At 47.8% G+C, this 72,089-nt stretch overlaps 1 protein-coding gene across 1 annotated transcript; it reads right to left on the bottom strand.

Annotated features, from left to right (window-relative positions):
- Positions 1–40,870: 40,870 nt before the first annotated feature.
- LOC123395054 (zinc finger MYND domain-containing protein 15) lies at positions 40,871–56,057 on the bottom strand. The gene is made up of 12 exons (XM_045089974.1): positions 55,760–56,057; positions 54,103–54,213; positions 53,312–53,425; positions 52,975–53,093; positions 52,214–52,260; positions 52,030–52,130; positions 50,932–51,019; positions 49,770–49,878; positions 41,824–41,980; positions 41,641–41,712; positions 41,206–41,319; positions 40,871–41,107 (listed from the first exon to the last, which is right to left on the bottom strand). Exons 2-12 carry the CDS (start codon positions 54,205–54,207, stop codon positions 41,015–41,017), a joined length of 1,119 nt encoding a protein of 372 aa, XP_044945909.1. The 5' UTR covers positions 54,208–54,213; positions 55,760–56,057; the 3' UTR covers positions 40,871–41,014.
- Positions 56,058–72,089: the final 16,032 nt, after the last annotated feature.

Below are 72,089 nucleotides of genomic sequence, written 5' to 3'. Positions count from 1 at the left end.
AGTACTGTTCTTACAGTCGAACGAGATGAAGAAGGCAAAGCATACAAAGTTCAGCGGCCAGTGTACTACGTCTCCGAAGTCCTGACTCCTTCCAAGCAGAGGTATCCCCACTATCAAAAACTTATCGACGGGATTTACATGACTACGAAGAAGGTGGCCCATTATTTCCAAGACCACTCGGTGTCTGTCGTTTTTGATGCTCCATTGTCGGAAATTCTCCACAATCGAGACGCGTCAGGCCGAGTGGCGAAGTGGGCGATGGAGATGTTGTACTGTGATATCAAGTTCGAGGCCAAGAAAGCTATTAAGTCTCAAGCTCTGGCTGACTTCATAGCAGAATGTGTAGAACAACAGCAACCGACCCACATCTGCTCGGCCCATTGGACAATGTTCTTCGATGGGTCCAAGATGTTGAATGGCTCCGGCGCTGGCATTGTGATCATATCACCAAAAGGCGACAAGCTTAAGTACGTGCTACATATACACTTCGATTCCTCCAACAACGAGGCAGAGTATGAAGCTCTCCTCTACGGGTTGCGTATGGCCATCTCACTCGGCGTCCGTCGCCTGATGGTCTATGGCGATTCGGATTTGGTGGTCAATCAAGTAATGAAAGAGTGGGACGTCAGAAACCCCACCATGACTACATATTGCAATGCAGTGAGGAAGCTTGAGAAGAAGTTTGAAGGTCTAGAACTTCACCATGTTCCAAGACTGAAGAACCAAGCAGCTGATGAGTTAGCAAAACTCGGAACCACTCGGAGACCAGTCCCGAGTGACGTCTGCCTCGAGCACCTCCACCCCCCCTCAGTCAAAGAAGATCCTTTCACAGAGGAACCAGTACAACCCAAGAGCACAACAGATCCGACTGAAGTCGACGTAACTGCTGTGGTTGATCTGATCATGGAGATTTTGGTTGTCATTCTTGATTGGACTGTGCCGATCATTGCATATATCCTGAGGCAGGAACTATCCAAAGACGAGGTCCAGGCCAGGCAGATAGTCCGCAGGTCGAAGTCATTCACTGTCATTGATGGCCAATTGTACAAGGAAAGTATCTCAGACGTTCTTCAACGATGCATCTCCCCAGAGGAGGGGCAGCTGATTCTGGAGGATATTCACTCGGGGACCTGCGGTCATCACGCTTCTTCGAGAGCAATCGTCGCCAAGGCATTCAGGGCTGGCTTCTTTTGGCTGCAGGCTAACGAGATGGATAAGGATATGGTTGATCGATGTGAGGGCTGCCAGTTCTACTCCAACATGTCCCACAAGCCAACGTCTGCGTTGAAGACGATCCCTCTGGTGTGGCCGTTTGCAGTGTGGGGATTAGATACAGTCGGCCCATTCAAGACAGGCCAAGGTGGATACACACATCTGTTGGTGGCAGTCGACAAGTTCATGAAATGGATCGAAGCGAAGCCCATCAAGAAGCTCGACGCCTCAACAGCCGTCAAGTTTGTCAGGGACATCATCTTGAGATTCGGTGTACCTCACAGTATAATCACGGACAACGGGACAAACTTTGACTCGGACAAATTCAAAGGTTTCTGTACAAGCCAAGGCATCCGAGTGGATTTTGCTTCCGTAGCACATCCTCAGTCCAATGGACAAGCAGAGCGGGCAAACAGACTTATTTTGCAAGGTTTGAAGCCCCGACTCCTGCGAGAGATAGGACATGCTGCTGGCGCTTGGGTTACCGAGCTACCTTCAGTGCTTTGGGGACTTCGCACAACCCCGAACAGGTCTACAGGGCGATCACCGTTCTTCCTCGTTTATGGAGCAGAAGCGGTCCTTCCGAGTGACTTGCTTCCCAATGCGCCACAAGTCGAACTCTTCTCCGAAGCCGAAGCAGAACAAGCAAGGCAAGACGGAGTGGATCTTCTGGAGGAGGAGAGCGAGATGGCAATAACTCGCTCGACCATTTATCAACAAAATTTGCGGCGTTTTCACGCACGCCACGTCAGAAGTCGCACGTTCCAAGCAGGCGACCTGGTGGTCCGAGCGGATCAGCAAAGACCTCACAAGTTGGCTCCGGCCTGGGAAGGACCCTTCATTATCTCCAAGGTGCTGAACAACGGAGCATACAGACTCTACAACATCGAGAGGGAGACAGACGAGCCGCGTGCATGGAACGAAGATCTCCTGAAGCGCTTCTACACGTGACCGTCAACTGAAGCAATGTAAAGAACAAGTATTGGTGAAATAATACAAAGCAGATTGAGTTTTTTGCAGGTTCAAAGTTCTTCCGCGGTCACAGACTCCGGTCTCAAAAAAAAAGAAGCTTAGCTGCAATCCAGAATCGCCTAAGTATTAACCTTCTCCGAGTGTGCACCTCACGTCACACTCGGGGGCTTAGCTGCGATCCAGCATCGCCTAAGTATTAAGCTTCTCCGAGTGTGCACTACACGTCACACTCGGGGGCTTAGCTGCGATCCAGCATCGCCTAAGTATTAACCTTCTCCGAGTGTGCACTACACGTCACACTCGGGGGCTTAGCTGCGATCCAGCATCGCCTAAGTATTAACCTTCTCCGAGTGTGCACTACACGTCACACTCGGGGGCTTAGCTGCAATCCAGCATCGCCTAAGTATTAGCCTTCTCCGAGTGTGCATTACACGTCACACTCGGGGGCTTAGCTGCGATTCAACATCGCCTAAGTATTAACCTTCTCCGAGTGTGCACTACACGTCACACTCGGGGGCTTAGCTGCGATCCAGCATCGCCTAAGTATTAACCTTCTCCGAGTGTGCACTACACGTCACACTCGCGGGCTTAGCTGCGATCCAGCATCGCCTAAGTACTAACTATCTCCGAGTGTGTATTACACGTCACACTCGGGGGCTTAGCTGCGATCCAGCATCGCCTAAGTATTAACTTTCTCCGAGTGTGTGCTACACGTCACACTCGGGGGCTTAGCTGCGATCCAGCAGCGCCTAAGTATTAACTTTCTCCGAGTGTGTGCTACACATCACACTCGGGGCCTTAGCCGCGATCCAGAATCGCCTAAGTATTAACCTTCTCCGAGTGTGCACTAAACGTCACACTCAGGAGCTTAGCTGCGGTCAAGAATCGCCTAAGTACTAACCTTCTCCGAGTGTACTCTTAACGTCACACTCGGAGACTTAAGGAATTCCACGGACCCTCAATGAGGCTCACGCAGATGTCAAAACAACTGACATGTTCCGAATGTTTGCCTTTGGCTTCACCAAGAAACGCCAAACAAAAACCCGAATCAAAATTGCAATAGAAGAGCAAAAATTCGATTCAAAGCTCTAGCAAAGATAGTTTACTCGGTGCGGATCAAGCTTACCCGCACCGATCTAAGAATGTGACGGCCAACAGCAGCGGCCAAAGTTTCTTACAGATTAACACTCGGCATACCGAGGATAAAGTTTTTTCACGCGTCAGCTGGGTCGGCACCAGGACTGGAGGGCTCCACGAAGGTGTCCAAGTCGATTCCGTCGGCGATGCGGGTAGCACTCTCAAGGAACGTCTCCATGAAGTCTTCGAATTGAAGCTTCTTCATGTTGGCGACCTTCAGTGTCTTCAACTTCTCCTCGCGCACCTCCTTGCAATGGACTCGGACCAGGGACAGAGCAACATCTGCACCGCAACGAGCTGCAGATTTCTTCCACAACTGCACTCGGTTGGGAATCTCCTGCAGTCGGGTCATCACGTTCTCCATCTCCTGCCGCGACTCGTCCTCTGGCCAAAGTTCCTTCTCAATTCGGCCGACGACCTCTCTCAGTCGACCGATGAAAGGATCCACTTTGCCTACGCGGATATGCGCCCGGAGCAGATCCCGATTGGCGTCCTCGCCGAGTGGAACGTTCTCAAGAATCGACCGCTCCACGTCAGCTGCTTCAGCTTCGGCGTCAAAGCAAAAAACTGCGACAATAGGACAAACAGACAATAAGTGCCGAGTGTGACGCGCATAACACAACCACTCGGAGAAAGCAGGACTTACCAGCCAGACGCGTCATCATCTGCCGAGCCCAGTCGCTGACATATTTCTCCTGTGCCCTGCATCGTTTGTTCAGCACGTCCATCTGACCCATCAGAGCAGTCCTCTGTTTACCCATCTTCTCCACTTCCTCAGTCAACACCTTGTTCGCTTCCCGAGCCTGCTCAAATGACTTCTCTCGTCCCTCAAGAGCATCCTTCATGCTAGTCATTGTGAGCACGGCCGCATCAAGCTCACCAGCGAGTTGATTCCTCTCCGCCTTGAGAGTCTCATAAGCTGATCCCATTTCACAGGTTTTCTGCCACCAAACACCAAGAGACAATCAGAAAATTCAACAATAAAAGTCTAAGTTCTTCAGACCCCTGCCGACGCAAGCAGTCGACAGCGGTCTCGAGGACTACACCCAGTGGGTTCACTAAGAGTGACCCCACTGGCATGCAGCTCAAGCAGGCCTGCCCTATTGGGATGCATGTTATCACCTACGCCTACGAGGCACATACTACCCGACCTGAGTACAACTTACTCTCGGAGACTCTTACAGTAAGTGCACTCCGAGTGCCACAACTGCTAGCAGTCGGTCATATTATTTACAGACACGACCAAAGCAAAGACAATATGTATAAAGACAACTGTCGGTGCAAGCACTCGACAGAAGTCTCGGGGACTACACCCACTGGGTTCACTCAGAGTGAACCCATTGCAAACAACAACTGCTATTCAAGAACACCCAGTGGGTTACAGGAGAAAAGTAAATACTTACTAGACCACTTACTCGGATATCATCCCGCAGCTCTAAGCTCCGCTGGTACAAGGCCGCAACGGAGTCGTAGGCCCTCTTAGCTTCTCCAGCCATCAGCTCCGCCTGCACCTTAGCCCCCTTGGCCGCTCCTACCTGCTCCTCCGGAAGACGCTGGATGCTGAATTCAGCATTCGACGAGCCTGGAATCGTCGGAGGTTCCTGAGGCATCCCAAGGCCCGCCCCAATCGGCTCCTCATCCACCAGCACTGGTTCAGTCTGTGGCAGCGCCTCAGTCGGCAGCACGTCGGCAGCGAGAGCGGCAGCAGGAGGAGCAGCCTCAAGAACAGGCTCCACAGCAGGGTCGGCTCTCCCTTGGTCGCCCTCGTCCAGGCAAATCGCCCCTGACAGGCCGAATGACACGAGGTCTCAGAAAAAGAAAAAGGCAGAACCTATGGTAGAATAAAACACTCAAAGTCACTACAACACACCTGGCTGGGACGAGATGACGTTGTCCGTGTCCATGGGGTCATCTTCTTGGCGCGCCGGAGAGGTGGCGGAAGTAGCGACTCTGTCGAGTGAAATCCATTCGACCAATGAACAAGAATTCACTCGGATAACAGAAGAAATTGGAAGACCGATACACTTACGTGGAGGTGACGGGGACAGCAACCCTCATCCGCGGCAGAGCCTTCCGAGGTTTGGACCCACTCGGTTTGGCCGCCTTGGATGACTGACCCGCGGGCTCAGCGGCAGCATCCCTGGCCCTTTTGGTGCTCCGAGCACTCGGGACCACCGGGGCAGTGGGCGGAGCACTCGACGATGCTGGAGGGGCCGAGGGAACGGCAGGCTCGTGTCGGCGCTTGGTCCGATGCTCTGTTTGCGGAGGCGGCGAGTCCTGCTCTTCGTCTTCCTCCTCCTCCTCGCTGGACTCTTCCTCCGACTCCCCGCTGTCGGAGACATATTCAGCGCTCTCCACGCTGCCCTCCTAGCTGCCTTCCTCCTCCTCAGCCGGGTTCCCGTTCGAGACGGGAGAAAACCAGTTGGTCCACTCCTGCATAAAATTCAGTCGGCGACATCAGACATCACACAGAGATTCAAGCAAACGATAAGATTAAGACAGTTAGGAGCACTCGACAAGTGTCACTCACCTGATTCGGAGGAGGATTATCCGCGTAGAAGGGCTTCACTCGCCGTGATCCTTTGGGATTCTCGCAGGGGCCTGTGATCTGGAGCACCCACGAGGTCACCCTCTCCTCAGTCACGCCCACAACATTGGTCCGAGTGGAATCCTCAGGCCCCGTATAATGCCACATGGCGTGGTCGCGAGCCTGCAGGGGCTGGATACGCCGACCAAGGAAGACCTCGAGCAAGTCTATGCCAGTGACCCCCCTCCTGACGACGTCTACGAGCGCCCCAACCAGATGCTGGATGTCGTTCTTCTCCGCCCTCGTGAGCGCGAGTTGCTTAGGTGGGGCGGGTCGGTCTAAACTAAAAGGAGGCAGCCCAGTCGACGCATTCGGACAGGCGATATCCTGGCAGTAGAACCACGTCGACTGCCAGTTCCTGACCGACTCACTTAACTGAAGGGCAGGATAACTACTCCGACTCTTTTTCTGGAAACCTAAGCCCCCGCAGAGCTGGAGGAGATGCGTCTTATCATCCGACTGGCTAAGTCGTTTGATGGTTTGGGATCTGGCGGAAAAGATGTGTTTGAACAAACCCCAATGGGGAGGGCAGCCGATGAAACACTCGCACAAAACTATAAAGGCAGAAAGATGGGCGATGGCATTCGGAGGAAAATGGTGAAGTTGGGCCCCGAAGTGATTCATGATGCCCTTGAGGAAAGGATGCGGGGGCAAAGAAAAACCTCGATAGACGTGGCTGAGAAGCAAGACGCGCTCCCCCTCCCGGGGCGCTGGCTCGACATCATTCTCCGCCGGCAGCCTCCAGGACTTATGCACGATCATTCCGTGCTCCACCAGCTGCAGCAGATCCCCCTCCGTCACCGTGGAGGGGAGGAAGTCGCCTTGAATCCACCCCGCCGGCAGCGGCCGCTGCCGCCGCTGAGCAGGCGCCGCCGCCTTGCCCTTCTTCTTCCTCGCCTCCATCTTGTTGGTCTAACCCTTGGTCATGGAGGCGACGGCGAACCCCCGGGAGGAAGGAGAAGGAAGGAGTGTAGGAGCACTGGAGGCAGCGACGAAGACGGAGCAGGTGAGAGCGAAAGATTCGGCGAGCGTAACGAAGAAGCCTCGCCGCCGAGATTTAAATAGGGTTCCGACTGGGTCACTGGCGGGTGGCCCCGAAACCTTATCCGCCCGACCGGTCGCGGCGATATCAGTGGAGGAGTTGAAGGCGCGAGAATCGAGGCGTCAGGCGCTACTCGAGCGCACCGGCGTCATCCCCGCTGGACGCGCGGAAACCAAAATTTGAAGATCCCGGAAAATCCGCCGCTGTCAGTTGACCGGTCGCATCAAAAGATGCCGCTGAAGCACTCGGCTTCCGACAGTCTGTTTCGCGAGTACTTCCACTCGGATCGTTGGGCAGAAAAGATAAAATGGATCGGGGCAGGCAACGCCCAAGCCAAATCTGTTCCAGTCGGATCCAAACTTCAAGCACCGCTTCGTCGTTTCAACCCCAATCCATTCGGGGACTAATGATGGGGTCATAGTCCTAGGATAGGGTCATAGGCCTGCCACGTAGGTCCTACCCAAGGACTACTCCTCACAAAGGACAATGCCCTTAGTCAGTCCCGACTGAATTAAGGAGTCCCCATCATCCAGTCGGTAACAGGTCCTCAATCATCCAGTCGGAGACTAGCATTCGGAGGATACCAAGCTAACCGACCAGCTACACTCGATACATCGTAACCTCTCTAGAGGGAAACGGCCGTACGTTTCCGGGTGCATTTATTAGCATTTAGAGCATACGTTACCTGTAACGTACGCATTCAATCCCCACTACTCCATCCCTGTACCGGAACCGTTGTGGAGGGCAGCGCACTCCATATAAGCCACCCTCCCCCACTGGTAAAGGGGTTAGCAAATCATTGTATTCCATATTCCACTCGACAACAAGCTCCGAGAGCACTGAGACGTAGGGTTGTTACCTCCACCGCAGAGGGGCCTGAACTCATACAACCTCGCCGTAGCTAGGACTCTGCCCATCTCATTCGTACCCTATACATCTACTGTCAGGCTTATACCCACGACAGGCTCCTTACGGGCCGGGACTAAAGCCTCGAGGGAGGCATTGAGAATTGGAACGACGTGGCCGGGCCTTTAGTCCCGGCCAAAGGCCCGTTTTCCACTAGTGTACGTTGATGTGGAGAGCTATTGGGAGATGGCATGTTTGAATGAGAAGGCACAAAGAATAATTAGTGGTGGGACCGACGGATCATACATTATCATTTACTCACTTTTTAGCTTCCAAAAACTTCATATATTGCGAGACGGAGGGAGTACATGGCTATTGAATAGTATTTGTAGTATTTTTTCACCTTTTGTACGAGGCTGTACTCTCACAGATTAAAACACTACCCATCGCACCTTACACCATCACTAGCATTTAGAGCAACCATATTTTTGTCTTGATCGGTCAATATATACTTGGCACATCCACGCTATGAAAGTATCAACTAGCTACTATATATGTACGCGCGTCACTCTGTGATTATTGTATTGTAGAGAAGTCACAAGTCAAGATGTAGATGGACCAATTATTACAGTGTATGCAGAGATTGATGCATGGATGTGGTCTGATTTGTTGGAATAGTAGGCATTGGGAAAGAGCTAGCAACTGGATAAGTTCCCGAGTGTTGTTTCTTGCATGCATGCGTGAGAGCAAGTGTCATCGATGGCCGGCTGTGAAATCATACTCGAGTGATGCCACCGCCGGCAGAAGATGGAGCAATGCAAGATCCTGGTCGCAGCCCTTCCCATTGAGGTCCCACACTTGAAGACAGTACTGTGCTTAAGATACACCGGCGTGCTGTTACATATGCCGGCTGATATAGGATTCCTATGATACGTGTCAATGTTCGATTGAGAGTGTGGTTTGAAAACGGGTTTTGCGAGAAGGATCATATTATGGAAAACACACACACAAATTAAAATTTATAACCCTTAAATAAGAGGGGTTTCACGGTGATTGGCATAGTACTCCGAGTACTACCCCTTCGATTTATTTTAGTCGTCCGATCTGGTTGTGGATTAAATCTGATTAAATTTAATTAAAAAAAGCCTGTGTGTTGCAACTGGGAATAAAATTGATGTGTTTGTGTAAACACCCATCATCGGAACATGATAGCATCGGACAGTGCCAAGGCCGTGACCCCATGAAACACACATCGAGGTGGAGAAGCAAGCCTTGACGCTGATAGTAGGTTATTTTGACTGACTATATTATTTTGTTTAAATATTATTTTTGTCTTATGGTATCCCTAAACATAGCTTGAGTAAGATTGATCGAGTTAATTAATGACGGTTGTGGGAGCTACTGTGAAGGGTCCAGAATGCACCTTTATGAAACAGGAAAACGATCGGCTAGTATGCCGCCACGCTACCTAGCTAACACGACGACAAGCTTCGAGGGTCGGACTCGCTCGTAACGTTCGCCTACCTTTTCTATTTCGCGAGGCTCTCGTCAAGTGAGGCCATTTATCCACATCCCGATCTTCCTCACCCTTGGCACGCGATGCCGCCTGCTCCCATTGTCAGACGTCCTTCTCTTGTTCCCCGCTTGGTTTTGGTAGCGTCAACGTGTTTGCCGCTACGGTTGGGGCGACACCGGCGTCCTCGTGCCGTTATGGTGGAGCCGTCCTCCCGGTGGCTGCAGGGAGGCTCTGTTTCTTAGAATTCAACACCCGCCAGCGTTATCCTTTCTTCTCCTTGATTTTAATTCTCCTTTTCCACCAGCGATACATCACTCTTATCGTCTCATCTCCCAGCGCTGGTGCTCCTCCTGTGTTCTTCATTCTTCTTCTCTGTTATACATCCACCTCACCTCACCACCACATCACCGCTCTCTCTTTTTTCGATCCAGCCCCGCCCCCACAGTACCCCGATGCCTGGTCGTTCTTCACCCAACGCCATGGATGGGCGCCTTGAAGCTCCCGTCGCCCGATCTGTCCGCCAGCCCAGTCACCGCCCCGTGCTCCTGGTCCGGCCAATAGCCGCCTCCGACTCGATTCAGACGCCACAATCCTCCGGTTGGCTCCATCGGCCTCTTTCGTCCCTGCTCTCGGCGAGGGGAGGAGGAGAAGGGGGCGGAGGGGCGGAGGCGTGCTCTCTTCCCTGCTCTGGACGGGGGAGGAGGAGAAGGGGCGGAGGCGCGCCGGAGTGACGCTGCCAGGGTCTTTTTTATAAAAAACAAATCGTTTTTTCCACTTACTGAAGGATGGCGTGTTGATTTCCATTTAAAGTAAGGTTCTTTTTGCAAAAATGCTTTATTATTAGGTAGAGATAATTCTATTCTGACAAGGGTATAATGGTTCAGGATGAAATATATATTTTCAACCGATCACCTCCATGACCAGATCCACGTCTACGCAACATGCCTGGCGAGATAAATCGTCCTCTCGTCCGCCAGCCCCCCACGCCCTCACTATGCTCAACGTGCCCGACAAGAAGAAGAAGGAGAAGAAACCACATTTGTGCCGGCTGAATCGGCGGCGACAACGGCGGGTGATCCCATCTCTTCCCACCTACCATCCTTAGGTATGAATCCGACTTGGATCCGTAGGATCGTTCTGCTTGTTCTCGTGGCCCTTGTGCCCATTGATCATGCATGCAGTAGGACCTTAACCCTACATGATTATGTAATTTACCGTTATTTGTCATACGAGATTTGTACCAACAAGAACAACAAACGAAAAGCTTCATCGTGGCATCGTTTCCCTTGATCTAATCACATCATGTGTATTTAACTAGCTAGGCCATTGCTTACTCCCTTTACTATCAAAGAAAAACAGTGACTTACTTGACGTTTGAGACGAAAGCTTCATCATTGCATTTAGAGCAAACAACATCACTAGTATATGTAGTATTTTTTCACTTTTTGTAACTGTACTGTCACAGATTAAAGCACTACCCATCGCACCTTACACCATCACTAGCATTTAGAGCAACATATCTTTGTCTTGATTGGTCAATATATATTTGGCACATCCACACAATCAAAATATCAATTACTAGCTAGTATATATACGCCACTCTGGGATAAGTGTTGTAGAGAAGTCACAAGTAAAGATGTAGATGGACCAATTGTTACAGTGTACGCAGAGGTTGATGCATGGATATGGTCTGATTTGTTGGAATAGTAGGCATTGGGAAAGAGCTAGCTAGTGGATGGCTTCCCTAATGTAGTTGCTTGCATGCATGCGTGAGATCAAGTGGCACCTGTTGGGGATATTACCTGTTAATAACCTGCCCTAGTTGGGCCGGATCACCAAATCAGGCGATTCACCTAAACAGTGATTTGGGCCTTGGCCTGGCCGGATCAAGGTCATATGGCGGTTTATGATTTCTGGAAGGTCTCCAAGCTTTGAAGGACGGCTATTTAGAGACCACACGGGTCACGGTTTATAGAAAGGAAAGTATCCTTGTAAACCCTAAGGGTTCGACCTGTATATAAAGGCGAGTCCCAGAGAAGGAGACGGCAGGTTAGAAATCATCGAGTGCTAGGTTTGGCGAGTTACACCCTCCTTGTAATCGAAGCCACATCAATACAAACCAACGCAGGACGTAGGCCTTTACCTCATCACGAGGGGCCGAACCTGGGTAAACCGCCGTGTCTCTCCCGCTTAACCCCTTTGAGTCGCCACCAAGGTGCGATGGCTCCAGTACTAAGTCCTTTCACGAGGACATCTGCCGTGACAAAACCACGACAGTTGGCGCCCACCGTGGGGCCTACACACGGTGGGGTTGAGTTCTCAAAGGGAGCCCTACCAGGGTTTGGGAGTTACGCGACGGGGCTCATGACCCAGAGCCGCCGCGGAAAAACCTACATCGACAACCAGCGATGGGGGCTTGAAGCGGATTCGATTGAATCTGGTTACAGGGTCCCCTTCGGCAAGATCAACATCTTCATCGGCATGATCGGATCATCCGTGCCTGAGCCGGACATCTCCACCGACATCGTCGAGCCGGCCAGGTACGTCCGCCCAGTAATAAGGCCAAATCTGACTCGCCCGGTCTTTGTGGGGTTCACGCAGGGATCGGAGGAGCCAGAGCGCTCAGCGACTCAGGAAACTACACCGGTCAACTCTGATGACGAATCATCCATGGGCAATTCAGATTCAATCCGGTCTCTGCATGGGGATTGTCTTGGGGGCTTGTCGCTGGCCATGGACCCCAAAGTCCTTGACCGAACCCGCCGCCAGATCGCCATCTACATGGCAGGGGCGACTCAACCCACACAAAACCCTACCGGAGGCGATGGAGCCGGCGAGACGTCGAGGAGCCCGGCCGCAGTCCTGGTGGATTTAGCGGCGGAGATCACAAGGCTGATGGCGACTCCCCTCACACCAGAAAACCAGGAGGAAATAAACACAGAGCTGGCGAAACTCAGAGAGGCAGTGGCAAAGGCTCATCGGGATGCCGAGGTAGAGTCCGCTAGGATCGAGACTCGGCAAGCTCAAATTACGGCCGAAAGGATGCATTTAAACACTGACAACTGGCGGCTCGAAAGACAGCAGCGCGCATCTGACGCCGTCCATCAACGGAGACACCAAGGTCGCCTGCCCCATGATCTCAACCCGACCCGCCTGTTCGACACTTCACAAACCCCTGGGGCGGGAGCTGCCCCAGGGGGAGGACCGGGTCGCCCGCCTAACCCGCCGGCTCAGCCGGCTGAGGATCGCATTCCCCGATTCCGGACGCCTCAAGGCCACTTTTCCAACCCGGTGGACAACGTCCTTGCCGCAACTCGCCATCTGGAATCTCTTCCGATTCACGGCAACACCCCTGCCGAGATAGAAGTAAGGAACGCCATCGAGATGTTGAAGATGGCGGTGGTTCAAAACACCCAGTTCTCACACAGCCTCGAGAGGCTGCATTCCACTCCCAGGCAAGCTACACCAGGAGTCGGGCAGAGGACCAGCCCGCCGTAAACAGCGGGCCGCGACACGTCCCACAGGACAACCCGCCTGATCAGAACCCGCCGGGCCGGGATCTCCCGAACACCCAAGACGCCCCGGCCCCCCTCGTCGGGGGCGGTGGGCGAGTGGGGGTGCCATGCTTGGCCCCCGCCCTTCGTAACGAGAGGATGCCCAAAGATTTTAAGGGACCAAGAAAGGTGCCTAATTACACCCCGGACCTTGAGCCGGCATCGTGGATCGAGAGTTATGAAATCGCCATGGACATGCTCGACGTAAACGAGGCGGTTTGCGCCAGATACTTCACGATGATGCTCGAGGGGTCAGCACGTACTTGGTTGAAAAACTTACCTCCCTACTCCATCCAGACCTGGGCCGAGTTAAAAGAGCGTTTCATCAAAAACTTCCGAGGAACTTGCAAACGTCCGATGACGATCGTCGTTCTACAACACTGTGTTCAGCGTCCTGATGAGTCGGCTCATCATTGGTCACGGCGGGTTGCGGAAATTATCCATTCGTCAGATGGTATTACGGCGGCTCAAGCTGTGCTGATCCTCGAGCAGAATTGCCATTACGAACCCTTGGTGCAAAAATTGGGGCGACTCAAGCGAAAGGTCCAAGACATGGGAGAGCTGATGGACACCCTCACTAGGTACGCTGAGGCAGATGACACCAAAGATCCCGGTGAGGACGGTAAGGCTAATTCGTCCAAGAAGGGCGAGTCATCCAAAAACCATACCCGGTTCCAGGGACGTAACCGCCACAATCAAGGGGCCAGCGGCAAGCGAAGACCGCAAGAGGAGCCCTCGGATTTAGTCGCCAATACCAACGCCAACAATGGCAACCAACGCCAGAAGAAAAACAGGGGGTTTAGCGGGAAGAGGCCGCGTAACTATGAAGAGCTACTCAAAGGCCCTTGCCCGCACCATGCCACGGCAGACGGTCCGGCGACTCACTCGTGGGAGAACTGCTTCGTAATGCGGGAGTTTCGGAAGGAGGCGATCAAGAAAAGTCAAAACGATGACCTGGACCAGCGCCAGGAGCAGTTCGCCGCACCCAACCAACGACAGAACCCCTTCGACGGCTTTCCTGAACAGGGGGCTCAGGGAGGCCCACAGCCAGGCGGCGGCCAATACCCGGTGCACCACCAGCGGCGGTATAACCCGTCAGGAGCCTTTCAGCAGGCACCCCCACAGGGGGCTCCGCAGGGTAAGGAGGATAACGGGGGTTTCCGCAGCAACCCCAAACAGTTAAGTAATGGACAGTATCATGTTTTCACCACCAATGCTTGCAGGCGCGATAAGAAGGTGAGTCACCGGGCGTACAGTGTATCTGAACCGGCGCTTCCCAGATACCTCCATTGGTCTGAGCAAACCATAACATGGAGCAGGGAGGATCACCCGCCAAGAGTTGACAACCCAGGCGATTTAGCGTTGGTTGTGGCCCCCCAAGTTGGGGGTTACACCCTGTCCAAAGTGCTAATGGATGGTGGCAGCAGCATTAATATCTTATATTTTGACACTTTCCAAAGGATGAACCTATGGGAAAAGGACCTGATGCCTTCAACCACGGTTTTCCACGGAATCGTCCCGGGCAAGTCGGCCTACCCCATAGGTCGAGTCAGGCTCACAGTGGCGTTTGGAACTGCGCAGAATTACAGGTCGGAGTCACTGATTTTCGAGGTGGTCAAATTGAAAAGCCCCTACCATGCGTTATTTGGGCGGCCGGCTTACGCCCGCTTCATGGCTCGCCCGTGCTATGTTTACCTCAAGCTCAAAATGCCTGGTCCCAAAGGACCTATCACGGTTGATGGAGATAGAAGGATTGCAAAGGAATGTGAGGAAGGGGACGCGGCTTATGCGGAAGTCGCCTGCGCTGCAGAGGAGCTCAAACACCATCGAGCCAATGTTGACCCGGCGGACATGTCACCCCCAAAGAAGCCAACTACAGATGCTGAGTCGCCCCTCAAGTTCAAGCCAACGGATGACACTAAGACAATCGATTTCGTTCCTGGCGATTCATCCAAGCAGTTCACCATCGGGACGGGTCTGGACCCCAAATAGGAAAGCGCGCTCATCGAATTCATCCGTGAGAATAGGGACATCTTCGCATGGAAACCTTATGACATGCCTGGTGTGCCGAGAGAATTCGCTGAGCACCATATTAATGTTGACCCAAAGGCAAAACCCATCCAGCAGTACCTTCGCAGATTTAACGAGGAGCGACGTAAGGCGATTGGGGAAGAGGTCGCCCGTCTTTTAGCCGCCGGGTTCATCGTGGAAGTTTTTCACCCCAAATGGCTTGCTAACCCGGTTTTGGTACTCAAGAAGAACGGTACCTTTCGTATGTGCATTGACTACACAGACCTCAATAGAGCTTGTCCAAAAGATCCCTTCGCTCTTCCCCGCATCGACCAGATCATTGACTCGGTGGCGGGACGCGAACGATTGTGCTTTTTGGATGCCTACTCAGGATATCACCAAATCAAGATGGCCGTGGAGGATCAAGAGAAAACAGCTTTTATAACCCCCTTTGGGGCTTTTTGTTATGTGTCCATGCCTTTTGGACTCAATAGTGCGGGGGCGACTTATCAGCGCTGCATCCAGAATTGCCTCCGCAACCAAATCGGCCGCAACGTCCACGCCTATGTCGACAATATTGTGATCAAAACCCGCCAGGGGGAGACACTACTGGAGGATCTCAAGGAAACATTTGATAATCTACGGGTGTATCAGATGAAGCTAAATCCCACCAAATATGTTTTTGGTGTGCCTGCAGGGAAATTGCTGGGCTTTCTGGTATTAGAGCGCGACATTGAAGCTAACCCGGACAAGATCGAAGCAGTTACATCTCTTGGAAAGCCGGCGAAAGTTAATCAAGTTCAACGACTGGCGGGTCGCATTGCAGCCCTAAGTCGTTTCGTAAGTCGCCTCGGTGAGAAGGCGATTCCTCTTTATCAGTTACTAAGGAAATCTGATCGGTTTGTTTGGACGAATGAGGCAGACGAGGCGCTCGAAGCCCTGAAACGCCAATTGGTTAACCCGCCGGTCCTGGCCGCCCCGACTGAAAAAGAGCCCATGCTTCTGTATATCGCGGCAAATTCCAAAGCAGTAAGTGTGGCAGTGGTCGTTGAAAGAAAGGAGGAAGAGAAGGAGTACCCAGTGCAACGCCCGGCATATTTTATCAGCGAGGTGTTAACTCTTTCCAAGCAGCGGTACCCACACTAGCAGAAGTTGGTATATGGGGTGTTTATGGCGAGTCAAAAGCTTAAGCATCATTTCCAAGAACACCCTATCACAGTGGTTAACTCTGCCCCCCTTGGGGACATCATCCAGAATCGGGAGGCAATAGGGCGGATTGCCAAGTGGGCAATTGAACTTGGGCCGCATCATATACAGTATACCCCCCGCACAGCCATCAAGTCTCAGGCTTTAGTTGATTTCGTCAACGACTGGACGGAGTTGCAGGCTCCGGAAGACAGGCCTGATCTCACTTACTGGACTATTTACTTTGATGGATCCAGGCAGCTGGAAGGCTCAGGGGCTGGTGTGGTGTTGGTGTCCCCTCAAGGAGATAAATTCTGTTACGTTCTCCGACTCATGTTTTCGTGCACTAACAATGCGGCGGAATACGAAGCTTTGCTTCACGGCTTGCGACTCGCCAAGGAGATGAATTTAACGCGAGTCAGATACTTTGGTGACTCTGATTTGGTGGCGCAGCAAGTTTCGGGTACCTGGGATTCTCGGGACCCCATGATGGCAGCTTACAGAAGAGTTGTGTCTGATGTGGCGGGTCATTTTCATGGTTATCAGGTGGACCACATTGACCGGTGCCTCAACGAGGCAGCTGACGCCCTCTCACGACTTGGTTCCGGGCGAAAGCCAATTCCTCCCAATGTTTTTCTGGATATTTTGCATAAACCATCCGTGATTCTACCATCGGAGGAGGAATTGGCGATACCAGATCCTGAGTCTCAGCTCGTGGCGGCTCTCCACGTCACGCCGGATTGGGTTCTTCCTTATCTGGCTTATCTCGCCCAGGGCGAGTTACCAACAGACGAAGTTTTGGCTCGTCAGATCGTTCGGTGCAACAAATCCATGGTCATCATCAATGGCGAGTTATATAAGCGGAGCGCCTATGGAGTTTTTCAGCGATGCGTTTCCTCCGAAGAAGGATGCATAATCTTAAATGACATTCATTCCGGAGACTGTGGGCATCATGTCGGGTCACGCTCTTTGGTGTCAAAGGCTTTCCCTCATGGTTTCTTTTGTCTGACGGCTCATGCAGATGCGGAAGACATAGTTCGTCGGTGCGAAGGATGCCATCGTTATGGGCGACAGGCTCATGTGCCGGCTCAAGAATTAAGAATGATCCCCATCACTTGGCCTTTTGCGGTCTGGGGGCTGGACATGGTCGGCCCCTTCAAAATGTCCTCTAACAAGAAGACCCGTCTGCTGGTGGCGGTTGATAAGTTCACCAAGTGGGTTGAGGCGGAACCTATTGGAGCTTGCGATGCGGAGACAGCGGTCAAATTCTTGAAAAAACTGATTTTCCGGTTTGGATATCCGCACAGTATCATTACTGATAATGGTACTAACTTGTCCCAAGGGGCGATGCAGGAGTTTTGCCGTCGAGAACATATCCGGCTTGATGTTTCTGCAGTCGCTCACCCACAATCTAATGGGCAGGCGGAGCGGGCGACTCAGGAGGTTTTGCGAGGAATTAAGCCCCGACTCATGGTTCCCCTGGAGAAAACCCCAGGGTGTTGGGTTGAAGAATTACCTTCAGTATTGTGGAGTATTCGAACCACCCCGAACCGGTCCACAGGTTTCACCCCTTTCTTTCTGGTCTACGGAGCAGAAGTCGTTCTTCCTACTGACATAAGGCATGACTCACCTAGAGTCACCGCATATGTGGAACAAGACAATGAGCTGGCGCGTCAAGACTCTTTGGACGCCTTAGAGGAGGCACGTGACCTGGCTGCGGCCCGTTCAGCTATCTACCAGCAGGATCTACGGCGTTATCACAACCGCCGGGTTAAGAGTCGGACCTTTCAGGAAGGCGACTTGGTTCTTCGGTTGATACAAGATCGTGTCGGCATGCATAAGTTGTCACCGCCTTAGGAAGGACCATTCCTCGTCAGCAAGAATCTCCGCAATGGTTCTTATTATCTGGTGGATCTTTGGCCTAACCGGCCAACCACGGAGGCTGAGTCAACTCGCCCCTGGAATATTGCCCACCTGCGGCCTTATTACACTTGAGCTCTGCATTTTGTAAGTTTCTTAGTTTCATTATGAAGTAATAAAGTTAAAAATACTCCCCGACTTGGGGGCTTCTTCATTAAAGATCAATTTTGTCATCCTGTTGCGACCTTATGAGCCGACAGCATCATCATTTAGGGTGGCGCTTGAGCTTTCTAACTCGCCCCATCCTGCCGCGGCCTTATGAGCCGACGAAATCATCATCATTTAGGGTGTGTGCTCAAGCTTTCTGACTCGCCCCATCCTGTCGCGACCTTATGAGCCGACGAAATCATCATCATTTAGGGTGGCGCTTGAGCTTTCTGACTCGCCCCATCCTGTCGCGACCTTATGAACCGACGAAATCATCATCATTTAGGGTGGCGCTTGAGCTTTCTGACTCGCCCCATCCTGTCGCGACCTTATGAGCCGACGAAATCATCATCATTTAGGGTGGCGCTTGAGCTTTCTGAGTCGCCCCATCCTGTCGCGACCTTATGAGCCGACGAAATCATCATCATTTAGGGTGTGTGCTCGAGCTTTCTGACTCGCCCCATCCTGTCGCGACCTTATGAGCCGACGAAATCATCATCATTTAGGGTGTGTGCTCGAGCTTTCTGACTCGCCCCATCCTGTCGCGACCTTATGAGCCAACGAAATCATCATCATTTAGGGTGGCGCTTGAGCTTTCTGACTCACCCCATCCTGTCGCGACCTTATGAGCCGACGAAATCATCATCATTTAGGGTGTGTGCTCGAGCTTTCTGACTCCCCATCCTGTCGCGACCTTATGAGCCGACGAAATCATCTTCATTTAGGGTGTGTGCTCGAGCTTTCTGACTCGCCCCATCCTGTCGCGACCTTATGAGCCGACGAAATCATCATCATTTAGGGTGTGTGCTCGAGCTTTCTGACTCGCCCCATCCTGTCGCGACCTTATGAGCCGACGAAATCATAATTTAGGGTGTGTGCTCGAGCTTTCTGACTCGGCCCATCCTGTCGCGACCTTATGAGCCGACGAAATCATAATTTAGGGTGTGCGCTCGAGCTTTCTGACTCACCCCATCCTGTCGTGACCTTATGAGCCGATGAAATCATAATTTAGGGTGTGCTCTCGAGCTTTCTGACTCGCCCCATCCTGTCGCGACCGTATGAGCCGACAAAATTGCTGTTTTTATTTTCCTTCGTGGCATGGCCACGAGGGTTGTCAAAACCTTTTTCCCGATTCATCTTGAAAATATTTGTTATCATTTATTTGGTTTCACATATGTTGTCTTCAAAAGCCTAAATCAGGTTGATGATCAAAGTCACTTCATCCATGGCGGATTAAGCATTTTAAAGGATTCTCAAATGGCAGATCAAATATTTCAAATCGCCTTAAGGGCGATATAAAGATTCTTTCGAGAGTATCACAAAAGCAGTACCAACTTATGAAAAAGATCTATTACATGGCTCTCAGGCCAAATCGATGAAGTTTACTCTGTTGGCGCCTTCGGATCATTTTGTTGAGAGCTTTGGCCGACCTCAATTTGCAAGTTGCCCAGTACCCAGTTACACTTGGCCAGAGCTGCGAAGTCATCTTCATCGGTTAGGATTGATGCCAGATCTGCTTCCAAGTCAAAAGGGTTCTTGGGTCGCCGAGGAGTTAGACTGGTCGTCACAAAGGTTGGCGGGCTGACCTTCTTGTTCTTGCTGTCATAAGCAGCCTGATACTTTGATAAATCCATACTTGGTGCGAGTTGGGTTGCCGCGAGTCGGGAGTCCTTGACAACACGTTGATAGTCCTCTTCGACGAATTCTGACCCATCATCTTTGAGTTGAGGAAAGCCTGCCGCTACCTCTTCTAGGTTGATCTTTGGAGCATACGCCAAGCAGCGACTCAAGGCAGTCAGTACCCCCTTCCGAGCGGCTGACCGAGTCAACTCGCCAATCTGAGGGGGAAGTGTAGATAGGCAGCCGAGCATCTTCTTTATGGAAGTTATGGGCTCTTTGGCACCCATCACAGCTTTAACAGTTAAAACACTGCCGGTGTACAACTGCTCTGTCAGCGTGTAAATCGCCTTCAGCATCAGCACGCAATCATCCTAAAGGTTAGCAGCTCTCGGACCTGTGTAAGGGGTCATGATAATCAGCGACTTACAATAAGAGTTATTGATATAAAAAAAGAGGATCAAAAGTTTGAGTAAGTTTACCAAAGACGGCTTGCGTCATGTTTGAGATATGACGCTTCAAGCCGGACAATTCTTGTTGCACAGTAGCCAGCCTGGCTTCAGCCTTCTCTGCTCTTTTTGTTGCAGCATCTTGGTTAGCTTGAGCTCTTTCCAAATCAGCTTTGAGTTTTTCCAGCTCAGCCATGACCAATTGATGTTTCTCCTCCGACTTAGCTCGAGCATCTTGTTGACCAGATAAGTTTTTCTTTAAATCGCCAAGCGCCGATTCAGTCTGAGCAAGAGTTTCCTGTTGAAAGTACATAATAAGGGGCAAGTCTCAGAACTATTGCAAGAAATATCCCTGACACTTGGGGGCTAATGTATAATTTTTCTTTTCAGATGAAATTATACAATATCAAGACCCGGCTCATCTTTTTACTGATGACCCGACCCTTGGGGGTTACTGGTCGAAGGTTTTTTCTACATTTATCAAAGACCCAGCTCATCTCTTTACTTATGACCCGGCCCTTGGGGTTACTGGTCGAAAGTTTTTTCTAAATTTATCAAGACCCGACTCATCTTTTTACTGATGACCCGGCCCTTGGGGGTTACTGGTCGAGAGTTTTTCTAAATTTATCAAGACCCGGCTCATCTTTTTACTAATGACCCGGTCCTCGGGGGTTACTGGTCGAAAGTTTTTTCTACATTTATCAAAGACCCGGCTCATCTCTTTACTGATGACCCGGCCCTTGGGGGTTACTGGTTGAAAGTTTTTTCTAAATTTATCAAAAACCCGGCTCATCTTTTTACTGATGACCCGGCCCTTGGGGGTTAATGGGAATAATACAATATAACAAAGCTTACCTCATGTTTGTTTTTTAGCATCCGGAGCAGGCTTTTCTCCATCTCATAACTCGCCTCCAGGCGACTTGCAAAACCAGAGCAGAGTTCTTTGAACTCCAGATTTTCATATTCAGAAAGCTTAGCCTTGGAGAGTCCAGACTCAGGAATGGCTTGAGAGGAGGATGCCACATGCTTCAAAAAAACCGTTGTCGCCGGTTTGGAGAAGCTGGTACCAGTAATAACTACAACATCCGGGTCTTCTGCTGTCATCAATGGACTTGGCGGCTTAGGGGCATCCATTGTTTCCTTGGGCGAGTTTGGAAGATCCATTTGATTTTCGGGCTCGCCTTGATCCGGGTTATCTTGGATCGGCACTGACTCTTTGATGGGTTCTGAAATTATGACGGGAGTTGGTCCGCTGGTTTTCCTTTTCTTGGCCTGTGCCCTAAAAGAGGGGAGAAGCGCATTAAGGAACTGAAAGCTTATTACCTTCAGATTCAAAGTAAGATTATCAAAAGACTTACCCAGGGACTCGAATCATTGGTGGAAGTGTCGACATCACTGAGTCGCCAGATGTAGGAGGAGAGTTCTGTAAGAATTATACGTCAAAAATATAGGCGGGTTACAGACGTGATCCAAAAAACATGAAGAATTGTTATTCATGAGAACCTCATTTGGTTTCCTCTTGTTCGTTGCTGGTAAGCCGGACACCAGATCACCGGAATGACTTCGGGTCTTTCGATTTGAAGTATGTTGTGCTTTCTTCAGTAGGAAATTTGGGTCCAAACAAGCATTTGGGTGTGAGAAGGGAACTTTCCCACAAATTCGCCTGGCCAGCTTAGGTGGAGAAGGAGATGAATCGGAGGAAACAGAAATTACCTCAACAGAGTCCTCCTGGCTTTCGTTGTCTTCATTCTATTCAATAGAGGCAGAGATATAAATACAAAGTTAACAGCAGTGGATGGCGAGTGAAAAGAGGATAGGTTTTTACCTCCGAAAGTGCATCGCCGACTTGAGACTCATCGACTTCGGATGGCTCAGCCGCAACAGCTTTGCCCTTGCCCTTGGTTTTCTTTGGGGGCGGCTTAGCATGCTTCATGGCTGGCCTTTTGGGTTTCTTGGATCAAAATTTATCACCTTTCTGAAATAACATATGTTACAAAAGCCACAATACAAGTGAAACATAAGAAGTAAAGACAAAAGGCGGGTTAGATTTGCTCACCTTGGGCGCCGGATTAATTTTGCAGAAAGGCTTGAGGCCGATTTGGCCGCATTTTCCCGCAGGCTCACCAGTCAGCTTCTTGATGATGGTGACAATATCCTTTTCTGTTAAAGCCGTATGGAAATAACATTGAGGATGATCTAAGGTGCCATCAAATTCGCACATTAGCCCGTCCCGGCGACTCAGATGGAGGATACGCCATTCGACCCAGCAGTGGATCAAGTCAACCCCAGTAAGGCCGTTGTTTGTCAAAGATCTTAACTCGGACAATACTGGGATGAATTCTGATTCCTCCTCCTCGGTGAGTTTTACTGGAAGCTTGAAGTTCGTTGGAAGGCGATCTTTCCTGTAGCCCAGAAGCTTGTTTTCGCCTGCAGGTGAGGTCTCTTGACAATAGAACCAAGACTCGCCCCAACCTTTGGGATGGCTTGGCATGGCGAGTGAGGGAAACGGGCTATCCCTGCGGCGCTGGACATTGACACCCCGAGTTCCAGGCTGGGGCCATTGTGAAATTCCGTCTGGCGATTCAGATGCAAAAAGTGCCAGAATAAGGGGACTGAGGGTTCAATCCGCAGATAAGCCTCACAGAACACTTGGAATTGGCATAGGTTACTTATCGAGTTAGGTCCCAGATCCTGGAGGCGGACGTTCATGAAAGCCATGGCGTCTCTAAGAAACTTCCATCCGGGAGGCTTAAAACCTCGCTCCAGGTGTTCAACGAAAATGACTATCTCCCGTTCTTTGGGGTTGGGAAGATCCTCTCCAAACCCGGTACGCCAGCCGATAACATTCTGAGGGTCCAAGTTGCCCGTTTTCACATAGTCTGCTAGTATGGTGTCGTTGACTTTGGTAGGAAGCCAGTCACTTTTGAAGACGGTGCCCATGCTACAAAGAGGTAAAGTTCATTTGACATCTACTGTAAGGGGTGAAATAAGTTCATTTGACTCGCCAAATAATTTGTCCACGGACTGAGGGAAAAAACTTGACCTGCCATATTAAGAGCCGAGTTGGGTTGCTATGGCGACTTACGAAGTTTGGCTATTCACGAGATCTTCGTTCTAAAGGTGTCGGAGACGTTCGTTCAAAACAGCAAAGTGTGAAGACTACAAACAGCTTTTTGCAAACAGTAGGTAAATTATGGATCTACTGGACAGATGAAAAAACATGAGAAAAAGTGGCTGGATGCAGCAATTTATTACCAGGACAAGGTGATGTCCTTCGCTTGACGAAACATTACTCTAGATTCGCAAGTAAGAACGGATAAATGAAGATATTCAAAGCATTGGCTATCTGGTCGACATTTGTGTTAATCAGTCAAGGTTTCTCAACAAATGCTCGCGAAGAACATCAAAAACATGGCAGTACTGGAGCTTCGAACGAAGATTAGATCTGTTCTTAAATGGGCGGTGGCCTAACCTGATGCTTTCGGTCAGAGAAGGTCGACGGCGACGGAGGCTGTTGGAGAAGCACGGAGGTCCTGTCGAGCGAAGAAATCTTCGACGGCGACGGAGTTTTTGGCGAACGGCGATATGATCGACGACGACGCGGTGGTCAATGGCGGCGAACGGATCGGCCGCGGTACGAAGCTTGACGACGGCGAAGATCTATGGGCGGCGCCGAAGCCTCTCGGGCGAAGACGGAAAGTGCGGTCAGCGGCGGAGCCCTCGGGAGGCGATGAGACTTCCTCGCTGTGATAATGGGGAAGAGATTGACGAGACTGGTAGGTGGGAAGCGCCAGTCCTGTCCCCCCCATCTATTTAACAGGGCGGGCGCTGGAATCGAGGCACCGTGAGCGGGAACAGCCGGGGAATAAAAAGATTCGCCATAATGGCGTTCCGAAGATTTTGGGATAACGATGCACCAGGATCCGTTGGGATTATGTCAGTCTTCCCGGAATTCGAGGGATAAGAAGATGCCAACAAGAAATGGTTTGGCGACTTAAAGATTTTCGGTGCCAGATGACGGGTTACAATTTCTAACGTATGGAGAAAAATGAGGAATGAATCGCCTTTAACTGAGCAGAAGTATTGGCGTGAAAAGAGTTCAAGTCAATCTGGGGGCCTAATGTTGGGGATATTAACTGGACATTTCTGTCCGTCAAATCTCGTGTGAAGAGCAACCTGGCCGGTACTATGTGAAATTTGACCCAACTGTCCTGTGGGCTGCTGCTCTGGAGGCCGGAACGAAGGCTTCTCGTGCGTTGGACCGTCCGCCAGCCGCCGGCCTGTTCTAGCGCTAAAAGTAGGTCCATTGCTGGGCTCGCGAGGCGTAAGAGTGACTGCGTGAAATCCATCCAAAGAAAAATCCAATCCCGATCGAGTCGCTAGGGCAGGCCTAGGTCCGCCGCCACCTGCCTTCGCCGGAGTAGATCGACATGTGCCCCTCCCAAAGGCCGGAGTAGATCGACATGTGCCCCTCCCAAAGGAAGGCACACGATGGTGAGCAAGGACTGCGACGCCAATTAATCTTATGAGCTGCGCTCTGGATGGAACCAAACTTCCCTGTTCTTCTTCGCTTCAGGATCTTCTGGAGGGAAGCCCCATGTTTTGTCCTTCTTGTTGGTCAATACTGGATCCCAGCGACCGGAGGAGCGCAATCCGCACACCTGAGATGAGGATGTCCGGTTCCGTCCAGCACGAAGGTAACCACCCCTCCTCAGATCTGCCTCGTGCAACCACATCCCCGGCTGCCTCTTTACTCTAACCTTCTCATCCGTTTTTCTCCTTCCAACTCTGCAGCCGCTCCCTCCTCAAGCTACCTGAGACCGCAGCAACAGGGTGAGCGACGAGCATCCCACCCCCTTCCCCATCTGCAGTTTTTTTTGCCAAGATCTTGTTGTTCGGTTCTTGCTACATGCTGCTAATGGAAATTTATGGATGTTTGTGAATTTCGCGGGGTTTGAGATGCTATGCCGTATATGCTTAGGTGATTGGAACATGTTGGATGTCTGCGCGAACATGTACACCTTCTCCTTTGTTTATTCGGACTAGCCCATCCTGACCTCCTCCCCTTGTATATGTTCTACCAGACATACATAGTGGGAGGTTCAGATGTGAGCGATGGTCATATTTTGTCTCCTCTCTGTTAAATTTCGTTGCTCTCCTCCCTGCCTATATGCTGTCCAATTTTCTTGATTGTTGGCCATATATTTGTGTACTCAAAATGGTGCTGCCCAATGTATATTTTGATTATTTTCAGTATATGTTGTTGTCTAATGCTTATACAGCGGATCAGAGCTACCGGAAGATACCAATACCATCCACTTTCCTGCCCAGTGCAGTAATTAATCACCTCACTCTCCACAGGTACTCCATTCTTTTTTAAACGACAGGTACTCCATTCTAACGTCTCCCCTTTTTATCAGCAGCCACGGGTCGTATGCACAATTGTTTCACTTCGCAAACTACAACCATGTCAAGAATCCATGCTCTAGAATGGTGGTCGTTGAACAAAGGTGAGGCATCCTTCCTCATTCACCCCCGTGTTTTGTAAAACCTTGATCGTGCAACCCGCCTCTATGTAGCTGCTAGCTAGACTGTACATTACTATTACATTTCTAATATTTTTAATCTTGAGATGGATGCTGCATTGTTATATTTTTAATCTCGAGGTGGATGCTGCAAAACCCCATACAAGAACGTGCTAGAAGTCAGTTCCACGTTTGGCTAACCTGAATCTTCATTTGGACCTCGTTCCATCCCAAAGTCCTCAAATCGCTACCTAGGTATGGGTGCCAAGTTTTTTTAGTAATGTATGCATCATCTTCAGACCTGCCTCCAAGGCTCCATCTAGGTACATGTTACGTAATATAGCTTCACACCACTAATTTCGTTTAGTTTCTTGATTCAAAGTGGTACAAACTGAACCTACGAACAAATGCAAAAGTATTTCACTATGCAAACTACAACATTTGATCTGCGCTTGTAATAGTTCTACTGCACTTGGAAGACACTATCGTGAAGAAAGTTATTGGGTTTGCCACCACATTAGCCCGATACACACATATACTGAAACGGCCGTTCTTCAAACAAAACGAAGATTAGCATCCTTCCTCATTCACCCCTGTTTTAGAATGGTTTTGCATGGTGCAGAGTCATTGAATGGGAAGTATTAATTTCATGGGATCTGTGGTGCGATGTCTAGCTAGCAATTGGAAACACGAATTAGTTAATTAATTGAAGTGATCTACTTGTTTTGTTCTTAAATAAAACGACTTGGCTTATCCACTTTTGCAAATCTTGTTTACACATCATCACATAGAGATTGGGCTCATCGCTTTATGGACATGCATATCATCACTTGTGAGAAGTCATTTTCAGTACCATTGATATTGCTTACAAACATGTTGACCAGGGCACCAGGCGCAAACCGAAGTAGATCCATCCAAGATGCTCAAAATTGTTCACTTTTTGTGCTCTTTGGTTCTATCTTCTTGAACAACCCCACCCACACATTTATAGTCTAAGCCTAGAATATGCGCTTACTTCACTACTTCATTTATTTTGGTTTTCTCATTGACAGTAAGTTGTAGCACAATACTGCATGTCAAGCCGACATGTATTCTGGAATGAATGTCTTGAAACAAAGGTGAGGCTTCCTTCCTCATTTACTGCTCTCGTTTCAGTTGTGTTTGTTCAATCCTATCCATTATCTGTAGCCTCGGTTCGCTGCTAGACTACATTTTACTATTCTGGCTACAAAATATATGTCTCAACAGAATATACTAATTGATAAGGCTGAACTCCCGTGAAACGGCAACATACTAACGGCCAGCTCTATCTTCTGCCAATGTGTGAATCGTGGCTGCATCTATTGGCAAACTATAATGAGATCAATGATTTTCTTCATTAGGACCTCAGATTGATTCCTTAGTCTTCTCAAAGCTAGCTAGCTAGCAAGTATAATAAATGAGTAATATATTCAAACCTGCAGTCTCCATCTTAATAACTTCCTTTATAAACTAATATAAAGTGTTTAAGATCACTAAAGTAGTGATCTAAAATGTCTTATATTAGTATACAGAGGTAGTAGTTCACTACTTACCAATTCCCTTAAGACATGCACACAAAACAAGGTCGAATCCATGGTACATATGGTGTCTCTTACGGATACTAGCAATAACGTTCTGTAGGTAATGTTGTTAACATACACCATGTTACTTACGAAGCAATTATAACTCTTGTCCACTTCTGCTTGGCACACTACTTATGTAGATATTTCCTCAATTGATTTGTCTCACTAACAAGTATTTTGTTTGTACTCCAGTGTAAGCAATTGCAAGTTGGTTAAGATGTAACACAACTTCAGCCATTTTTTCAAAACAACGCACTCGCATTTGATATTGACCTTAAGAAATTTCTTATTATTGTAGATCAGATGGAATTCTACGACCTCAAATCTGTGCAGGTACACACCCAGTCATCTATCCTGATGTAATGCAAGACTATTTGTCCTTGTACGAGACCAAAATGTTTGCTTGTATTAACGCATTGAGATTTATTAGATAATAAATATTTTCCCGAAGTTCTGAAATATTTTTATTGCTTATTTTTCTCTCAATATTCCTCGTGTCTTTTCTAAAAAAATTGTCGTGTTGTGAGCCTTTGCGGGAGAGACGTTTTAGGAGGCGAAAACATGATCCATATCAATCATCCTAATTCATATCTCATGAGCTTAATACCACAACTCAAACATTAGACTTAACGAAAAACTCAAAATACTACTTTGTAATCGATCAAATTGGATTTGTCTTATTACATACCATTATATTCTTGATTTCTCTCTTTAGTTAAATACCATTATATTTTGCAATATGGAGAGACAAACACTATTTAAAAAGCATTGCAAACAAATGTATACAAGTTACTTTATATCACTAACAACTCTAAGTCTAAATAGACGGGCACAGCAACGCACGCCATCAGCGATCTAGTTACCTGTTAATAACCCGTCCTAGTTGGGCCGGATCACCAAATCAGGCGATTCACCTAAACAATGATTTGGACCTTGGCCTGGCCGGATCAAGGTCATATGGCGGTTTATGATTTCTGGAAGGTCTCCAAGCTTTGAAAGACGGCGACTTAGAGACCACACGGATCACGATTTGTAGAAAGGAAAGTATCCTTGTAAACCCTAAGGTTTCGACCTGTATATAAAGGCGAGTCTCAGGGAAGGAGACGGCAGGTTAGAAATCATGGAGTGCTAGGTTTGGCGAGTTACGCCCTCCTTGTAATCGAAACCACATCAATACAAACCAAAGCAGGACGTAGGTCTTTACCTCATCACGAGGGGCCGAACCTGGGTAAACCTCCGTGTCTCTCCCGCTTAACCCCTTTGAGTCGCCACCAAGGTGCGATGGCTCCAGTACTAAGTCCTTTCACGAGGACATCTGCCGTGACAAAACCACGACAGCATCCCTGACCGGCTGTGGAATCAAATTCGAGTGATGCAACCGGCAGACGATGGAGCAATGCAAAATATTGGTCGCAGCCCTTCCAGGTAAAGTACTGGAGCTGAATATGCCCGCTGATATAGGATTCCTAAGATACGCGTCAACGTGTGGTTGAGTGTGTGTGGTTTGAAATCGGGTTTTGTGAGAGGGCTCACATTGGCGAAAACACACACGAATTAAAATTCCCATCCCTTAAAAGTGCATTTAGGAGCTGTGGCAAGAGGCCTTGCTACTTCGCTACCGGGATGAGTCCTCGTCCCGTGCGCCTCCTCCTCCCCGCACCACCCGCCAGCGTCGCGATTAACTCTGTTTGAACTGTGAACACACATTTCTTATCTAAAATTTCAGGAAGGGTTGGAATATGACGCTTCTCAGTGTGTACTGGCCCGAAATGGCAGACCGGGTGTGATATGGAGCGGTTTGTAGATTTGTTTTGCGGGATTCTTCGGTTGGTTACCGAATATTTTCTCTGCCAGTTTGTTGTCACCCAAGGGATTTTTCTGCCCGTTCAAGATTTGTGTTGTACATTTGTATGGCATTGGAAGTGCATATGGGAAGTGTCGAAAACTCGAAACCTCGCTTGGAACTAGATTAGATGCAACATGCTCTCAATTTTTATATCTGGTGCTCCGTATGGTTTGCTGTGCTACTATATATCTAGAATCTTGACAATGCTCTCGTGTTATTAGCATCGCTGCTCCATCGGAAAACTAGAGTTAAGCGTTGAGCTTTCTTTTCACATCTATTCTCTCCGATGGACATCATGACAACATTTAGCTTTTGAGTGGCGTGCAATTTTGATCCAGAACTAGGGGATACAACTTGACTGAAGGAAGGGTGACATGGCTGCTCGCGGTACAGAAAAAAAAAACAGCTAGTAGATTTCAACTACTCCCTCCGTTTTTAAATACTCCTATAACTCTTTTCTGAGATTTCACTACCGACTACATATAATTTATAACGAATGAATCTATACTCTAAATTATGTATATGTGCATTCGTATGTAGTCCGTAGTGAAATCTCTTAAAAGACTTATATTTAAAAACGGAGGAAGTATATAGGAATACATGATACACACTGTTCACTTGTTTACCCTCCAAGATCCCTATAAAGAAACAGGGAGCAGCAAGTAATTTGGCGTTCTCTCGCGAACTCAACCTCAGTGGTCAGCATGAGGTCGTGTAGTGGAGTAATAGACCCTGATTGTCAGTCGTCTCATGAAGTGATGGTACCGCATTGGGTCCAACTCTGTTGTGTGTCCGTTGTCCCTATTTTCACTGTCTTTTTGTGTCGCTCGGATCTGGTAATGGTTACCGGGGAGCAAGAAGATGAAAGGCCGGCGGTACGAGACCATGGTGTCTCTCCGGGCCTTCTAAGGGCAGGTGCAGCGAGAAATTGCTTAAGAGCATCTACAATATGGATCCTCATAGGACGTGTCCGTAGACACTAACCGATCACGTCTTAAATAATACATTTAATAACTGGACACCTCAAACCTCATATTTCAAATTCATACAAATCATGCAACTATTACGTCGATGTACTACACATGTTGTCCTACTACTCCATCACTGCAAATATGTCATCGGACTATCAAAATTTGGCATCTCTGGCTATGATGGAGATCAGCCACAGTTGCCTTTGCCCTTCCCGGGGCCCTCGTTGCCCTTCTCGCTAAAGTACCGGTTAAAGATGCAGTACGGATTGACCCAGATCTGCTTGTCACCGGAGCTATCCTTGCCGTTGCTCAACTCCTGCTCCTTCGATGGCAGTCCGACCATTTTACGGACCATCTGATTTTGCTCGTGGGGTGAGGGTGCGCGTGTTACTCCACTGCTGTTTCTTCAAAATGCGGGCACGGATGGCTTCCTCCTCTACGGCTGCCCATGCCACCGCATCAACTGCCTCCGCCGCTGCCATCTCCTCCGTGAGACAGGCCTCGATGACCCTTATCCTCTCCTTCCCACGACGGGCAGCTCGTTCCCCGTGGGACTCGAAATCTGTCGGACCGGTGATGGGGAAGGAGAGATTTTCCGCCCGACGGGACCTCGATGATCCTGCCCAAGAGGAACCGAGCGCACGTTGAGCGGATGCTATAGAGTTGTGGTGGATAGATCCTGCCGTCGACCGGGCTTGTCCTCGCAGGAGTGGTGGTGTGCAATGCGGACCGCCATTGCCCCCTCCTATTCGCAGGGACAACCCACATTCGATGGATCTGGACTGGTCGGAGTCAGATCCGTTGTCCTCCATGCCGGAGAAGGTCGGAGATCGCCGGAGGTGAGCTAGCATGGCGGATGGGAGGGAAGGGGAGTGGAGTGAAGTGTTAGGATTTGGCTCGGCAAGCGGATGAGGACGAATATATGTGGGATCGATGCGGACCAGTTGGGGCCAGGCGGACGTGCCCGGACGACCCATATCCGCCCCATATTTGGGCTGGATAGGAGGGATGTCGGTCAACCTTGGCGTTTGAAGCCGGTTTGAGAGGCCCGGCTGAATCAAAATTTCATGACCGGTCAGTGACCGAGCGGCATGTCCGGACGTTTAAGGGGGGAGGGTATGAGGGGTCCGACTATGAATGATCTAAGAGAGAATAAAAAGTGACGTGGCTACGAGTTGCAACATGAATGATGAAGTGGCCGGAGGTGGATCACCGACCGGGATGAGGGAGAACGGTGGCCGTTACCGTGTGAATGTGGGGAGAGAGTAAAGAAGAGACGATGTTGCTATTGCGAGGAAGGAATGTCCCGCAATTCAAGAAGGGATTTTTTTGGACAGGAAGGACCCCAACTTGATTAAACATAGGAAAAACGTTTCAGATAATTTCACCAGTCAAAAGCTGATGTGACTTTGCCCAGTCAGCAGTTAAAACCGGCCAATGCGGTCAAAACCAAGTGGCTACTGTGTAGGATAATGAGCTCACCTCTCTGATTTCTGTTAACAAAAACCACCAAGTCTTCACTTACATGATGAATTGAAAGAAAGCAAAAACACACACACAAACGGTGCATGATCCACAGAGAAGGAGGGGGGGGGGGGGGGGGGGGGGGGGAGGAAACATGTATCCCAGCAAATGTGTCATGGCTCCGAGGCTGAAGACATCAATCATCCTGCTGTGATTCTTCTTCCATTCAAACGCCATCCATGAGCCGCCATGAAAACTTCCCTAGCAACCTTCCCAACTTGACTTCATTCTACTTCGAATTAACATGAGCGCAAAGGATCATCAACCTTGTTGTTATTAAAAATAACACTAGTGAGTAGTTTCCACATAGTCCAGAAAATGGCAGAGATCCCCAACATTACCAGGTTTTTCTCATTTTTATTAAAGGTTTCCACCCGGTTATTAAACATTGAATTTAATTTTTCAGGAAGATAAGAAATATTAAAAGCACATTTCATCACATTCCAAAGCAATATAGCAAATGAGCAAGTGAAGAAGAGATGGTTAACACTTTCATCTTTTCCACAAAAAGGACATTTTCTATCAACCAAGCTTCCCCTTCTTCTGATCAAGTTATCCTTGGCTAGAATATTGTTTGTAAGTATTGACCACATCAAGACTTTTACAACTGGGGGAGGGGCGCATTTTTTGCTTCCCTCATAAAGAAATGAGGGTACCTAACCCCAGTTTCAATCAAATGCCTATACATGGATTTGGCCGAGTATATGCCATTTTTGGTCAAGGATGATCTTATCCTTTCTGTCACTAAGAACCACAGAAGCACAAGCTTCTCTAATGTGATTCCAAAGATCAAGCGAATCCCCAAACAAGGTTCTTCTAAATGTCACATTATCCAACCCACTTCATCTGGCGACTGGGAGGGCGACTGCAAAGGCGACTGGTGGGTGCGTGCTGCCACTGCCGCCTCGTCCGTCCGATGAGCCGTCGGTTGGGCTGGCTGGGGGCGCACTCTCGCCGCCTCCTCCGGTGGTACTTCTGGGTGCCGATGAGATCTCCGCTGCGGAGCCTTTTGCGCAATCGGCAGTGACAACGGTGACTCCACTGTCCATGACGAAACGGTGGGGTGGGTGGTACGCGACGGCCAACGAGATCCGGGGGGGTGTCTCGGTGTGAGGGTTTGTGCGCTCTCTTTTCCGTCGAGATGGATCACCGTCCGAGATCGCGACGGTGACATTCTAGCTGGGAAGTACTTGCACGTGGAAGATATAATCACTCCTGAGGGTTTGTTAAAGATATAAGTACTCTGTGATGGTTCGATAGCCGATTCCAATGATTGAGGAGTCGACCTCGCTGTCGGCGGAGGTTTTTGATCTGACTGAGGATTCGCCTAGTGTGGGGATCGAGCAAAAGACGTTCGGAGGCCGTTTTGGGGTTCTCGCTGGTGATGAAGACCAGGAAGACGACTGCGGGGACACGTCGTCGGTAGAGCCAACGATGCTTGCCAAGACGGTGACATCCTCGTCAACGAAGCCCGCTGCTGTGATGAACCCCGCCGGGAGACCTGCGAGGAATCAGAAGAGAGCATCAACGGCACCTCGGCCTTGGGTTGGCCTGATACCTATGGTTAGTCTTCCTGAACTCAAATTGTCAGATTTCATAGATTCTTCCAATTGAAAGATTGTTGGTAATAAGAAGCAACGGCGGCGGCTGGTGCCGGCGGTGCCACAATAGGCTAGTTTTCATCAACAATAAATATTTATGGTACAAAGGGAGTACAATGTAAAACCCAAGAAAACTCGAGTAAGAAGTTGAATTATGCTAATCGACGAGACTGCAGGGCAGAAAGCATTGTAGTACGGAAATCAAATCAAAGTTAAAATCGGAAGCTATAGGAATGTGATGGATAGCGTGCGTGTAGATTGGCGGAGCCCCTACCTAGGACTAGGAGTAGCTAGGAATGTGTTGAGCCTCTTCCTCATCCTGTTTCGCTTCTTCACAAGGAGAAAATCAAGCTGCTCCCACGATGATGGCGACGACAAGGACAAGATTACCTCGAATTTTCTTCCCTGCATGCATGCACACACACATATCCAATACATTATAATCACACATGTTGGTTGATCACTAAGTGTTACTCCCTTCATTCCTAAATATAAGTTTTTATAAAGGTTTCACTAATAAACTACATACGAATGTATATAGACATACTTTAGAGTGTAGATTCATTCATTTTGTTCTGTATATAGATCACTAGTAAAATCTTTTAAAAGACTTATATTTAGGAACGGAGGGAGTATTTAGGAACGGAGGGAGTAGCTCGCAAGAATATAATGCATGCAGGGGTGAGCTCACGTGACGTACGGATCATTGCTCCTTTCCCCAAATCTCAGGTTGCAGTTGTAGCGGTGCACCGAGGCCACACCTGGTCCAACGCCTTCCACTTCCACCCCACCCCCATGAGGGGAGGATCTCCGGCCGGGAGGTCTCGATCTCTCGCACCGACTTCTCCATGCACCCGGCACAGTCCGCCCCGTGACGTTCGGCGCACCGGGCCACCGCGCGCGCCGTGCCGTTCGCCCGGAGCCTCGCGCTCCCCGTGACGTTCCATGGAGGGAGTACTCTTTTCCTGCAATAATGCTACAAATACAGGATATTACGGGCGTTTTACAGGCTGACTAGGAACCGATATGACGTGGCTGCGCTGATGGGAAACAACGAGAAAGGAACGTGCCGCTGTTTACGCAAAGTAAAAAAAAACGGCAGGGAATAACAGAAAAGAAGGACGTGCCGCTGTTTCAGCAGATTACCGATCGCGTCCGCCTCGAACGACCACGGCGGCCGCGTCCGCCTCGAACGACCATGGCCGTGTCCTGCCGCCAAGGCCACGTTGCTGCTTGCTCGGCCGATCTATTCGAGCCGTCGGCATCGCTTGCTCCGGCACATCGGCATTAGCAGGTAATCCTATTTATACCGAAGGCCATAAAGTTAAGATTTATTCATCTATAGCATATATACTCGTGGAGCAATATAGTTGATTTATTCATCTGTAGATCAAAGTTGTATACCGGAGTCGTCTGTCTTGATAAAGCCCTGAAGTTAGCTATAGATGAATAGTTACTAATCTTGCATATGTTTAAGGAATGGATGATGGAACTTGTATTGTTCAAGAATCAAGTGACATGTCTATTTCAAGCGATGATGACGGCATTAAGCAGCAGAAGAAAAGCAATGTGAAAGTTGAACATGACCTTGGTGAAGCCCAACCACATGTGTCACTTAGAGATCCTGAACTGGGGATGGCATTTGGTAATGCGAATGAGGTGCGAGAGTATTATACCCAATATGCTAAAGCAACAGGCTTTGGTGTGACGAGGAGAAGTTCAAACAGTTATGATAATGGAGAACTGAGGTACCTTACACTTTCTTGTAGTCGTCATGGTAAGGGTCAGTCCAACTCAAGAAATATATTGAAGCCAAATCCAACAGCTGGGTTAGGATGCAAAGCTAAAATCAATGTTACTCGTGGTCCTGATGGGAAGTTGTATCTTTCAAAGGTCATTTTGGATCATAATCATACATTGAGTCCACTTGAATCTCGGTTATTTAGGTGCAACAAAAGGTTAGACTACCATGTTAAGCGAAAGCTTGAGTTGAATGACAGGGCCGGAATTCGGGTAAACAAGAACTTCAATTCTTTTGTTGTGGCAGCAGATGGTCATGAGAACCTAACTTTTGGTGAGAAAGATTCTCGTAATTTTTTGGAGAAAATAAGGAGGCTGAAACTTGGTAGTGGTGATGCTGAATCGGTTCGTGACTACTTTATTAAAATGCAATCCGACAACCCAAACTTTTTTAGTGTCATGGATCTTGATGATGAATCGCGACTAAGGAATGTATTTTGGGCTGATGCCAGAAGTAGGGCAGTGTATGAATCTTTTCATAATGTCATTACTTTTGATACGACATATTTGACAAACAAATATGATATGTCGTTTGCTTGTTTTGTCGGAGTGAATCATCATGGCCAGCCAGTTTTGCTAGGATGTGCTTTATTATCAAATGAAGATACGACAATATTTATTTGGTTATTTCAAGCATGGCTCACATGTATGTCAAATCATCAGCCAAAAGCTATTGTCACTGATCAAGCAAAAGCAATTCAGAATGGTGTGGAAAAAGTTTTTCCGGAATCTCGATACAGATGGTGCTTGTGGCACATAATGAAAAAGGTACCCGAGAAGTTTGGTGGTTATGATGAGTATGATCACATCAAGGTTGCTATTGGCAAGGTTGTCTATGATTCATTAACAGTTGCAGAATTTGAAGTTGCTTGGATGCATATGCTTGAGAAGTATGATCTTGGTGATAATGAATGGCTTAAAGGGCTTTACATCCATCGACACCGTTGGGTCCCGGCGTTTGTGAAAGATGCCTTTTGGGCAGGTATGTCTACTACACAACGTAGTGAGAGTATGAATGCCTTCTTTGATGGATATGTTAATGCAAAAACTACGCTGAAGCATTTTGTTAGCCAATATGACAATGCTCTTCGTGATAAAGTTGAGAAGAAGAATATAGCTGATTTCAATTCTTTCAATTCAACCATACCTTGTATCACACGCTTTGACATTGAGAAGCAATTTCAGTCAATGTATACAAATTCGAAGTTCAAAGAATTTCAAGAAGAGCTAACAGATATTATGTATTGTGATCGAAAGTTTATACAAAAAGAAGGAGCAATAGAAACATATGAAATAACCGAGGACGTGCTTATTGATGAAGAAAAAGGATGGAGAAAAGATATCGTGTACCATGTATATTTGAATGAGGAAGAGTTCGAAGTTAAGTGTTCATGTCGCCGCTTTGAGTTCAGAGGTATTCTCTGTAGGCATGTGTTATGTGTGTTTACTCAGAAGAAAATCAAGGAGGTTCCTCCACAATACATCCTTGATCCGTGGAAAAAGAACGTGAAAAGAAAACATAACTTTATCAGATGCACATACGGCGGCATGGAAGACACTCCTGTTGCAAAACGTTTTGATAGCTTGTGCAATTCTTTCTACCCAGTTGCAGAGATAGGCGCCATGTCAGATGATTCACACAATTCCTTGATCGAAGATCTTCGCACCTTGAAAATTAAGTACAGTAGCAACTCAAGTTCTGAAAATAACAATGATAAGGTTGGTACACATGAAGATTCACCTTCCATCGGGAAGGCAGCGGGTAAAATCATACTGAGTCCAATAGCTGTTAGATGTGCTGGACGTCCTCCATCTCTTAGAAAAGAATCTAAGGTTGAGAAGCTTATTCGGCAAGCAAATGAAAAGAAGAAGAAAATTGAACAAAGGGAGAAGAAAAATGCTGCAATAAAGGAGAAGAAGGAAGCTGAAAAAGAGGTATCATTTCGATATTACGTTTTTCAGTTGTAACAAATAAGGACCTAATTTATGCATGTGATCTTAAAAAATATTATTTTATTTCAGTCTCGCTCCTTGAATTTGAAAAATAAAAGGTCCACGAAAAAGGGAAAATCCTCACGGGATGATATTCCAGAACAAAATGCTACAAAACATGTGGTATGTTATTCTTGCTCCCAGCTGTTTAACAATATTTTTTCATGTATTTTACTGACTTCTTGCAATCTAAAACAGAGTCGTCAAGATGTTTATTTGGATGGCCAAGCTTGTAGTAGCACGGTTGAGGTATATTTGTTTCTCATCCTTTTATTTCTAGTAAACACTTGAGCATCAAATGTCATTTCATCACGTTCTTTGGAGCAGGAATCATTTGACTTGGGCATTAAAACTGTCAACATAAATCTACCCCAAGAATCGACTACGGTATCATTTGGAGATTTATCGACAATGGTTATGCCTCAATCCTGGGAGAATATACAAGCATGTTGTTTCAAGTTCAGCAAGGATCGACTATAGTGCCCAGTTCTGCTGAGTTGCACTTTGATGGAATTGGAGGGCTCAACAATACACTGGATCGGAGTTGGAAATGATTTATGTAATTTTAAGTGGTTGGATGCAGTACTTTTTATACACTTGACAACTTTAATGTAATAGCTGAAAGACACCGGGGCACTAAATTTATGTTTTATCATCAGGTTTTTCCTTAAAGTACCAGATTTGCTATGAGAGATTGTTATACATTTGCAATTTTCTATGGATATGTGTACGTGCGGATTTCTGTCTCACACATTTGCAATTTACTTCAGGATTATCTACTGTATGATGACTTCCATGTCAATCTTGTCAAAACTCTCAATAATCAAAGACAGAAAGTAATACACAAGAATATTTCCATCAGGACAGATTTTCTAGTTAGAACATTATGATCACAACGAATAAGTCACACAGGCTTTACCATCCTTCAATTTTCCAAGAAACAAACAACCTCGTATATTGATCATATTCATAATGTCAGATTTTACAACCGCACAAATTCATATAACAAACATGTGGAGTGTCTATTCCTCTCCTTGCAAAGCATAACAAAATTCAGTCATTGCACAGAATTCAGAGCTTGCACAAAATTCAGATTAGCAGGAAGCATAACTGATAAGCTACCAGTTCGTCATTGCAGCTCGTCCATCTGGACCAGCTCCGGGGGATGGGATCCCCGAGGTTGCCCCCTCACGCTCATGAGCAGGTGGACCAGCATTGTCAGTCGCCGCACGACTAGCCCGTACGCCGCCCTGGGCCCACGCAGCTCGCCCATGGCGGCCACAGCGTCTATACGATGAGGCCGTCCAGCCTCTCTGAATGAGGCGGCCGTCACTCTGCCGACGAACAGGGGATCGCCTCGCCGGCCTGGAGGAGCCGACCGTGACACTGCCGACAAGCAGTGGATCGCCTCGATGCATCGCAGGAGGCAGCCACGGGGCATTCAACGACGAGAAGGTCGCCTCGCCGCCTGAAAGTAACACATTCTTGCGCCTCGAAAGATATCGCATCCACTGCCATGAAGGGAACTTGAGCAGATAGCTTGGTCGATTTGGGCGAGTCAACCGTCGCTTGGGAGAGAAAGGAAAGGGCCGGCGTATTTGTATTCTATTTTATTTTTTTAGCGCGCGCTCACGGCCACGTCATATCGGTTCCTAGTCAGCCTGTAAAACGCCCGTAATATCCTGTATGTGTAGCATTATTGCTTTTCCTGCATAGAAAACTTCACGGAGCGGCGTTGATGGATGGATGGATGTCATGATGGGTGTGATTGTGTACCATTATATGACAGCTTCATCACATTGCAGACCTCAACAGATAAGAAAAGGTCACAACCACCAACAGTTTTATTCCGGTACATCTTTCATCAAACATATTCTTCTCGTCGTTCATCAGATAACACCAATCCTACTGGTTGTAACTTCAACGCTGACTGCCTTTGGTGATGTCACCAACTGTAGCAAGAGTTTGGTCGCACCCATCCGTTGTGTCAACATTGACCTTGACGACATCCTTCAAGCATTCCCAGCGGTCCGGTCTACTTTTCCGATGCGGTGTCTTGGTCTCCCTCTATCAGTCACAAGGCTCAAGCATATTCACTTCCAGTACCCCGAGGACAAAATTGCGGGCAAACTTCCACTTTGGTCGGCCCTGCATGTGGCTGCACCTAGATGCATTGTTCTAGTCAAATCCGTTCTCACGGCCATTGCGATCTAACACCTCACTCCTCTGGAGCTCCCTGCTGAAGTTTAGAAAAAAGATTGATAGTCTGCGACGTGCGGGGAGCTCCAGGATTCTGAAAAGGTGTCAGGTGGAACGTGTAAGGTCAATTGGGAGCTTGTGTGCAAGCCCAAGACTTTCGATGGCCATGGGTGTGCTTAACCTTGAGAAATTTGCGACCGCCCTACGCCTTCGCTGGCTCTGGTTTGAATGGACGAACCTTCCTAAAACACGGGCGGGGATCGAAACGACGTGCAGCGACAGGGACAAATATCTCTTCTCAGCGTCCACGATTGTGACTATTGGTGATGGCAAAAAGGCTAAGGTCTGGGAATCCTCTTGGCTTAATGGTCTTCGACCTAGAGATGTTGCGCGAGAGATCTTCAAGACATCTAAAAAGAAGGCATGCTTGGTCACCAAGGCTCTGAACAACAACTTCTGGACCCGGTAAATTGACACTAGTCAAGGACTCACTTTGACACATATCCAAGTGTTCGCGGCCAATTTGGGAGATGGTTGACTGTGTGGCTCTCAATCTTGATAGGAAGGACACTATATCATGAAAATTCACTTTCGATGAAGAATATTCCACGGCTACAACATACATGACGCAGTTTGCGGGCCTCGTTCGCGGCCCAACTTCGCCCACGATATGGAAGAACTGGGCCCCTCTGAAGTGCAAGTTCTTCGCCTGACTTATCATACAAGACCACATGTGGACAATGGATCGACTACGACGGCAAGGATGGCCAAATTGTGGTCTTTGCCCCTATGCAAGCAAACACAAGAATCAACCGCCCACCTTCTATTCCAATGTAGATTCACGGCCCATGTCTGGAACAACGTTGTTGCTTGGCTTGGCATGCAAGACAACTCGCCGCTGACTTGACGCAATGAAGGCATTGTGCATGACTGGTGGCTGAAAACGATCAACCCGGGAGGGCATATATATCAAAAGAACAATAGTCTCCGTTTTGATATTGGTCTCCTGGGAAATTCGGAATGAAAGGAATGCTAGAACCTTTGGCAAGACGGCTTCACCGACCACCGTGGTTGTTGCCAAGATCAAAAAGGAGACCCATCTTTGGGCGTTGGCTCGTGCGCTTACGTCGCAATAGTAGTCTTGTAATTCTGCCATTTTGTGGCTTATGTCTAAAACTCCTTAATTAATGAAAATGACAAATCGTTTGCCTTGATTCAAAAAAAAAATTGCCTGAGGTTGTCATATTTCAATGAATGGCAACAACTTTGAACTTCTCAATATCGTCACTGTTTCCACATTAATTCAAGACTTCAAGTCAAGAGGACTTGAACACATCACTTTGAAACAGAAATGCAATGCCAAGGCCTTTTAAATAACTAAATTACCGAAATTTGAGGTAAAACAGAGGAATCACCGTATGCAACAATGACATGACTATCCAGGTCCAGCATGGGACAGATTTTGCAAGAAGCAAATTGTGCAACTACACCAACAGGGCAACAAATAAACTGTACAGTTAGATTTGAAATAATGATTTGATGAGTAATTAATAGATGAGGCAAATTTTTTGCTTCCGTTTCGCAGGGGGGACGAGTGCACCTTAAAAGCACATGTTTTTGAACGCATACACTATCATCCATGTAAAACATATTTCATAATATCTTTCTCAATATTTAGAAAAACTTACATCGTCACACCTCCACAAATTGAACTTCTGGATGATTTCTGGTGATAAACAAGGGGCTAGAATGGCTATTCTACATTCCAAAAACAAAACCATTCGAGTAGCATGGTATGTATAGTGCAGTATTGTTCTCTGCAATCGGCTGCCTGAAAGGATTTACCTGTATCTGCATGAGAAATGACAGATGATGAAGGTGTTAGTTTCACCGACGCTCCACAATGCAACAGCAAAGAGATGATGAAAGACAGCATATATAGGACATACAGGGAGTCCCAAGGGTTGGCCAGTTATGGAGCTTATGCAGCAAGAGGCCAGATGAGCAGCTTCTTCGCAAAAGTCCGTAAAAATCGCAGGAACTCCAATCCCCCTAATCATTTCCTTGAAACGAAATATAATACAAATGATAATTAGCACCAAATTTTTTTAAAACAAAAAGCCTCTTACAAATATAGCTGACTCAATGTAAATGTGAAATGCCAAAACATGCTTCCATGAATCATGTAGCTGATGGAGTATTACAGAAACAAGAGATATCAATTGACTGCATGCATTTTTTACTTTAAAATCATCAATGAAGTTAAATTGGAGTACTGGCTAGACAAGACGGGGGATACACCAAACATAGGATCAAACAGTTGGAAATCATAAATGCATGCTACAGTACGAAACTAACTTGTTTATTATGCACTCAATACTTACAATAGTTGGCATCCAGCTAGGATAAGCAGCCACACCCGCATTTGGGGCAAGTATAAGATGAGGATTTGAATCCTACCAAGAGACAAATTGTCAGTCAGTCAGCCATACATGAAAATACTTGACTGTGAACCTCACAGGGAACTTTGCATTTTTAAACAAGTCAAGAGTTACTGTTGAGAGAACCTTTACTATATCACCATATCTCTCATGATAGAGTCCTTTCCAAATTCTGAGTGTCACCGAACTGCAATTCAAGTTCTCAGAGGCAATAGAAGATCTACAGTGGCAGCTCTCATCAGAACAGTTTGCATAGCTGGAGATAGTTACAACTTCACCATCCCTGCAAGTCATATCAAAACCACAAAAGAGAGCAGGAACTCCAAACAATTATTCTTCTACTCAGTAATAGGAGATAACTGTGTATATAATACCTGTTGAAAATTTGTATACAAGGCCTACCACTAAAATAATAACGAAAAAAGGCAACATGCTGAACATCAATGTTAGGTCTACAAGATTTCTACCAGCTATCAAACATATGAAGGATAGTACTGCATGTATCATCGACTTAACACTTGGCTAGACTAAATTCGACACTAGTCAAAGGGCGATTCAGTGAAAGCTTTGTAGACTGTTCAATGAAATAACAGACAAAATGCCACGGATGGAGTGGGCCATGCTTTTGTACATAGATGAGGAAGAGGGCACAAGGACCAAACATAGAGACAGGAGAGGCAACGGCGATCAGACATAGGCGAAGGAGAGGTGACAACAATTGGAAATCTGAGTAGTTGCGTGGAACACTGCCCAGAATCTTTATCACCCAGCACTCATTTTAGGTCCTAGTTTTCGCCATTTACATGCTGGCACATTTAACTTGGCCAAACAGCCCCATGCCCGTAAAAACCGTAGTGTAGGCTTATGTCATTTACATCGTTCATAAGGAGCAATCTCTCTCCATTGAACAAAGGAACTCTGGTATGATATGCACTGAAAACAACTTCTGTCCACCAGGTCCAATAAACCGGCACTGTCTAACGTGGCCTTCTCCAAATCTTAAGTATTTGGTTTTTCTTTCAACCACCTTTTGTTTTATAAGTTAAAAGATGTAGCACCATCTTCTATGGACGTCATCGTACTATTTCACTGCAGTAGTCAATATTGCATTCATTTCACACATGTCTAAATGATTAATCTAAAGATGAAATATTTTTCTTCCATATAGCCGTGAATAGATTTCGAGGATGGCTCGCACACAAGCAAGACAGAAATCCTTGTACTATGGAAAGAAATCAGAATTGAATCAAGATTGCACAAACGAATAATGCGATCGAAATTAATGTGGCATAAACAAGAATTTTAAGCATGACACCGCTAAATTATTTCCAGAGTCCAAATTAAGTTCCACCTTTGCAATTTAAGATGACTATAACTGGAGGCAGGTTTTTGTTTAGCTCTCATAAATAAAGGAATGATAAAAATATTGATGGAGAAAAGGTAAATATATGAAGTTGTCAGGCAAACATGAGGAAATATCAAACAGTAAATAGAAAACCAGGAGGGTCCAATTACAGAAGGAGAAAAGAAAGGAAACATGGCTCCGCTCCGCTCCTCTCCGCTCCCCTCCCTCCCGCTCCTCTAGCCTGACCCAGCCCTCCACCAGCCTCGCCGCCGTCGAATCGACGCCGGTGGCCCTCCTCCCCAGCCCCTCCCCCACCCTCCGCCGTGCGCCATGTCCGGGGACCGCGTCTCCTTCGGTGACGGCCGCTGGTCCGGCTCCGACAGCGACTCCTCTGCGCGCTCCTACAGCGAGGTAGCCCGCACGCCGCCAGCCGGCCGGTGCGCCGTCCCCGCGTCTACCTCCCGGAGCACCGCCCCCGCGCCCCCTGCCCCTGGCCCTGTGGTGGCGGCGCCGCGGCTTCCGGCTAAGGCCCGCATAGGCCCCCGCTCCGAGGTACACCGCGTTGCTGGTGGCGACGTGGTGGATGAAGACGGCTTCCAGCAGCCCCGCCGCAAGAACCGTCCCCGCCCCCGCCGTGCGCCCGAGCCGGAGCCCGCGCTGCAACGCCCGCGCAGCCCCTCCCCCGAGGCAATCGCTGGGCTCTGCTTCCGCTGCCTAGATCATCGCCACCGGGTCCGGGACTGCAAGAGCGACATCCGCTGCCGGAAGTGCCTCATCTCCGGCCATGACTCCCGCGGCTGCGAGAGCTTCCACCGGCGTATGGGTCGCGCTCCCCCAAGCACTCGCAGTCAGGACGTCCCCGCGGCCGGCCCCGCCCCCGCCACCCCCCCGCCACCACCTCTGCTCCCAGCTCCGGTTGCCCAGGTGCCTGCCGCTGTCCCAGCGCGGGTCATCCTCGCGCGCACCGTTGCGATGGAAGAGGCAGAGGAAGTGCTGGCCCGGGCCATGGTGATCACCATCACGGGCACCAGGCCGAAAGTGTCCGCCGACGAGGTCGCCGACCTGCTCCACCGCACCTTCAGCTTCGAGGTCGGGGACTTCACCATCCACGCGCACCAGCCCGAGGACTTCATCGTCATCTTCGGCTCTAGAGCCTGCAAGGACCGCATGAACGGCGAGCACCTCGTCTATGGCCCAAGGTTCACCCTGTCGTTGCGTCCGTGGTGCAAGCTCGCGCACGCCAGCTCGGGTGGGTTCGAACACCGTGTCGAGCTCGAGCTCCGCGGCATCCCTGCTCATGCCTGGAATGTTGCCACAGCTGAACACATCCTCGGCACGACGGTTTGGATCGAGCGGCTCCATCCTCGCACTCGGTCCCGCGCCGACCTCGACGTGTTTCGACTTGCTGGCCGCACACATCATCCTGATGCTATCCGGCGCGCCGCTACTCTGGAGGTCGTCGAGCTGCTCCCCGGCGCTGGCTCCTCCGCCCCGACCGTCCGCATCCTGTCGTACCCCATCTCCATCTCCCTCGCACGCTCAGAGATTGACCGCGCCCATGCCCGTGCTGCGATCGCCGCCAGGCGCGACAGGGACGGCAAAGCAGGGGATGGCAACGGCACCGCCCCGGACGCCGGCCAAGACCCTGGCCGCTCCCGCCGCCGCGGCCGCAAGCGCTGTCGCGCCGACGCGCCACCCCCGGGCCGTGCCGATGGCACTGCCATCGATTCCCTAGGATGGCAGGCCAAGGATCGACCTCCGCGTGCAGATGGTGTCGCCATGGCTCCCTGGGGCTCCTGCACGGAGGCGGCGCCGCCGGCCGGCCGTCGTCCCCTCGTGTGCATGCTGCCATGGCCTGGCCGGGATGGGGCCCGCCACTTCCGCTGGGATGCCAAAAGAGGAAAGGCAAAAAGGAAAGTAAAGCAAGCTCCTGTAGACGGTCCTCCCCCCCTGACTGCTGCAATCGGGGACGTAGGGCCAGCAGGTACAGATTCGCCAGGATGCGGGCCAGCTGGCGGCACGGCATTGGCGGCGAGCGGCACGGAAGCCATCCCGAATTTGAATTCAGTGTCGCCTTCTGCCCGAGATGACGGCGCTGGCGGGCCCAACTCTGACCCATGCAGCCCCAGGCCTCGTCGGGATCTGGCCCCTGTCGGCTCGGACAGCGAGGTGCCAGACTCACAGCTGGCGGGCCCATCCTCACCGGCCAACAGCACAGCCCAGTCGGGACAAAGTGGTGCTTTGGCCGCGTCACAGCCTGCCGCAGTTTTGGAGCCTTCTGAGGGTCGGTCCCCGGGGACCGCGATGACCAAGGAGGGGGAGGGCGCGCGAAGCGTTTCTCCCGCCGTTATTTTGCCGCCTCCCCCAGCCATGCAAGATGCTCCCCCCCACGTGTCGGCCCTGCAGCCCGCCACTTCACCGCCAAGGCCCATGCTAGCTGTTGAACCGGTGCAAGACCAAATTCCGTCTCCACCATCATCGCCCCCTCCTCAACTCACTGCTAGGGGGCCCACCGAAGACTGCGTTGCCATGCGCTCGGCCCCCAACCGCTTCGCCTCGCCGCCGGTTACCTTCCGTCGCCCTAGAGAACGTATTACTGCCGACATGCACTGGACCCTTGGGAACTTCCTTGCTGCCGCCACGAAACAAATTGCTGCCTCTCTCCCCACGCCGGGGAAGAGGCACACCCGACGTCCACTAAGCTTCTCCGTCCCTCGCCGCGGCCGCTCTGCCTCCACTGCCAAATCCCCTGGAGCGGCGCCGCCCACTGCCGAAAGGAGGGCACGGGTGCAGGTCTTGCGCACACTTGGGATCATTGGCATCGACCAGCGGATCACTTCCGCGGAGATGCGCGCATATGATGGCATCTTCGCCGCGCCCATCCCGCTCGACGTACTCGCGGCTATGGCCGCGCTGATTGATCGAAAGCTACCGGAGGGACTTTGCCGTCTGACGAGCACCCCTGCGACCGTTGCCGGCGCCGGCGAGACTTAGCCCCCGCGTTGCAATCTCCGACCGTCGATCCCGTTGTTTATGGATCACGGCCCTAAGATTGTAGTTTGGAACTTCCGCGGCTTAAACTCTCGCGTTCGACGTTACGCTGTTAGATCGCTGATCGAGACTACGGGCGCGACCATTGCCTGCTTCCAGGAAACAAAAATGGATTTCATTTGCTCGTCGGTGCTTCTCGATACGCTGGGTTCTGAGTTTGACGATTACGTATACCTGCCGGCATTAGGTACGCGCGGAGGCATCCTCCTCGCTTGGAAGAGCCGGTCTGTGAGCATCACAGACCCAACGTTCTCTACGAACGCACTCACCGCTAAGGTTGCTCTCGGCACAGCCACGCCCTGGTGGTTGACGGTCGTATACGGCCCGCAGGATGAGGCGGCAAAGGTCGCCTTTCTCCAGGAACTCCGTGATATCCGCGTCGGCTGCCCTCGGCCATGGATGCTTTGCGGTGACTTTAATCTGATCTACCGCGACGAGGACAAAAATAACGGCAATCTCCATCGGCGCATGATGGGCAGATTCCGACGAGTGATCAATGAGCTCGCGCTGAAGGAAGTATATCTCAACGGGCGCCGCTATACTTGGTCGAATGAGCAGTCCCCCCCCCACCCTCGTGCACCTCGACAGAGTCTTATGCACCTCGGACTGGGAGGAAGCACATGCTGCGTGTCACCTTCGTTGCCTGGCTTTGGTCGTTTCCGATCACAGCCCGCTGTTGCTGGACTGTTCCCCCGTGCCTGCCGCTCAACATCGCTTCCGCTTCGAGGATCTCTGGCTGCGGCTCGACGGCTTCAACGACACGGTCGACGTAGCCTGGAATTCGGTCACCCATGCTGACCCATTCCACCGTCTGATGCTGCGGCTCCAGGCAACGGCGCGGTCGCTGACTAGTTGGAGCTCTCGATCTGTTGGGAACATCAGAAGCAAGCTCGCCATCTCTCGTGAGCTCATCTCACGGTTCGACAAGGCGCAAGAGGATAGGCTGCTATCACCCCATGAGGAGTGGCTCCGTAAGCAGCTCAAAATCTCCTACCTCGGACTCGCCTCTATGGAGCGCACGTTAGCTCGCCAGCGTGCCCGTTTGGCATACCTGAAGGACGGCGATGCCAATACCGCCTTCTTCCATCGGCAGTGCTCTTATCGCCGGCAGAAGTCCAGGATTCTTGGGCTCGCCGTGGAGGGCCACCTGATCACCGAGCAGGAAGGTCTCGCCCAGGCAGCCTACGAGCACTACGACGCCCTCCTGGGCACCGCCCTCGACCGCGAACACACCTTGGAACTGTCGGAGCTGATCGAGCCCACGGACCTGGAGGACCTAGACCCGCCTTTCAGCGCCGACGAGATCTGGGCGGCGATTAAGCGCCTGCCTGCGCATAAGGCGCCAGGGCCGGATGGCTTCAGTGCAGAGTTCCTGCGGGCCTGTTGGAGCACGGTTAGACAAGACCTCCTCGACGTCTTCCAGCAGTTGTCTGAGCTACGAGGCAGGGGCTTTGCTAGCCTGAACCAAGCGCTGCTCTCCCTGCTGCCTAAGCGAGCTGGCGCCAATACGCTCAATGATTTCCGGCCCATTAGTCTGATCCATCTTGTGGCCAAGATCTTCGCCAAGGTCCTCTCGCTGCGCCTCGCCCCAAAACTCGATGGACTGGTCAGCAAGAGTCAGAATGCTTTCATCACTGGTCAAAGCCTCCACGACAATTTCATCCTTGTCAAGCATTATGCGAGGCTGCTACACCAGCTCGGAGCCCCGAGGATCCTGCTCAAGCTGGACCTGGCGCGCGCGTTCGACTCCCTGTCCTGGCCCTTCCTATTCGAGGTCCTGCGGGGATACGGCTTTGGCAGCAGATTCCTGGAGTGGATAGCCATCCTCCTCTCATCAGCAAGCACGCGAGTCCTGATGAACGGTGAGCCCGGCCCCCCTATATGGCACCGTCGAGGGCTACGTCAAGGAGACCCCCTCTCTCCGCAGCTGTTCGTGCTCGCTGTAGACACACTCGGACGACTAATCCGGAGGGCCATCGAAGTTGGTGTTCTGGCACAGCTGCACCCTGCGAGGTCAATCCCCGCGGTGTCGCTATATGCCGACGACGTTGTGCTCTTCTGCCACTGCTCCGCACACGACACAAGGGTTGTACGTGAGATCCTAAAGCTGTTCGGATCAGCTTCTGGCCTGATGGTGAACTACACCAAAAGCACGGCAACTCTGTTGCACTGCGACGACGACACAGCCACTACCGCCATCGCCAACCTGGGTTGCCCCATCACCCAGCTCCCGCTCACCTACCTCGGGATCCCCCTCACAATAAGGCGTCCCTCGGCCGCCCAGCTTCAGTCCCTGGTGGATAGGATCACCGATCGCCTGCCAACTTGGAAGGCGGGGCTGATGAACAAGCCTGGACGCCTTGCCTTGGTCAAATCCGTCCTGGGAGCCATCCCCGTGCACCAGCTCCTAGCGTACGCGCCGCCGCGTAAGACGCTTCGTCAGATCGAAAAAATCGAGCGCGGATTCTTGTGGGCTGGTCGACGTGCAGCCAATGGCGGACAATGCCACGTTAACTGGCGTCGCGTCTGCCGGCCTTTGCAGCACGGTGGCCTTGGCGTGCAAGACCTGGAACGCGCCGGCTTTGCCCTTCGCCTCCGCTAGCTCTGGTTCTCCCGCACAGACCCGGAGCGTGCCTGGCATGGCCTGGACTTGCAGTCCTCCTCCGAGGAACGCGCGCTCTTCTTCGCCTCTACCTTCATGACCGTCGGCAATGGCAACGCTGCCCGCTTCTGGGAGGACCGATGGCTTAATGGCAGGTCCGTCTGCGAACTAATGCCCCAGCTGTACACATGCATACCGAAGAGACGGCGCAAGATCAGGACAGTGGCTGAGGGTCTCCTTGGCAACTCCTGGGCCCGAGACATTCTCTGAGTTCTAGGCGTCCACGAGATAGGCCAATACTTGCAGCTCTGGCAACTTGCCCAGCAAGTCACGCTCTCAACCGAACCAGACAGGCTAACTTGGAAGTGGACGTCCAACGGCATCTACACCGTGCATTCTGCCTACCTAGCAACATTCCAGGGCTCCACAACGTGCTCCTCTTGGAAGCTTATATGGAAGAATGGGGCTCCCCCAAAGGTCAAATTCTTCCATTGGCTGGCCTGCCAGGACCGATGCTGGACAGCGGAGCGCCTCGCGCGCCACGGAATGCAGCACCACCCCCGATGCCTGCTCTGTGATCAAGCCCCAGAAACGATGCGCCACCTGATGCTAGAATGCCCATTTGCTCGCCAAACTTGGCATGAGATCCTTGCCTGGCTCAAGATGACTGCCACCCCACCAGACCATGAGGCCTCACTCATGGACTGGTGGCTACAGGCCAGGCAGAATACGCCGAAATCGCTGCTCAAGGGCCTCGCGTCCGCCACCCTCCTCGTGCCATGGATGATCTGAAAACACCGCAATGCTTGCGCCTTCGAAGGGGCCCAGCCTTCCTCGCTGCAACTGCTCAGCAACATCAAGGAGGAGGCCACTGCCTGGGCCAACGCGGGCGCCCGTGGACTTAGAGTAGTTCTCCCACAGACCTGGGATGTCCACTAAATTCTATCGATTTTGCTTTGTAACTGGTGCCTCCTAGGAGGACATGTAACCCAAACTCTGCCTCTTCAATGATAAAAACGCAAATGTCATTTGCGCTTTCTCGAAAAAAATAGAAAACCAGCTTCGGTAACTAACCTGGATCTTGGAACTGCCGGCCCTACAAGTTCAATGCGAAGGTGTACACCTGGAAATAGTGCACGTAGTTCTGCAAACACCGCAAGCTGAAGCAGCTCTTTCTCAGGTCCTTGAGATATTTAAGTAGCATAATATGCATGAAGAAAGCAAAACATCAGTGCCTGTTATCATGGTTGAAAGAGCCATAGATTCCAGTACTTAAACAAAGATATTTCTCCTGTAGCGGGTTGTGGTAAAACTGGAACCAGCACATAACTAAAACCTGATTGTTGTGTTATTAACTAAAACCTGACTGTTGTATTATTGACTACTAACCAATACAAGACAAGCTAAGATACATTATTTATATTCAAAGTTTCGAAGATACTGCGAGTTATAACACCCTGAATTATATATTTTTTTTCTTTTACAGAAGAGAAAGAATAATCAAAATTTTGTCTCACTGAACAGCCTACAAAACTTCCAACGTCTGCTGCAATCTGCACAATAACAGACTAAGAAAGTTCCTGCCCTGAATTAAGGACAAGATTGCTTACTACTTAATGGCATGTATTTGTGCCCAAATATTTACTGATAATCCTGTACAACCAATACAATGTGGGACGAAGGTACTCAATGACACAAATGACAATACCAGGAGAAGCTTATACTTTTGAAATAAATTTCAGCAGGCGTTAAGAAGTTTGTTTTTTCTTCAACAAATACTGTAAATTGACATGTTCCATTTTACCAACGCTTTAAGTACAAGATTGCTTACTACTTAATGGCACATATTTGTGCCCAAATATTATCAATCCTGACCAAGCAATATAATGTGGGACGAAGCTGGTCAATGAAACAAATGGTAATACCAGGAGACACTTATACTTCTGAAATAAATTTCAGCAGGCATTAAGAAGTTTGGCTTTTCTCCAAAACTTCAACAAATACTTTAAATTGGCATGTTCAAGTTTACCAACGCTTCAAGACTGCAAAAAATGCAATCATCCACAACTAGCCCTAGCACAGAGTGAACCTCCAAGGCATTTAAAACCAGCTTGGTCCAACAAAGAATGACGCTAGCAGGAACCACCGAACCAGCTTGCTACCATGGAACAACGGGACGTACACAGATGCATGCAAACACTCTACATGTCAGAGAGCTGAACATAACAAATTTTACCTAAATAGTGAATGCGCAGAGTGTCATGTCCATCATATCTTGAGGCTCGGGTGCGAGATAGTTGAAGGCAATGATATATACTAAGTGGCTACAAAATTGAAGCAAGTGCTGTCAACAGTAGTCCAACGGCTATGTCCAAAGGTTATAAAGTTAATCCACAAATTTGAAAGTTATAACTAAATAGTCCAATGAAGGTTTTGTTTTGTCCACTCCAAGCTTGCAACATTTTTGCATTTCTTTTTTTCATAACATAACTTGTTCGAAACAGAACTACTTGTTGATGCAATGTAATCTTGGCTTAGGAATTAAAGTGCAATAAATAAAATAGACTCTACAAATATTTCAAATGCATTTGTACGGAGTACTACATACTACACTAGAGTGGCTGTATCAAGCAGTAGCAGGCTGCGATGGGACCGCAACTGTACACAATACTACAACAGCTTCATCTCCCTGTCCGAAAAATGCTATATAAAAAAAGTTTGCCCCACTTAACTTCAACTCCTCCCTTTACTCACTTTGCAGTTAACATTGTTCAGTATCAGGCCACTTATAATTGATGATATTGACACTGTTCAAGAACTTCAGTATCAGACCACTTATCTCAATGTAAATAGAACCTTTCACACATATTCCTATATATAACGGTTGTGTTTGCAATGCACTGACCAAAACAAATTCCGAACTTATCGCTCCATTCACATGAAAATTTGGTACGTCTTATTTTATTTCTGCAGACACATACTTGTTCACCCGTGCAATCATCATTTCTAGCACAGCACATGGTTCAAATAACCAATAGCAAACAAATCAAGCCCACAAATGGTACCCAGAATAGTATCTTGTTTTAGGTGATGGATGTGTTTTTGTGTATCCTTTTTTGTTCGTTAAGGAGTTCTGGAAGTAGTTGCATCTCCTTTGTTTGGACCTTTATTTTGCCCTCCTATTATTGTAATATAATATGTTTCCCGCAAGTTCTTACTAACAAAATCAAACCCACCAGATGACATAACGAGTAACAGGATATGTAAAGAGTACCGCTTGTAAAAAATAATACTCCGTATATCATAAGATATTGTACTGCACATAGCCACATACCCAGTGAAGTAAAACTGCCACAGGTGAATGTAAAGGAAGGGATCTCCACTGATAGTAGTCTTCCCAGCTTGCCAGGGGTGCGGGCACAGGATTTTCAGGCTCTATGGTTCACAAAAAATGTGATATTTTTAATTACGATGCAATAAACATATTTCCAGCAACCTGACCAAATCCAGAGATGCACCTGTACATGGGCAAAGTGAGCTTTCCATGTTCCATTCAGCTGTTATGCTGTACATTATGCAGAACAAACAAAGTCAAATTACCTGACACTAACGATGGAATAAAGAAATAACAATTTTAAGCCATGTAAATAGTGTGTTCAATAAATAATTAGCCATTGAGACATTTATACCAACATGAAAATGGCAAAGACTGATTCCTAATGACCAGAAAAAGGAGAGCACATACACAAGAAGAAAGACTCAAGATTATACAAGTTAGATCCATTGGATGAAAAAAGTGATAGATCATAGACTACTACATAAAAAGTGGAGATACAAAAACAATTCATCGTTATACAAAAAAGTTACCCGCACCCTCATACACCATTACAAAATCAATGCATCCTTCTTGAACTCTTTTGATGCCCTATATGAAGTTAGGCAAAAAATATGACGATGAACACAAGACTCTATAAACAATTTCCAAACAAAGTACCAGAAAAATCACTCCATCAATTATAGAATATCAAACTGGATGGTCAAGAGTGCTTCCTAGAGTTCATTATTATGTTTAATTGACAAGATCAAATCCAGGGATGCTCTTCTGCCGCTGGCGCACTGAGTATTTCTTAGTGTGTTCGTTTCGCTCTTTCTTTCAGTTGTTTAGCTGGCCTTGACTAAGGCATGTACAGTTTTCTAATCGTTAATACAACGAGACATAATGCTCATTGAGTTTTCTTGAAAAGAACAGTAGGTCAATATGTTGTTTTCTTTTACAAACCTTAAGTCCTTGACACAAGCAATATCTGGGCCACACATGCATTCTGATTTCCAGAGTCCTTTCAGGTGAACTTTGATTGACTCCAAAAACAAGCACCTCATACTTTGGTTTGTATTATTCTAAAATTAACAAAATGTGTGTGAGAAAACAAGACATTACTAAGCAATGAAGAAACACAAGCTCTTTAATTTGTATAAAAAGGTAACTTAGAAGACCAGGTGAGGTAAGTGCAGAACATGAATGAAGGCAATAAAATGCTCAATAACATCAGACATGAGAAGAAAACAAAAAAGCACGCAGAAACAGAATATCACTATTTCGAAAAGATAGGAAGTACCAGCACAAGAGGTTCGACGGAGAATGTGAACGGAAATTGGCTGAGCATATCAATGCGACTCATTTGTGTTGCAAGCCTTGCACATTCTTCTTTATGAACTTTCCAATGTATGAACTAAAAAGGGATTGCCAAATTAATGCATCAAAAATATATGTAAAAGGAGAATGATAAGTAATACATTTATAGAAGAATTTACTTCCTAGTACACTGCTATAAACTCCACTGACCCTGTCAGATAGTGCTACGTGGCACCTATGTACAATGCTAATACCTCTGTTGAAGAGCCAAAATGCTTTTGATGGTTATCAAATAGCCCTCTGCAAAGTGAACTAAAAACGTGTCTGCAGTTCGATAGCAATCTCCTGATTTCTGATGATTCCCGCATTGTGTTTTTGGCTTATTTAGAACAACAGCCATAACAAATTTACAACTATGTAACTCAATCCTAATGTACCCATGAGCCTCCAAGAATCAAGTGAACTCTTTTCTAGCAATATTTTCACCAAAACATTGCACGATCAACTAATTTGTAGTACATTCCTCACAATGTCAATCTAAAACCCCCAAAGAAAAATCAACCTAGAACCACAAAACCTCGATGCTACAAAGCTCACGATATACACGAGCCCAAATGTGCCCATTCCTTAGACATATATCGCTATTCAGAGTGCTACTGCCATGCCGGTCATTCTTGGAGCTAGAGCACCAACCCAAACTCCCAAACCCTCCACCCAAATTTCAAGAACTAAATAAATTGTAACAGAACAGAAGATAAAAGGGAGAGGTGCTACCTGGTGGTCTTTCGAGCAGTAGGCTACAGCCCCACAGCTGCCGCACCGCCGGTGGGTGCCGCTGGTGCATGGATCCTCCGCTAACCCCTTTGCCGCACACTCCATCGTCGTCTGACAAAGAAAAAAAGAAAGGGAAGGTGAACTCTTCGAGGGGTGACAAAGGCGGCTCCAGCCCACAAATAAGCTGTGTAGCGCACTGCAATTTTTTCGCGTGTGCTATTAGTGGTAGTGACTGCTGGCTGGTATCTCTTCTGTTTATTTAAGGGATAAGTATATTTTTCATCCTCGAATTCTGGCAATAGTATAGAAATTGTCCCTCAACTCTGAAACCACTAAAACTCGGTCCCTCAACTATTTAAACCGGATACTTTTCGTCCCTCACGACGCTTAAAGTGGTTTTGGTATATTACGTGGACCCGGTGTTGACTAAAACCGTCCATGTGGCCTGGTTTTAACCGCCATGTAATCTGACCTATGTTATTTATGAAAAATTGGGTTTGCTCAGAGCATTTCAGTCGCATGTTTGTCCAGTTTGGTAACAGAAAATTGTATGCAACTAGATGTTTTCAGTTTCAGACCATTGTATAAACTGAATGGGATTCATAGCAGATTGTTCACATGATTTTAGACCATTGTGTAAACTGAATGCATGGCAGATTGTTCACTTGTTCATAGATGATTGGACAGAGTACTGAACTGAACAGATTGCATGACAAACATAGTCTGTCATAACCACAGACATAGTAGTGATTAGTCTTACAAGCAAATCACAAGAGAATTCCCAAAGTCTGACAAAGTAAATGAGAAATAGTACTGATTAGTCTTAGAAGCAACCACAAACATGAATTCTGACATAACCACAAGCGATAACCACAAACATGAGTACAGGTACACTAGTCCAGTAGTTTTGCTGGGACTTTCTTTGTTCTTTTATTTCCTCGAACTTGAGAACTTGCAGCACCAGATGTAACATTGACTGTAAATGATGAACTAGACTGCACATTTACTATCAAAACCAGGCCACGTGGACAGTTTTAGTCAAAAACGGGTCCACGTCATACCAAAACCACTTTAAGCGCCGCGAGAGACCAAAAGTATCCGGTTTAAATAGTTGAGGGACTGAATTCTAGTGGTTTCGGAGTTGATGGACCATTTATATACAATCGTCGGAGTTCAAGAACGAAAAATATACTTATCCCTTTATTTAATCTTGTTGGTTGTTCAATGCTAATTACCATGTGAAGTTGTGAACTGAAAAGTTAGAATTCGTATATAAAGTAGTGATTTTAAGCACCCTGTGCCCTGTACTGTCGGCGCAGGTGACTGGTGATTATTAAGCTGCAAACTGCGTTCAGTACTACGCTATTGCATTGCAAGAAAACAAAATCTGCACCCTGCCAACTATGCATACTAAATTACCAATTCTGAACCCTGCTGACATCCTACCAACCGCAAGCAGGTTACAAATTTCTGTCTAGTTTGTTCCAGTTGAAGAGAAGCCAACCATTTCATCTGTTTGTGAAGTAAAATTTCTGGTTTGCATCAAGGATGCGCGTAGCTAACAAGCCGGGCTTCACACACCGTTTCTTCGGGACTATTCAAGCCCAGCATCCAAGAAGACACTGGGAAGGAGGGAAGATAGAGGGGAATGCCTTACGGGTCTGAAGCTTGACGGGGCGGAAGACGGCGGGCTGTGAGGTGGAGGTGGAGGAAGATCACGCGCTGACCAGTGATTCCGTGAGGCGCTTTGGGGCACGGACGGACGGCGGGCGGTGACCGGGAGCGGCGGAGCTCGGAGGGCACCGACGGCGGGTAGAGCGGGCGGCGAAGGTCGAACGGGTGGACCGGGGGTATAACGGCGATACACGGACGGGCGGCGGCGGCGGCGGCGGCGGCGGCGGCGAGGGATCCCTAGTTTTCTATGTCTCGCTCGGAGCGCGGCTGGCTGTATTACTTTTTGCTGGAAAAGGCACCAACAGTATCGGACTGATGTCAGGACCATCTTCAAAAGAACGCGCAACACTTGCAGTTCCGTCAGTTATCCAACGGCTTCTAGTATATCTCTCTCGTACCGGTTCGTATCAGCCGTTGGATGAGACTATTCACTTTCCCGTTGCCGTATACTGTAGCTGTTGTCGGTAATTTCCCTTCGAGTTACTGTGGGGTAAAACTTCTGCCTATAAAGCAGCCGGGTTGTGGCTTAGCTCAGTATTGATTCTCTTGTGATTTGCCTTTGAGCAACGAATATACCCTATAGCTAATATATCTCGGATCTGAGGCCATACTTTCCCCTTTCTTCGTGCAAGAACACCACCTGAATTACCCTCGGGTCTTGACAAATTGGTATCATGAGCTACCGATTCTCGGCCATAGAGATGATAGAGTAAGATAGTACCTCTTCGATCCATGATTCCCACCCTTTTGAGGAAGATTCACTACTGGAAAACAGTTTTTTGCCATCTGCTGCTTCTTTGTCGTCTGTTGGCTGATGGCAAAGACCCTCTTTGCCATCAGCTACCAGAAACCAGACGGCAAAGAGGAGGCTGATGGCAGATAGGGTATTTGCCATCTGTTGCTTCTTTGTTGTCTGCTGGCTCATGGCAAAAACCAGTCAGGCTGACGGCAAAGAGCTGGGCTCACGGCAAATATCACTTAGGCAGACGGCAAAGCGCTCGGCTGGCCCACCCCGCACCCCCTCTCTCCCCCCTAACGACCTCTCTCTTTGTCGTCCGCTTTTCTCCTCTGTGCCGTCGGGAGGCGGACGACAAAGAGGGTGCGCCCCTAACGGCCGTTAGCCCCACCCCCACACGCCTCTCTCTCCCCCCTAATGGCCACCCCACACCCCTCTCTCTCACCCCCGACACCACCACCGCCGCCGCGCCCTCCTCCGGCCTCCCTACGCCGCCGCCCCTCCTCCTCCGGCCTCCCTGCGCCCCCTCCTCCTCCGGCCTCCCTGCGCCCCCTCCTCCTCCGGCCTCCATGCGCCCCCTCCTCCTCCGGCCTCCCTGCGCCCCCTCCTCCTCCCTCCTCCGGCCTCCGGCCTCCCTGCGCCGCCGCCCCCCTCCTCCTCCGGCCTCCATGCGCCCCTCCTCCCTACGCCCCCTCCTCCACCATGCCCCCTCCTCCTCCCCGGGACCTCCTCCACCACCACCGCCGTCGGAGCTCGCCCCTTCTCCACCACCACCCCCTCCGCCACCATCGCCGTCTCCTCCACCGTCGCACCCTCCTCCTTCCCGGCCGCCCCCCTCCGGTGAGTCCTTTTTTTTCTTTTCTTGCTAATTTACAGATTTAGTTTTGTTTTGTTAATTAGTGGTAGCTAGATTATTGTTAGTAGTTTTAGTTGTAGATTTAGTTAGGTTAGTAGTTTTAGTTAGGTTAGTTAGTTAGCTTGGTTAGTTAGGTGGAGGAGGAGAAGAGGAGGAGGAGGAGGACGAGAAGAGGAGTAGGAGGAGGAGAAGAAGAAGAAGAAGAAGAAGAAGAAGAAGAAGAAGAAGAAGAAGAGGAGGAGGAGGAGAAGAAAAAAATAAGAAGGAGAAGAAGAAGAAGAAGAAGAAGAGAAGAAAAAATAAGAAGGAGAAGAAGTAAAGAAGAAGAGAAGAAGAAGAGAAGAAGAGAATAAGAAAAAAATAAGAAGGAGAAGAAGAGAAAAAAGAAGAAGAAGTTGATTTTTTATTGTTTGGTATTTAGTGGTAGCTAGATTCTTTTTTAGTTACTTAGTGGTAGATTCTGTTTTTTTTGTTTAGTGCTATCTAGGTTTAGCGATAGGTTTAGTTAGCTTGGTTAGATAGGTTAGTTAGTTAGTTAGCTTAATAAAAAGAATAGGAAGAAGAAGAAGAGGAGGAGGAGGAGAAGAGGAGAAGAGGAGGAGGAGGAGAAGAAGAAGAAGAGGAGGAGGAGAAGACAAACATAAGAAGGAGAAGAAGAAAAGAAGAAGAAAAGAAGAAGAAAAGAAGAAGAGAAGAAGAATACCTTCTCCTCCTCCTTCTTCTCCTCCTTCTTCCCCTCCTCCTCCTTCTCCTTCTTCTTGATTTCTTCTTATTCTTCTCCTCCTCCTCTTTCTTCTCCTCTATCTTATTCTCCTGACCTTATTTTCCCCAACAATGAGATAATTAGCCCATTTAGCTACAAAATGGCATAAAAACCTTGGTTAGCTCATGAATATTATATTCTTAACATTTTTTCCTCTAAAATGACATAATTAGAATATTTGTGTTGATCGGGTGGATTTACATGTGATAGTTGTCTCGTCGCTGTGAGGTCTGTTGTGCGAAGACCTGCCCGTGTGTTGTACGAGCTTCGCCCCTGCATTCGTGGGTCAGTACAAATTTTATCTCCTCCCCGCCCCTTCATTTACTGTGGCTCGGTTTCTGGATGAAACTTTCTAGATTTAGGTAATTAAATTAATTTATCAGTATGCGTGACCAGTATGCGTCTCCCGTTCGAAAGGGCGACATCTATAAATATGCATGTCTTCGCATATTTATAACCGCCATCCTTTCGAATTGTCCAACATTATCTATGGACAACCCGAGTATGTTTAGATTGGGTTCGTTTTCCCGTATGTTGTGCTCTGGATCCGATGCGGAATTTCGTTGGTGCCTCCCTGTTGTTCTCCGGATGCACATCCTCTCTGTTTATTGCGGAGACGTGTATCAGGAGAACAGCGGGGAGGTGCTGCCGAAATTTTGCGTTGGATCCGGAGCAGAGCATGGGAAAACGAACCCAATCTACACATACTCGGGTGGGATTAGGACCTATCTTTACCTATTAGCGTGTAGGTTGCCTGGACGTAATAAAAATGGCGAACCTGATTAACCGATGAATATAAATGCTAAATTATATATAAATATATTTCTTCTGTCTTTAGTAGCTACGCAAGATGAGTGATCGTGCGTGGATGTATACCGGTCACCCTAGTCAAAAAGAGATGACGAAAGAATGGTTTGTAAAAACAAAGGAATTTGTGAAAGCCGCATTCGCAAATGGCCAGGAAAGAAACTATTGCCCCTGTCCTGGATGCGACAACTATAAAAAGACGACAGATGCTGTAATGATTAAACACCTGCAGAGGAGGGGTTTTAAGCCTAATTATATGGTGTGGACATTTCATGGTGAGTCTATACAACGCACAAGAGTTGAGGTGGTCCGTCGTCGCACGGACGAGCATGGTACCGGGATCGAAGACATGGTGCAAGACTTTGATGATGCTCGGGATTCGGAAGATGAGATGGAGGAATCTGCAAAGGCCTTTTATGAAATGTTGGAGTCTTCAAAGCATCCTCTCCATGAGCACACTGAGCTCTGTCAGCTGGATGCAATTGCACAAGTAATGGCTCTGAAGGCTCAGTTCAACTTGGGAAGAGAATGCTACGACGCGATGATGACACTATTTGGACGCTTCCTACCCAAAGGCCATGTCATGCCTGCAAACCTGTACCAGTCGGACAAAATACTTCGTGTACTTAAGATACCATATGAGAAGATAGATGCATGTGAGAAAGGATGTGTCTTATTTAGGAAGGAGTATGCACACTTGGACTATTGTCCCAATTGCGAGTCTTGCAAGTATCTTGTGGTAGACAACGGTATGGGTGAGAAGAGGCAGACCAAAATCGCAGTTAGTGTTCTTCGGTATATGCCAATCGTACCAAGACTTCAACGTCTTTTCATGGTCGAAGAGACAACCAGACAGATGACATGGCACAAATTGGGCAAAAGAACCGAACTAGATGCGGATGGTAATAAGATGATGGTACACACATCGGATGGGGAAGCGTGGAAACATTTCGATGGATTGCATCAGGATAAAGCGGCAGATCCAAGGAATCCTCGAGTCTGCGCCACCACGGATGGTTTTAATCCCTTCGGCATGACGGCAACCCAATACAGTTGTTGGCCTGTATTTATCATTCCACTCAATCTCCCCCCCGGGCAGATTATGCAAAGAAATAACATATTTCTGACGTTGATAATTCCAGGGCCCGATTATCCGGGGAAGAATATGAATGTGTACCTGCAACCGCTTAAGGATGAATTGGAAGAAGCTTGGGATAATGGGGTGAAGACATACGATGCCGCTAGAAAAGAAAACTTCAAAATGCATGTGTGGTACATGTACTCTATGCATGACTTGCCAGCGTATGCGTTATTCTCTGGATGGTGTGTGCATGGAAGGTTCCAGTGCCCCCAATGCAAGGCAGCTCTTCAGTTTCATTGGTTGTAGGAGGATCGGAAGTATTCTTGCTTTGACTTGCATAGACAGTTCCTGGATCCTGACCATTAGTTCAGAAAAGACGAGAAGAACTTTACCAAAGGTAAAGTTGTCAAAACCTTGGCACCACCTGCGTTCATAGGCCAACAGATCCTGGATCAGTTAAACGCCCTCGAGCCTGATCCAGAGTGTCCAAGGTATTTCAAGGGGTATAATTGAAAACACGCCTGGACTCACAAGCCATGCTTTTGGGATCTGCCTTACTTCAAAGACCTCCTTCTTCCACACAATATCGACATGATGCACACTGAAAAGAATATCGGAGAGGCTATTTTTGGTACATTGTTCGACATAGATGGGAAGACAAAGGATAATGCTAAGGCTAGAGTCGATCAAGAGACACTATGTCATAGACCATTACAAAACATGCGAGAAGGCAAAGGAAAGCAGAAGTGGTCGAAGCCAAAGGCCTGGTTCAATCTTGGAAGGCCAACTATGAGGGAAATTATCTTGTGGGTCAAAATGCACTTGATGTTCCCCGATGGGTATGCAACGAATCTAAAGAGGGGAGCGAGTCTTGAAAAATTAAAAATCTTTGGTCTCAAGAGTCATGATTGACACATATGGCTAGAGCGGGTAATGCCGGTGATGTTACGTGGCTTTATTCCTGAGGATGAATGGCTAGTACTGGTGGAGCTGAGCTATTTCTTCCGTGTTCTTTGTGCGAAAGAATTGTCGCCTGGCGTGGTAGAAGACATGGAGGAGTTTGCACCGGAGTTGTTGTGCAAGTTAGAGAAGATCTTTCCACCGGGCTTCTTTAATCCAATGCAGCATTTGATTTTACATCTACCGACCGAGGCAAGATTGGGTGGGCCCGTGCAAGATCGTTGGTGCTATGCAACTGAGAGGATGCAGAAGACCCTTCGAGCTAAATGTAAAAATAAGCGTAGAATTGAAGCATCGATGGCTGAGGCATTCATTACTGAGGAGGCGGCAAACTTTGTGACAGCACACTACGAAGCCAAAAATCATCATTTGCATAATCCGAAGCCTCGGCACAATGATGCAGACCCTAAAAAGGTGGGTCCAACCTCAGCCTATTCAAAGGGAAGCTCGCACCAGCCGGTGCTTCGAAACCAATAACGTTGGATGTCGAAGAATGGCGGAACATTTCGTTGTATATCTTCAACAACCTAACAGAAGTGCGGCCGTACATCGAGTGAGTTCTCGGCACATTTTCCCGTAACTTGTAATTCATTTGAACTGCTCTTATTCCCGGATATTTCAAACAGTTGTTACGTCGCCAAATTCTCGGATGGAGCGGTGATCGAAAATGATTCCGTCGAAGAGTATGAGCTTCTGTCAAAGACAGGAGGCGGCTATCCCGGTTTCATCTCTTGGTTCAAACAAACGGTAATTATCAATAATGGACCATTTCATTTCTTTGTCTAACTTGCAGCTAATGCAACAATCGTTTCTTATTAAACTTGTAGGCTAATTCAGAGTCTATGGACGCCGAATTGAGACAAGTCGCTAATGGTTTTGACTATAAGGTCCGTTCATTTGAGAAATACAACATCAACGGGTATCTATTTCGTACCTTTGGCAAAGAGCTATCTATGCCCGATCGGAAATCTACAAATTGTGGTGTCTCTCCTATCGGCGAAGGTGTTATCGAGTATTATGGAAGAGTTGAAGCAATTTATGAACTTCAATTCTATGGTGAAAACCCACCGAACGTCGTAGTCTTCAAATGTTATTGGTTCCAGCCGAAGAAGACTAGAAGGACTCATGAACATATAGGACTAGTCGAAATCAATCCAAATACCCATTTAGATGTTCCCGATGTCTATATTACGGCTCAACAGGCGACCCAAGTTTTCTATCTACCGTGGGCATGCCAAACGGATAAGAATCTGGAAGGTTGGTATGTTGTTTATGAAGTGCCGCCGCATGTCAGACCACCTCTCCCAAATGAACAAGATTATGAACCTCACATTAACCCAGACACATATGATGGAGAATTCTTCCAAGAAACACGTCTTTCCATGAAACGTTTCAAGAACCGCCGTGCTTCACCCAAGAACATGGAAGTAGACAACGACAATGAATCCGACTCCAGCCCTGAGCCGAAACCAGAAGACCTGGAACTCGTAGAGGTTACTGATGCGGATGACCTGTCAATGCTTCAACGATTAAAGGAAGGCCTTTCACAACTTCACGTCGTTGAACCCGTCGTTGAACCCGACGAGCACGTCATTCATGAAGACATGCGTGATAGTGATGATGATGATGCATTTATTGATGATGATTATTAGTTTGTAAGATTCACAACTTAAATTATATATTTTTTAATCTTTATTATTCATGTACATATTATTATTCATGTCAGTTATTCAATTTTTTTATGTTGTACTAATTTCTTTTAATCTTTATCATGGCAGGTCACCAGGTGTGGAAAGATGGTGGGCGCTGGTCCAGATTGCTCGACGGGTTCTTCCCAGGCGCCCCGCACGAGGGGTGGTACTTCCCTTCCACCCCTATCTCTCCGTAGAGCCTTGGCAGACAGTCTGTCGACACCACCCGTGGGTTCTTCTTCGTCGGCGGCATTGCCCACTGGGAGAGGTGTTGGTCGGGTAGGGAAGAAGGGGAAGGGTACAGGGAGAGGTGGTGGCCGCGGAAGATCCAGGAGGACTGTTGAGCCGTCCTCGCCACCACCACCGGCTCATTCACCCGAGCATAGGACTACTATGGTCGACCCGTTTGCGGAGGAGGCTACGGGGACTCCGTTCCAGGAGCCTGGTGTTGACGGGCATTCATCCCATGAGACTCCGGTCCAGGAGCAGCCTCGGGTCGAGGTGCATTCGGCCCACGAGACTACGGTTCCGGAGGCTTCACCCGACGTGGAGAGGCCCGGATGGGAGACCTGGCCGGATCATACCGAGTTGCCGGATTGGACCGAGGGTCCGGGTGGCTCAGGGGGCGGGGATGGCGGGGATGAGCTTACGGATAGTGAGGGCGATGTGCAGGTGGACGGGGCCACCCTGTACAAGTGTGGTAGTACACGTCTCCCGGTTGCACCGGCTACCCGCGAGCAGAGGCCGATGATTAAACCTGAAGGAGATAGGTAAGTATATTTACTCTTTTTTTAGCTTTTGCCTTCAAGTTTGTTCAAATATCTAATGTGTTGACCTTATCATACTGCAGGAGATGGGTACACCCGCTTGGAGTCCGCAGGCCGAACTCCGTCCTTGGTGTGCTTTGCGGGACAAATTTTCCGGGGTTTGTCACGTTGCCTAGTGAGGGTCAGGTTCCTACACTAGGATTTTCCCGGGAGCACTACCAGGCTGCGCAGGCCCCGTCGGAGGAGATTATAGATGGTGTCTTGTGCCACACGAGGGCCGAGATGGTGATCAAGAGCTTTTGGGTAAATTATCCTTTTACAGAATCTAAAATTAACAATATAGCTAATTATTGTACTAATCGGTGTTTTCACGTTTGATTGCAAGCCTTCTATAGGTGTGAGGATGGGTATGAGGAGGAGGCGGCCAGGGTTCTCGAGGCCGAGTGTAGGCGGTTACTACAACTTGCGCCACGAGGCTCGGCCGCGGGCTATTCGAGATTACTACGCCACACGTGGTATTAAGAAGCAGAAGAAGGATTGCCGCGGAAAGTTTCTGAAGAAGGAGCAATACATGAAGGTAATTACCTATTTTTAAGTCCTTCTACGTAGTTTTCTTGATTTCATTCATAGGTGTAGCGCCCAAAAATCTTTCTAATAACTTACAGGTGCCCCCGAGATGGTGTGCGGATAAGATGGATTGTTGGGAGGCGTTGGTTGATGAGTGGTGCATAGGCAGCTGGCGAGCCGTCCACGAGAATGCGAAGGATCGGCGTAGCCAAGTGGTTGGTGGGCCACACCATCAAGGCAGCGCCAACTTACTTCAGTTCGGATGAAACTGGGTATGTGATTTTCTTCATGATTCATGCAATTCATTCTTCATGCTAATATTTTGTTCCTCTCTTTTAGGCGCATCACAATAAGACGGAGATGCCACACTTGTACGACCTTTATGGCATGGCCCATACTGCCTCGTACAAGAAGGCGAAGGTATTCTCTGAGTCTGACCTGGATGATCCCAATAACTTCACCAACATATCATCCCACCAGAAGCTCGTGGCATACAGGGACGCGGGGAAGGCTACGAAAGGGGATGACTTGAACCCTAGCGAGGAACCTTTGGATCCAGAGCTGGTGATGATATCTGGTGGCGGGAGGCCCCATGGCTCGATAGCCATTGGAGATGGGATAATAAGTTGTCCACTCACTCTCCCGGAGATCAAGGCGCGCCAGTCGAGCAGCTGTCCTGAGATAATGCGTCGTCCACGGCCAGTCGATCTTGCCATCGAGGTTAGCCAGTCGATCTTGCCATCGAGGTTAGTTGTACGGACTAAGAACACTTTCATCCATTTCATTATGTGTGTCACCATAGATCATTACTCTGGTAACGAGGAATGGTGTTTCAGGCTGCTCTTCGGAAAGAGAGATTGGCAAACCAGGCTGCTCTTGAGAAAGAGAGATTGGCAAGCCAGGGTGCTCTTGAGAAAGAGAGATTGGCAAGTCAGGCTGCTCTTGATGAGAGGGACCAGACCACGGCACGATTGATTGAGGAGGAGAGGTCCCGGAATGAGGCGGGTCAACGGGCCCTGTACGAGCTTTTTGTGGTAAGTTTTTTTCACATTAGCCAAATCATGTGTGTAATGTCTGTTTCATTACTAACTAATACGACCCACTCTTCAGGGTCTATGCGAGAAGAGCGGTCAAGTCCCTCCACCGATGCCCGTCTTCTCTTCGATTGGCACGGTGAGTTTCATTATAAACTAGTATTAATAATTGAGTGTCATCATACTAACTGAGACATTGCAAAATATCTATTGTGCATAATAACTCCTGAGCGGCATCGCACGACCCTTCTCTAGGTGTTTCTCCTCCTTGATGACCACTACGGTAAGTTTCTCTTCTCCTCTTTCATATTCTCCTTGCCTTAATTTCCCCAACAATGACATAATTAGCCCATTTAGCTCCAAAAATACATAGTTAGATAATTTAGCTCCAAGAAGAGGAGAAGAAATAGGAAAAATGAAAAGAAAGAAGAAGAAGAAGAAGAGAAGAAGTAGGAGGAGGAGGAGGAGAAGGCCAAGGACCTTCTAGTCCTTCTCCTCCTCCTCCTCCTTCTCCTCCTTCTTATTTATTTCTTCTTCTTCTCTTCCTCCTCCTCTTTCTTCTCCTCTTTCATATTCTCCTTGCCTTAATTTCCCCCAACAATGACATAATTAGCCCATTTAGCTCCAAAATGCCATAATAAGCTCAAAATGGCATAAGAACCTTGGTTAGCTCATTAATATTATATACTTAGCTTGTTTTCCTCTAAAATGAGATAATTAGCCCATTTAGCTCCAAAAAGACATAGTTAGCTAATTTAGCTCCAAGAAGAGGAGAAGAGGAGAAGAAATAGGAAAAATGAAAAGAAAGAAGAAGAAGAAGAAGAGAAGAAGGAGAAGGAGGAGGAGAAGGAGGAGAAGGCCAAGGACCTTCTAGTCCTTCTCCTCCTCCTCCTCCTTCTCCTCCTTCTTCTTTATTTCTTCTTCTTCTCCTACCCCTCCTCTTTCTTCTCCTATTTCATATTCTCCTTGCCTTAATTTCCCCAACAATGACATAATTAGCCCATTTAGCTCCAAAATGCCATAATAAGCTCAAAATGGCATAAGAACCTTGGTTAGCTCATTAATATTATATACTTAGCTTGTTTTCCTCTAAAATGGGATAATTAGCCCATTTAGCTCCAAAAAGACATAGTTAGCTAATTTAGCTCCAAGAAGAGGAGAAGAGGAGAAATGAAAAGGAAGGACAAAAAGAAGAAGAGAAAGAGAAGAGAAGGAGAAGGAGAAGAAGGAGGAGGAGAAGAAGGAGAAGGAGGAGGAGGAGAAGGAGGAGAAGGCCAAGGACCTTCTAGTCCTTCTCCTCCTCCTCCTCCTTCTCCTCCTTCTTCTTTATTTCTTCTTCTTTCCTCCTCCTCCTCTTTCTTCTCCTATTTCATATTCTCCTTGCCTTAATTTCCCCAACAATGACATAATTAGCCCATTTAGCTCCAAAATGCCATAATAAGCTCAAAATGGCATAAGAACCTTGGTTAGCTCATTAATATTATATACTTAGCTTGTTTTCCTCTAAAATGAGATAATTAGCCCATTTAGCTCCAAAAAGACATAGTTAGCTAATTTAGTTCCAAGAAGAGGAGAAGAGTAGAAGAAATAGGAAAAATGAAAAGAAAGAAGAAGAAGAAGAAGAAGAGAAGAAGGAGAAGGAGGAGGAGGAGGAGAAGGAGGAGAAGGCCAAGGACCTTCTAGTCCTTCTCCTCCTCCTCCTCCTCCTTCTGCTCCTTCTTCTTTATTTCTTATTCTTCTTCTCCTCCTCCTCTTTCTTCTCCTATTTCATATTCTCCTTGCCTTAATTTCCCCAACAATGACATAATTAGCCGACTTAGCTCCAAAATGCCATAATAAGCTCAAAATGGCATAAGAACCTTGGTTATCTCATTAATATTATATACTTAGCTTGTTTTCCTCTAAAATGGGGGTAATTAGCCCACTTAGCTCCAAAAAGACATAGTTAGCTAATTTAGCTCCAAGAGGAGGAGAAGAGGAGAAGAAATAGGAAAAATAAAAAGAAAGAAAGAAGAAGAAGAAGAAGAGAAGGAGGAGGAGAAGGAGGAGAAGGCCAAGGACCTTCTAGTCCTTCTCCTCCTTCTCCTCCTTCTTCTTTATTTATTCTTATTTTCCTCCTCCTCCTCTTTCTTCTCCTCTTTCATATTCTCCTTGCCTTAATTTCCCCAACAATGATATAATTAGCCAATTTAGCTCCTAAAAGAGATTATAAGCTCAAAATGGCATAAGAACCTTGGTTAGCTCATTAATATTATATACCTAGCTTGTTTTCCTCTATAATGACATAATTAGCCCATTTTGCTCCAAAAAGACATAGTTAGCTAATTTAGCTCCAAGAAGAGGAGAAGAGGAGAAATGAAAAGAAGGAAGAAGAAGAAGAAGAAGAGAAGAAGAGAAGGAGAAGGAGAAGGAGAAGGAGAAGAAGAAGGAGGAGGAGGAGAAGAAGAGAAGAAGAAGGAGAAGGAGGAGAAGAAGGAGAAGGAGCCCTCCTTCTCCTTCTTCTTCTCTTCCTTCTTCTCCTTCTCCTTCTCTTATTTTTTTTCTTCTCCTCCTCCTTCTCCTTCTCATTCCCCTTCCCCTCCTCCTCCTCCTCCTCCTCCTTCTTGTTTTTGTTCTCCTTGTTCTCTTCTTCCTTCTTCTCTTTCTTATTCAATTTAGCTTATTTGTCATATATATTTTGTTGTTCTTCTTATTCTGACTTTCTTATTCCCATTTTGCAGATTAGATGTAGTACATGCATGGAAGCTGGCATTGGAGTGCTTTAGTTTCCGTTTTTATTTGAGTTGATGAACAATGTGGAACTATATGTATATGTATATATGGATGAACAATATATGTGCAACTATATGTATGTATATATGGATGAAACTTTGTATGTGTTGGTTCTTTTGATATATGGGATGTACGTTGATGAACAAATGGCATTGATAAGCTTTATATGTATATCATATATGTGTTGTGACCTATTTATCATATATGTGCTATGAATTATATGTATATGTGCTGTGAAATAGAAAAAATAAACAAAAATGTGACAATATAGGCTCTTTGCCGTCTGCCAGCTGATGGCAAAGGCCTTTGCCGTCAGCTGGCTAACGGCAAAGGTGCCACGTGGCGCCCAGCTGTGCAACCTGGGCAGTAGCAGCTGGCCGTATAGTATCTTTGCCGTCTGCTTCCAGGGGGGCAGACGACAAAGAAGAGGGCACAGAGGAGGGGGGAGGGGTAGGCAGACGACAAAGAGTGGAGGGGGGAGTAGGAGGAGGCACACGGCAAAGAAGAGGGGGGAGGCACACGGCAAAGAAGAGGGGGGGAGAGGGGTAGGCAGACGGCAAAGCCTCTGTTAGCCCTAACGGAGGCAACGCCTGTCGGCTGTCGTCTCGATCACTTTGCCGACTGCTCCTATGAAAAGCTGACGGCAAAGCTCTTTGACGTCCGCTTTGAGGAGACAGACGGCAAAGAAGGTACGATGCCGTCGTAGGCTGATGCAGAAATTCTGCCGGCCGTGAGATTCTTTGTCGTCTGTGATATTCTCTTTGCCGTTCGGGATTTACTCTTTGCTGTCTGTGATGGCAGACGGCAAAGAAGCTGATTCATGTAGTGATCCGTATAATTCTGGCAGCGTAGGCGGCGGTGTTCGAGCTTCGACAGTCTTCTGGTGGCGTTGGTGGCGGTGATTCGTTCGAGCATAGATTAGCCGAGCAGGAGTGGTTGATCGAACACAATGTTTGATCGATAAAATTCCATGTCCTAGCGCTGATCTGTATGCTTTTGGAGGCGTGGATCTAGGCGGCGGTAGGATCTAAGTCTCTGGAAGGGTTGCGGTAGAACCGTGGTAAAATTCCTCACCAGGGCTTAGATCAAGGAGATGGGTCGTAAAGGAAATATAGATGAGGCTGATGTGCATGATCTTTTATCTTTGAGAGATGAGTTTGGCAACCTGCAAAAGGATAATTCTGCTCTGAGAGCAGATGTGTCAAAACTGCAGGCTGACATGCACTCCATAGATGCTAAGCAAGGTGACATTTCTCTGCATGTGGGTAGCATAGAAAAGGCTGTGTTAGATCTCAGTAAGCAATTATCTAGTATCAGTCTAGTGTTACAAAACATCATTCCACCTGTGGGACAGCTGTGGGTACTGCTAATTAAGCTAGCTCTAGTCAGATAGTGCGCTCCCCTACCCTGCATCAGGAAAATGTGCAAGAGCAGCAAATCAGAAATGAACTGTTAAGGAAAACAATTGGAGTTAGAGAAACAGAAAACAAAACAGTTTGAAGAGATCCAAACACAAAACTTACCTCCCTTGAAAGTGCAGAGACAGCCTGTTCCTCCTGGTTATGATAACCATCAGAGGAATGAGAATGCCAGTGCTATGGGTACTCCTGTAACAGCAAGAGATGGTGGCTAGACACATGTTTTCAACATATTTTATCAGGGAAACAGAGATAGACAGATGTGAGAGGGTTACTATAGAACTTATGAATAGGACATGCAAGCTCAATTCATGAAATCCTTAACAAAAGGTCCTAAAATGGAATTTCCAAAGTTTGATGGAACGGACCCTGTTGGATGGATCAGACAATGCAACAAATACTTTCAGATGTCTGCAACTCCAGAAGAATACAAGGTCTCACTAGCTCAGCTGTACATTGTGGGAGATGCTGATACTTGGCTCAGAAGATCTGGCATTTTGAAGAAACAATTGAACTGGAAACAATTTGGTGCTGAGTTAGTTAAAAGATTCTCTGAACGGGGATCTTATGATCTGACAGAAAAATTTAATTCTGCCAAGCAAGGAAGTAGTACTGTTGTTGAATATACTAAACTGTTTGAAGATCTAATGGCTGATGTCCAAGAAGAAAACCCTGACTTGAATGAACTATGGTTTGTGAGATGCTTTGTGAATGGATTGAGGGATGGCATTAAATTTCAAGTCAGACTTTGAAGGCCACATACTCTCACTGATGCATACTGGTTAGCCAGAGATGTTGAACCTTGTCATCCTCCTGTTTCAACCCGGGCAAAGAAAAACAATGTGCCTTATTCGAACTTCTACAACAGGCCTACTACAAAGCAGTGTTGTGGGAAGACAAGTATCTAATATTTCAGTGGCCAATGTTACACCAAATCCACCAAAATCAAATGAGAATTATCAAAAGATTAGGAAACTTGGAGAGTGCTGGAGATGTGGAGATAAATGGGTTCATGGACACAAATGCAAACTAGTTCCTAATCTACACATGATGCAACAAGAGGCAGAAGAACAAATAGCACAAGAGATGGAAGAGAATTTCAATCAGGAACAACCTGAAGTTGTTTCAGAAGGAGAACAAGCCCTGTTCATATCTTCTTTTGCTATGGGACACCAACTTATTGTGCCTACACCTATAGTCACTATCCACATCAATGGAAAAAAGAGACGTGGCTCTACTTGACTCTCGTAGTACACCTTCCTTCTTAAATCAGGACTTTGCAGTTAAAGCAAACTGTCAGCTAATACCAGTAAAACCAAGACTGATAGTTGTGGCAGGAGGGGGCACACTAGTGTCTGAAGCAGTAATACCAAAATGTACATTCCAATTAGGCAAGTTGAAGTTACAACACAGCTTCAGATCTATATCTCTACCTAGTCATGATGCTATACTAGGTTATGATTGGTTTACAGCTGTGAGTCCAGTAGCATTTTATATACCCAAACAGCTATTCAGCTTTACAGTACAAGGACAACAAACAATTACTACTGCCATGTTTACTAATGCTGAAAGTCCGAAAGAAGTAAAAGTAGAGAAAATGGATAAGTTGCTAGATAAAGGAGTGGAAGTGTTCCTAGTGCAAATCAACAACATTATGATGAATGCACCTGAGGGTTGCAAAACTCCTCCTCAAGTACAGAAACTACTTTTGGAATATGCTGATCTTTTTGAAGAACCAAAGAGTCTTCCACCTCACAGGGCTTTGGACCATACCATCCCATTAATACCAGGTGCTACTCCTCTTCAAGTAAGACCCTATAGAGTTCCACATCATCAGAAACAGGAAATGGAAGATCAAATCAAAAAGCTGTTAGCTGCTCATTTTATCAGGCACAGTCAGAGTTCTTATGCAGCTCCTGTTATATTGGTAAAGAAAAAGTATGGTTCAATGAGACTTTGCACTGATTTCAGAAGATTAAATTCTTTGACAGTTAAAAATAAGTTCCCAATTCCTGTCATTGAAGATTTATTGGATGAATTACATGGAGCTACTTATTTTTCTAAACTGGATTTGAGGTCTGGATATCATCAAATAATAATGAATCCTGAGGATATACCAAAAACTGCCTTTAGAACTTTTTTAGGACATTTTGAGTACTTAGTCATGCCTTTTGAGTTGTCCAATGCACCTGGTACATTTCAGGAATTAATGAACACCATATTTGCACCTCATCTGAGAAAGTTTGTGCTCGTGTTCTTTGATGATATATGGATCTTCAGTAAGAATCTCAAAGAACACTTGGAGCATATCAAAATAGTGTTGGAAACATTGAAAACACATAGCGTGTTTGCTTAGTTGTCAAAGTGTGTGTTTGCTGCTCAACAAGTGGAATACTTGGGACATGTCATCTCTGCTGAAGGGGTAGCAACAGATCCCAAGAAAATATATGCAATTGCTGAATGGCCTATTCCTGATACAATGACTAAACTAAGAAGTTTCTTGGGATTGGCAGGATATTACAGAAGATTCATCAAAGGGTATGGAATGATTTGCAGACCCCTTCATGATGTGTTAAAGAAAGGAAAATTTTCCTCGCAAGCAGCTCAAGATACAACTTTCAGACAATTGCAAGCAGCTTTAATATTTGCTCCAGTACTAACACTACCAGATTTCAACAAACCATTTGTCCTAGAAACTGATGCTTCAGGAAAAGGAATAGGAGCTATTTTAATGCAAGAAGGCAGACCAATCTCTTACTATAGCTCTGCTCTTTGCCCTAGAAATGTTGCTCTATCAACTTATGAAAAGGAAGCTCTAGCTATTTTGGAAGCCCTTAAAAGATGGAGACACTATCTGCTGG

This window comes from Hordeum vulgare, chromosome 5H, assembly GCF_904849725.1.
Source record: "Hordeum vulgare subsp. vulgare chromosome 5H, MorexV3_pseudomolecules_assembly, whole genome shotgun sequence".
Taxonomy (NCBI): Eukaryota; Viridiplantae; Streptophyta; class Magnoliopsida; order Poales; family Poaceae; genus Hordeum; species Hordeum vulgare.
This window is presented reverse-complemented; position numbering and strand designations above follow the sequence as displayed.

What these genes read in the sequence shown, in the direction of transcription:
- LOC123395054 (XM_045089974.1), bottom strand. Translation starts at nt 54,207, where the DNA reads ATGGAGTGTGCGGCAAAGGGGTTAGCGGAGGATCCATGCACCAGCGGC. An exon ending in TCTGCGCATTCACTATTTAG is followed by an intron (nt 49,879 to 50,931) that starts GTAAAATTTGTT and finishes AAATATCTCAAG; the next exon opens with GACCTGAGAAAGAGCTGCTT. An exon ending in GATATGGTGATATAGTAAAG is followed by an intron (nt 41,713 to 41,823) that starts GTTCTCTCAACA and finishes GTCTCTTGGTAG; the next exon opens with GATTCAAATCCTCATCTTAT.